A 72,089-nucleotide genomic window follows, 5' to 3' on the forward strand; every position below is an offset into this window, starting at 1 on the left:
AAGCTGTGCACTCACTATTTTACATTGTACAAAGTGTCATTTATTTAGTGTTGTCACATGAAAAGATATAATAAAATATTTACAAAAAAGTGAGGGCTGTACTCACTTTTTGTGAGATACTGTATGTTAGGGAAGAAGACTGTTTAGGAGAGTTTAGGATCAGTTACCTGATTTGAGCATTAGTTGTAAATATCAGGTGAGTCTTTGGATGTGTAGAGTTTCAAAGATTATAAAATGATTAAAAAAAAAAAAAGATAAAAGGTAACATAAAGAACATTTCCAGTCATTAAAAAAACACTCATTACTGCTTACTGAGGTTGTTTAATGTACTGAAAAGTTTGTGCAAGCAAGAGCTTTGTTACCTTTTAGTCAGGAGAAAAGGAACAGGACTATAACAATGTTTGTTTGGTGTTCACCTGTTGGTCTTGTCAAGAATGGGCAGGTGACTTACGGCCCATCATTCTTGGTGAGCTATATGCCAATCTCTGGCTAGGATCAACTTTGTTATTAGCGCAAGATGGTGAATACAGTGAAATAGGCATGCCTTTTGTTCTTATTGATTTATCATGGTGCTTTATTTACTATGTCTGCATTTTCATTAGCGTGGCTAGGGATGGTTTCAGAATTTACATACACCTCTATCTTCTATCATTTGCAAGTCATTAAGAATCGCCCTGCATCGTGACATTCAGTGCATGCAATTACTGGCATAAATGATAAGAATACCATTAGTTAATTGGTTTCACCAATTTAACTAAAAATTTTCAGCCGTTCCACTCTCCCCTCTGCTGCCTCATATATTTATTTATTTTAACGGAGGAGTGGAAGCAGAAGGTCACCTCAATGAGCGTAAGGTGGAGCGACAGTAGATTTTAACATTAGGCAACTACAGCTGAAAAATAATTTGTCAGCTTCTTCTTTGTTTTTAAAGGGTTTTCTTTCTGCATATTTATCCAATCCAATCTTGAACCTCTTGATAAATAAAAGTACAGGTTTGCGCATAATACACCTTTTCATGCTTTCACTCAATAACTGTCCCTCTTTCGTGTTTACATTTTTCTTGCATATTGATTGAACTTGTGCTGTGTGAGAGACTACTACATCTTTACAAAGGCTCATGGTGAGAGAATGCAATGGATGGATTCAAGGCTGCAATTCAGTGCACCAAAAAAAGACCTTCATGTTTAATTTCCCTTAAGGAAAATCTGCGTGAAAAAAAATATGTATATATAATATATAAATACAAGCTGCAGGTATAAAATGGTGTCAGAATGTACCTACATCAGCCTCTAAAACCTGGGATCTTCTAAATCTCATATCATTCTGACAGGTGAATTTTGCCCACTCCTTTCTGTCTTATGCACATTCCTATTGGCCAATGAGGCAGCTCATTGTATTAATGAGTCCACAGGAATGGGTGGTGGACAGGTAGACCCAAGCTCCAACACTGTACATTAGTGTTTTTGCGTTGCCTGTCTAAATGATACAAACAGTGCAGAATAAGACAATGCAAAGTGCAGAAATGACAGCTTCATTCATCTCCCCCTATGGATACCAGCTTTTGATCCATAGAAAACTGAACAAGATGAAGGAGTGTTGCAACCTGATTAAACATGTGCCTGGATTTGATTAATATTATAACAACCAAAATATGTTCCTTAATGTGGGAACTAAAGTAGCTTCTGAGCTGTTCACTGTGTTACTTAGTTAGTTTAAATAAAAGACATATGTCCATCAAATTCAACCAAAAATGCTGCAATCTATCCCTTTTTAAAGGAGCTAAAATAATGTTTCTAATAAAAATATTTTTTTTAATGCATCAATACAAATTTAATGAAGGCAAATTTTAAAAGTTTACATGTAAATAGTGACAAAAATTAGGAAAACAGTCACCAAAAGGAATGAATAGATTAATCATTTTTTTTTTTTGCAATCTACATATGACACACATTTATGAATGAACAACAGTTTTGACTCACAAAAGATAGAAGAATAGGACTCAGCCTTCACACTTACAGCCAGTGCTTTAAGTGGGCCGGTATGCACTGGTACTCAGTACCGCCACTTCCAAATATGGCTCTTGAGCATACCACCACCTCTCCGTGCGCCTTAGCATACCAGTACACTCATTTTGGACATCTGCGCCCTCAATTGCCCCCCCCCCAAGTATATTTTCCACTCCAGAGCCAGACCAGTCCCCACCAGTGAGTCCCCCTGCTCCAGAGTCCCAGCCCAGGCCGGGGGGGGGTGCTCTGTGGGGACCCTGATGTGGGGTGGGGGGGCGACAAAATGTATAGGCTATAATAGAGTCCCGGCACCTCTTTTGGGCTACTTAAAGCACTGCTTACAGCCTAGCCTTACATATCACAAGTGGAGAGTGGGGTATTGGCCATGCAGTGTAAATCTACTACTGTAGCTAGAACTTACCCTTGAAAAAAATATTTAAATTGAAAATGTAAGTTTTTAAAATTGATCACAAAAGTTTTAAAGATTGTTTATTTCATATGATTGATTGTGGTATCAAAGATAATATTGAATTTTTGACTGACACAAATTTAGTCTAATTTTTCAGGAACAATACTAACAATATGTTTTTATAGTTAATATTGACTGTGCATTTGACATATTTTCTCTCACTACACAGTTCAGACTGTTATTTCCATTATAGATTGGATAATGCCTTCATTATAAATTGATAAATATGCCCACAATAGTTTCTGTTGATACACTCAGATATGCCAGCCAACCAATGGACTCTCTGTGTAATTGTCCTAGAGTAAACTTTTTGCCTCACCCCATCTAGTATCAAACAGTTGGTCATATGCAAACATGTCAAATTCTGTGGCCTGATTTAAAGTTTACCTATTATAGTGACCTGCTTCAGTAATATGCCAGCAGATACTGGCATATGGATCCTACAGAAGCAACAGTTGTACCTCCGATGGACAATTTCAGACAACTTGGCCATTAGGGTTAAACATATAAGTACTTAGAGAGCTACAGGCTAGTATAATACTTGAATATTCATCTGCTTTAAGACATATCATAGCATACGGCTGGCCATGGATGAGTAATTTTTTTGTTCAACCAGTGGGTTGAATGAAAAAAATGTCTTGATTCCCCCTTCCACACACTCAATGTTGATGGGGGATACCTCCCCACTGAGCTATTGTATTTTGACAGTGGGGAAACTTCCCTAATGTCATAATACACTGATCAGTGCTGCCAGCTATAGCCTGCGGTGTTGATCGAGTGGGGAATATCTGACAGGCTGGTTGTATAGAAGTGGATTAGTGGATCAACTTCTGTACAACCAGCCCATGGTTGGATTGAAATTCGACTGGTGCCTTCTGAACCAGCTGAATTTTGGTCCATGTATGGTCAGCTTAAAAAATAAGAAAACATAAGAAACATAAGAACACTGTCAAGGAATGAGATGATGGAGAGCGTAAAAGTTTAGTTGTAACATGGGGGTATTTTGTACTCCCCGGAGAAAACTGAAAACAATGCTAACTAATACCAGTGCAAACCAGGCAGAACACAGGAAGTTATCTGCAAACAAGATAGCTGGCAGGATAAACAGTTATTTGTTTGCACTTATTGAACAGATATAACTAAAATGCTTTCAAAGGTATATTTACAGACTAAAAGGGAGCAAAACAAAGAAGCTCATTGTTGGGGTTTGCATATTCTTTTTTTCAAAACATTCAGTTATAAGAATAAGTGCAAAATGCAAATTTAAAAAAGTTATAATTGCTAGAAGCAAACACATATGAAAAATTTGTTGTTGGTCTAATACGAATATATACACACACATCTATCAAAGCTTGGAAAACCTGTAAAGTATATACATCCAGTTAAAGTGATACTAAAGTCTCAGGTTTTTTTTTTTGTTAAAAATAAATGTGTTATAATTACCACCTGTGTGCAGTTTATTTTGCACAGAGAAGCTGAGATCCTTCTCTTCTCGGGTCCCTCTTAGGCGCTCCTGGCCCCTCCCTCCTGTTGAGTGCCCCCACAGCCAGCAGCTTGTTATGGGGGCACCTGAGCCGACTTGCAGCTCCCTGTGTCCATTCAAACATGGAGCCGGAGAGGAATGCCTTAAGATAAAAAACCTTCTGCCTTTAGAATCACTTTAAGTCTAAGCTAATATTTTTAACTGAATTGCATTTTTTATTGAATTCAGTGTGTAGCAAGTACTTATAAAGACACACATGACTTATCACATCTACCATCAATTTTGTACATCATTAATGCTTGCTATATTAAATTGAAATCAATATTAACAACATCTATTATAACCTCATCTCTTCTTAATTAATATGTTTTACTAATTGATATAGATCAGTGTTTCCTAAACCTCTTCCTAAGAATAACGAAAGCTTCATTTATGGATATAAATCATAGACATCGAGAACATATTCCCTTTTTTTTTTTTACCTCCCTTTGACTTTATAAAGAGAATACATCAGTCATTTTAATTTTGAAACTAAAGTGCTGCCTAAGAGAAGGCCATACAAGGTGACTGTTATTGTATTTGTTAGCCAGGAAAAACTCCCTCTTGTGCCTCTCTGAAGCTAGTTTACTTTTGATACTGGAAGTCTGACTCTTCTGACTTACTTGTCAGTTTCTTGACTGGCCAATGAGAGACTCTTATTGAAAAAGATGTTATGGCTTAGTCCTGAAGGTAGGTAAAACTAATTTCAGAGAGGCACATATATATAGGTTTTCTGGCTAACAAAGATTTTTGCAGGTGTCTTATGGTTTTTGTTCGTATGCAAGTCATTTATTTTTAAGCATTTACAATGGCTAACAGGTTCACTTTTTTAACTGCTTTACTCTAGTAAATCCAGAAGGAAGAGTAAGGTAGCATCATAAATAAAAGAGGATGAGTATAAGCCAGCTCAGCCTTGAAGTAAAAAAAATAATAATTTTGGCTAGCTGAGGCTAGGCAGTATCACACTTGAGAAAAAAATCTCAGCAGCTCTTAGTGTAACTTAGATTTTGAGTTGTTGAGTGGTAGTCAGTTGTCAGACAGCTGCACTTGGAAGTGCCTGCAGATACCTGAAGCAGCCTCCTAAACCTTCTAGTCATGGCTAAATATCAGGCCATACTGAGAACCAAAGCTTCAGCACTTGCCCATCCTTCCTGCCTCGTTTGCATTGCAATTAAATGCTTAGGCTGGCAGTCATTGTGATTTACTAGAGGAACACATAGGATTGAGGCTTCACAGCAAACTCAGACACTACCCAGCACTTTTCTCTATCGACTGAGCGCAAAAGTTTTAGAGGTTGCTTCAGGTATGGTACCTCTAAGTGACAGAACCTTCTTTTTAGGAAAGAAATTTAATGAGCTTGCTTATCCTGCCAAAATTAGAAAGACAAATAGATTATCTAAAGGTCTGTAAAATACATATGTATTCATCTCAGCTGAAATTCTTAGCAGACCTCTTTTACTAAAAAATGCTACTTGTTTTTTTGTATTGTGGATAAGACACCCCTCGGAATGTATGTTGTGTACTTTAGCATGTATGCTCATACAGGCAGTCCCCGGGTTAAACACATCCGGCTTAAAAATGACTCCTTCTTACAAACGGAGGGAGACAACAGAACATGAGAGGAAATCTACCTCTAGGAAAATAAATTCACTCCTGTAAGAGATATCATAGAAAAAAGGTGTCTCCACTGGGGCTTTATCACTAATCCTTGTTTCCACAACAACCCCAAATTTCCGAAATCTAATTGTCATAGGGACAGAAAGTGAGGTAAAATCTTCTGAACAGGTGCAAAGACAGCAAAACAAATGTTACAGGGGTGTTAACCCCTCCTTATGCTATCCAAAAAACAAATTCAACATAGGAACAAACCTGCAGTCCCTATCTTGTTTGTAACCCGGAGACTGCCTGTAGCATACAAACGGGCAAGTCCATTTAGTTTTAGTGTTCAGATTTTATGCAAACATCCAACCACTATTGACTGTCTATGGCCAACTTTAGTGAAACCTGAGGACTTATGCAACACTGATTTGGATTATAGCCACAATATATTATTAAAAACACAAATTGCATTATTTATTGTAACAGGGCAAAGATTGGTGTGCAAAATAAGAAAGCAGTCAATCAGCTAATCAGAACCCATTTTAACCTTAAGTCCTCGTTTACATTGGAGCGATTTGACAGTTCAAATCACTTGACAAGTCACAGCCTATTGCCGGCAATGGCACCGTTCCAGTTGGTGCGACCCCGACTTTGCGGCACAGCACCGATTTGCAAAAAAAGTTCCTGCACTACTTTTTCCGATTGCGGGTGTGACTTCAATAGACAACTGTGCATTAAGCTGCAAAGCTGTCTTTCAGTTAGCACCTGAAATCGCACTGACCTGCTACTTTAAAAATTGTGCGACTTCAAGTGAAGTAGTATGATTTCAAAGTAGCATCAATGTGAACTAGGGCTAACTCTGAGTTCAGTAACCTGAACCTGAATGCTGCTGTTATCATTTACTGCTCTTTGCAGATCATCCCCGCACTCTGCACTGCCTTATTAAATAAGCCTGAATGTGTTAGAATAATATTATCACTGAAATGCCTAAAAATCAACACAAACAGTTACAAATGCCTATCCACAGGGCACGGAAAATAAGTTTTTATTGCCTCATAGTGAATGAAATTCTGCTTAATATCACATTCCCTGGAAAGAAATCTTGCCTGAGCTGTAACCGTTATGGGGTTTAATTGTCCCAATAAACAAGCTTTTAAAACAGTTCTAAAATGTTTTATAATAAGATGCTTTGGTCTTTTCTCCCTACAACTGCAGAAATAATTAGAAGTAAGTGCCGTTGTGTACAATGCCTTCTGGACTAGGCTGAAGGTGAAGGAGAGAGTAGCATGCTACCCTTGTCAGCTGCAAGGGTAATTACTGCTGGCTGAAATTACTCAACATTTGTTTATAAGCTCCCTAGAGCATGCTCTAAATAGATTGTCTGTTATAGTCCAATCATATTAAAACCCTGCTTCTTGCAAACAGCTACCTCCTGTTTTCTATATAAGCTAGGCTGGGAAATCATGCTGCTCACTTACTGAATGCTGCACAATGCAGATTTATGCTTAATGTGACTGATTTTATGAGCTGCTTTATAACAGATACCATGCTTACTGTATTTCAAGTTTACTCGCTATGTAATTGTTAAATAGCTATTAGGCAGGTTTAGTCTTGCAGGAGGAAATCTCATACACATGCATTCAAGAGAACATAAGTGGTAAGTGTTGCATACAGAGAGTTTCGCAAAGTGCACCTGTAACTTTAATGGACATGCTGCAGGTAAATGATACATTAGAAAACCTTAGGATTTGTTTCATTAAAAAAAAAAAAGAAAAAAAAAAAAAAACCTCCCAAGTTAGTTATATACATTACTAGGATTTAAAATAAAAACCTTTATTACAGATATTTACTGGTCTTATGCAAGTGACACATGCATTCCAATCACTTCCTGCTTCCCAAGTGCTAACTGTGGGAATCTAACTGTTATGTTCATATGAAAGCTCTCAAAGTTGTAATAAGATAAATAACTATGATTGTTATGGTTGCAAGAAAGAAATATGATTTTTTAAGAAGTCTCAGGCTATCAAATGGCTGAATAAAAATAACATAAAATTACAAACATTAAAAAAAGATTATGTATTCTTCTTGTGGAATCTTTTCCTCTCAGGTACAAATACCTGATACCTATTAGTCAGTGATATCATATTTAGAGATATGTAGCTACATAGAGATCAACAAGACTCAGTGGTTGAATAAAAGTGATCTAAATGTATTATTCCGCTTTTGAGATTAAATATACCATATGACGTATGAAAAAAGGTTGTATTAAAATATTATTTTGGCCAATCAAAGGTTGCAAAAAAGTTCAGCAGATTCAAAGTTAAAAGTCAATTTCTCAGTGTTTGCAATTTTTATCAGGGGACTTTCCCTTTAAAGATATGTCTTGTGATCATGATTCCCAGACGATGACTGTTCCTCATTCTCTAAGTCACTGGGCCTCTTTTGTTGCAAAATATTCCATCCCATCAAATATATTTTTAGCTTTTGCAAACTTGCATGAACATGAAAGAAATAAGATATGACAAGAGATTAATATTCTGAATCCATTTTTTGTCCTAAATAGCCATCTTTGCCACCTCAGTTCTTTAAAGCCCAACTGTGGGATAAAAAAAAAAAAAAAGCAGGAGATAAAAGAAAAGACGCTCTTACTGCTAAACTCCTCTAATCTCCAGCAGTGCCATCTGCAGTAGTGCCTTTTCACCACTAGATGTTCTCAGTCTTCCAGGTTGAACGATGCCCATCCCAGAAGACTTTCTATCTACTAATAGACTAAGCTTTAGAAGAAGGAATAATCACTAGATATATGTGGGAATTCATTTAAATTAAATACCCTCGTATACCTACCTTTTATGTACTTTTCGAAAATACACGAAAATTTGACTAATCCACCAGGAAGGCCCATCATATCAGGGATTGGAGTGAATTAGCCAAGAAATAGATGCTTACTTGAGACCACATGTTATGAGTCTTGCGTCCTACACAAAAGATACGATACATCTTTTACAGATACTTGAAAATATGGAAATTACAGAATCAGAAATTCTCATCACTATTGACGTAGAATCACTCTATGGCAGCATCCCACACGACAAAGTGGTTTCTGCTATTAAAGAAGTTCTTCAACAAAGAAGCACCCATGAGTGGAAGTTTAATGCCTTTATAGTACAAATGCTGGAATACATCTTATGGCATAATGTGTTTTTGTTTCAAGGTTCCCACTACCTCCAGGTACAGGGCATGACCATGGGAACATGCTGTGCACCCTCCTATGCAAACATGTACCTGGGGGAGTGGGAAAAATACTTTTTACCAGACGATTCATTATCTACGTACACTCAACACATCGTTTTGTGGCAGAGGTACATAGATGATATACTTATAGTGTGGGACGGTCCTGAATCCAAATTAAAATCATGTCTGGACTGTATGAATTATAATGACCTAAATTTGTTCTTTACAATGACATATGATTTTTATAGAGTCGATTTCTTTGATATCTGTATTTCCAAGGAACCAAATGGGGCTCTCATAAGTAGGCTTTTCAGGAAGGAAACTGCCAACAGTTTCCACACTGAGCCCTTAAAAAATCTATACCTTATAGTCAGTTTCTGTGGATCAAATGTAATTGCACCAACAATGAAGATTTTCAAAAGGAAGCCAATGAATTCCCCCAAAGATTACTTATTAGAGGTTATACCAAGTCCTCTCTAAAAAGGGCTTTAATTGGATCAAACACACAGAGAGGAAAGATCTTTTTTTCAAATCTAAAAAGACTAATAAACAGGAAAATGCCACCAGAATCATTAAGAGATACTCAAATGAACTTGAGAAGGTAAGGAAAATTCTCAAAATACATTGATTGATCTTTACCGAGGATCCCACCTTGGTGAGTTTGGTTACTAAAAATCCCGTTATTATATACAAAAAGGCAGGATCCATTGGAAAACATCTTACTTAAAGTGAATACAAAGGAGAATCGAGAAAAGACTCCTGTAAGACATGGGGGACTTTTCCATGTGGGTCATGCTCTTTCTGTCCAGTAATTAGAAGTAACAAACACACAACTCTCCCTAATAGTAAACGATTGTTTGCAAAACTAAAGACGCTGTATATTTAATGCAGTGCCAATGTGGCTCCTTCTATATAAGTAAGACACGACAAAAATTAGGACAAAGAGTAATTTGCATAGTAAGAGATATGGTAACCTATACCTACCTCTCAGCCGACATGTCACTAAATATCACAAATATAGAATACCAGAGGTTAGGTTTATGGTGCTAGACCGGGTCCATATCCCAATTAGAGGAGGGATTAGAACAAGATCCTTCTCCAGCGCGAAATGCGCTGGATTAGGTACTTGAATGCCACAACCTCCCTGGGCTTTAATAAAAATGAAATGAAAATGAGTTTTAGATTCTTTCTTGAAGGTTTAAATTCTGGTAAAACAGACTAACTAACCTTTGTGTAATCAGGGCTTTAAATGTAGGCTCTAAGAGTCAGGAATCCTTCTATAACAGGATCGGAGTTCCCTCCCTTCTTATCTTCCCTTCCTTCTCCTCCCATTACTGCAAGGGTCAGTGTTAGCAGACCTGGCACAGGAAGGCCCCCGCGCTGTGGTGGTGAGGGCTTTTTACTCTGGTGCAGATGAAGGTGAGTAGGGAAACCTCCAGTCTCCTTCCTCGCTTTCAGGGAAACTTCCTGTGTCAGCTGCTTTTATCTTCAATATGCCCGTGATCTGTTCTCTGGATGTTGTCATCATGGAGACCAGATGTGACGCAGCAGTGTGTGACATGACGCGGCGGCGCCTGACTTCATCATGACACGCATGCGCATCAAATATATGCAAACACCGGGAATCGCTTCTAACGCCATTCCATCCCCTCACACTCAGATGAGGGGAATCACACTCCGCACTAGTGGAAAAAGCCCAGGGACAGCTTTCCCCCAGTGAGCAGGAACGGCAGGTGTGAGAGGACTTAAGAGACGTTGTTTCAGTATGTACTGGGCATCTCTTCCTTTCCCTGTATCTCTGCATTGCATTATCAGCCTTAAACTATTTTGCTTTTGCCTTAGGCACTTATACTTTTTTTAAAAAAAAATTTTGAAGTTGGGCCTTGAAATTGGACATGTTCCAGTGATCCTTGTTGCAACACTATGGGTAAATCTCAGCTTGGAGGTCATTTAGCCTATGGGAGCACTCAAACCAAAGGGTCATACGCACTGTGTAAGCATTTTTCAACTTCTTATGTTGATTTAATGTTGGTAAATATACCTTTATAGCATGCAACTCTAATATAATGATTATAGATTGCAGGATTGGCAGAAAAATTCCTGAAGAAGATTCTGTTACATATTTTGAAATGCGTTGGATATTTTCCTCACTGTGAAACACGCATGCTGTTACCCCTTTTATGGACTTGGACAGCAGCCAGTTGGGGAATGCCACTGTATAACTGACCTTGTATCTTTTTGCTCATATTGCTTCTAATGTTTACAAATGCATATGCATTTTTAAAAACTATTTTTGTCTTAAAAATAAAATAAATGATTCATTTTTATATATATTTGTTTTGATTGCCTCCAAAATCACACCTGATGAGGTTCAAAATACTTTTGGAGCATTATAATTCCTGGTTGGGTAGAGGTAAAGTCAGATGTAGCTAGCAAAGCAATTTACCACAAAGAAGTGTATTAAAACATTGCCATTATTTTTTCTTAAATCATTGGTATTTTGCCTTTTTTATCCTTATTTGCATGTTGGTGCTGCAGATTTAGATGAACTTCAGGTTCAAGTTAAACATGAGTTTGGCCCGAACCTCAAAGTCCTTCTTAGTTCGAGAAAATGGCTCACCACTAGAGTTGAGCGGACACCTGGATGTCCGTGTTCGGCGGGTTCGGCCGAACTTGAAAAAAAAGTCCGGGTCAGTGTCCCGGACTTTTTCCAAAACTTTACCCGGACACCGAACCCCATTGAAGTCAATGGGGACCCGAACTTTCAGGCACTAAAATGGCTCAAAAACACCAATGGAAAGGGCTAGAGTGCTGCAAATGGCAGCAAAACGTAGTTAAGAGCATGGCAAGTGCTCTGCAAACAAATGTGGATAGGGAAATAACTTAAAACAACAAAAAAAAACAGAAAAATAAAACAATTTTCTTCATCTGTGAAGGACGAGGCCCATATGGAGTAGGAGGCAGGTTGAGGTGGCGGTGGATGTGGCGGTGTAGGTGAAAGCGGCGGTGGAGGGGGACGAGGTAGCCAACACTGCTTTTTTTCAGTCATTTTAAATTAGGGTACACCCCAAAAGAGCGAGAAAGATCAAAAATATAACAATGGCTGGGTAAGGTCGGTATCCATCTCTATTCTGCACAAGGTATGGAAAAGTCCTGTGGGATCCATGCCTGGTTCATTTTAATGAACGTGAGCTTGTCCACATTGTCTCTGGACAGGCGGCTGCGCTTGTCTGTGATAACGCCCCCAGCCGTGCTAAATACACGTTCAGATAATACACTGGCTGCAGGGCACGCCAGTACCTCCAAGGCGTAAAGGGCAAGCTCAGGCCATGTGCCCAATTTGGAGACCCAGAAGTTGAAGGGGGCAGACCCATCATTCACTACATGTAGGCGTGTGCACACATACTGCTCTACCATGTTGGTGAAATGCTGCCTCCTGCTAAGATGTTCCATATGAGCTGCTGGTGCTGCTGTTTGTTGTGGCGTGCTGACAAAGCTTTTCCACATTTCGGCCATGCTAACCCTGCCTTCTGAGGTGCTGGCGGTGCCCTGGTTGCGTTGGCGACCTCTTCCTCCTCCTCCTCTGCCTTGGCCTTATGCTTCCACTGTGGCCCCGCTGTCAGGTGGGAATGCCAGCAGCATCGCATCTACCAGCGTGCGCTTGTACTCGCGCATCTTGCGATCACGCTCCAGTGAGTGAATTAATGACGGTACATTGTCCTTGTAATGGGGATCCAGCAGCATGGCCAACCAGTAATCAGCACAAGTTAGAATGTGGGCAACTCGGCGGTCGTTGTGGAGACACTGCAGCATGTAATCGCTCATGTGTGCCAGGCTGCCCAGAGGAAACGAAAGGTTGTCCTCTGTGGGAGGTGTATCGTCTGTGTCCTCTGTATCCCCCCAGCCACGTACGAGTGATGGCCATGAGCTGGCCTGGGTGCCACCCTGCTGTGAACATGGTTCCATCTCCTCCTCCATCTCCTCCTCCTCCTCCTCCTCATCCTCCAGAACTGTGCCCCTGCTGGACAATTGTGTACCTTGTGTTTGTGTGTGCAGGAACCCACCCTCGGAGCCACTTGTGAATGACTGCCCTGAAAGCCTTGGAAATGTTACCTCTTCATCCTCCTCCTCCTCCTCATCCTGTGCCACATCCTCTTCCATCATCGCCCGAATCGTTTTTTGAAGGAGGCATAGAAGTGGGAGAGTTAAGCTGACAACAGCGTCATCGGCACTGGCCATGTTGGTGGAGTACTCAAAACAGCGCAACAAGGCACACAGGTCTCGCATGGAGGCCCAGTTATTGATGGTGAAGTGGTGCTGTTCCGCAGAGCGACTCACGCGTGCGTGCTGCAGCTGAAACTCCACTATGGCCTGCTGCTGCTCGCACAGTCTTTCCAGCATGTGCAAGGTGGAGTTCCACCTTGTGGGCACGTCACATATGAGGCAGTGAGCGGGAAGGCCGAAGTTACGACAGGCGAGCAGCAGCAGGGTGAGAACGCCAAAAGTGTGCACAGATGGCCCGCACTTTCTGCAGCAGCTCTTACATATCGGGGTAATTTTTAAGGAACCTCTGCACCACCAAATTCAGCACATGCGCCAGGCAAGGGATGTGCGTCAAATCGGCTAGGCCCAGAGCTGCTATGAGATTTCGCCCGTTATCGCACACCACCAGGCCGGGCTTGAGGCTCGCTGGCAGCAACCACTCATTTGTCTGCTGTTCCATGCTCCTCCACAACTCCTGCGCGGTGTGTGGTTTTTCCCCCAAACAGGCAAGTTTTAAAAACTGCCTGCTATCGTTTACCCCTGGCTGTGCTGAAGTTGGTGGTGAAGGTGTTACGCTGACTGGATGAGGAGGCGGTAGAGGACGAGGAAGCGGAGTAGGAGGAGTTAGGAACAGGAGGCAAACTTAAGCGCCCTGCAATTATCGGTGGTGGAAGGACATGCGCCAAATTGCTATCCACCTCAGGCCCATCCGCCACTGCATTTACCCAGTGTGCCGTTAAGGAGATATAACGCCCCTGACCGTGCTTACTGGTCCACGTATCGGTAGTTAGGTGAACCTTGGCACAGATGGCGTTGCGCAGTGCACACCTGATTTTTTCCCCCACTTGGTTGTGCAGGGAAGAGATGGCTTGCCTGGAAAAGTAGTGGCGTCTGGGCACGACGTACTGTGGGACAGCCACCGACATAAGGCTTTTAAAACTGAGGCTTTTAAAACTGTGCGTCTCCACCAGACGGAATGACAGCATTTCAAAGGCCAAGAATTTTGAAATGCTGGCATTCAGGGCCAGGGATCGCGGGTGGGTGGGTGGGGGGGTACTTCCTCTTCCTCTGAAGTGTTTGGGAGATGGAAAGCTTAACGCTTCCACGGGACATTGTGGAGATGGTTGGTGACCCAGGTGGTGGTGTTACTGACAGATCGTCTGTTTGCGGGGTGGCAGGTGCCGGTATCACTACAGAGGTAGATGAAGAGGCCGAGACTGCAGCAGAAGAGGAAGCAGGATGAGCCAGAGACGTTTCTTGGTTTTGAAGGTGTCTACTCCACTGCAGCTCGTGCTTTGCACTTAGATGCCTGATCATGCAGGTTGTGCTCAGGTTGAGAAGGTTTATGCCTCGCTTCAGGCTCTGATTGCACAGGGTGCAAACCACTCGTGTCCTGTCATCAGAACATTTTCTGAAGAACTTCCACGCTAGAGAACTCCTTTGAGCTGGCTTTGGTGCGCTTGGTCCCTTGCTGCGTTGGGCAGTAGCAGGCGTAGTGTCTAGGGCACGGCCGCTCTGCTTCTGCACTCTGCTCCCTCTTCTGCTGTGCTGGTGGCTCTGTGGGACCACCGCCTCTTCCTCCAAACTACTCAGGTCACCTGCATGACCTTCATTCCATGTGGGGTCGAGGACCTCATCGTCCTCCACATCATCTTCCACCCAGTCTTCACCCCTGCCCTCCTTGTCGGTCTCCACAATTCTGAGTGCCTCAGCAGTTGTCACCTGCTTTTCGTCATTATCGGAGACGTGCTGCGATGGTCCTTCCATGTACTCATCTTGAGGAATAAGTGGTTGGGCATCGCTGCACTAAATCTCTTCCACTTCTGGGGCAGGGCTAGGTGGATGGCCCTGGGAAAGCCTGCTGACAGAGTTATCAAAAAGAAGAAGAGACTGCTGCATGACTTGGGGCTCAGACTGCTTGCCTGATTTGCAAGGGGGTGAGGTGAAAGACGGTTGGACATCGGCTGCAGGTGCCAACTCTGACCTTTCTGCAGTAGACTGGGTGGGAGACAATGTGAAGGAACTGGAGGCACTGTCAGCAGCAAACCAATCTACTATCGCCTCTACTTGTTCTGGCCTCATCACTTCTAGAGGCGCATGATGCCCTACCAAATACTGCTGCAGGTTCTGTCGCCTACTCACACTTGAGGAAGGTGTTTCACTTGTGCGTGTAGCTGGCACAGATCGACCACGTCCTCTCCTTGCAACAGGAGCTCTACCAGCAGCACCACGACCCAGGCCATGGCCCCTATTTGACGGTCTCCTCATATTTCTGTAATTTATGATCTTGCCCTAGAAAGGTGTTTATTGAATAGCGGAACAAAACAACAACAGTATCGCACGGGTGTATCTCACAGTCAAATATGCAAACTATGCCGCAATTAAATTTTTTTCACCCCAAAAGGGTGTATATTGAATAGCGGAATAGAAAAAAGGATATAAAATGGTGTATCTCACACGTACAAACACAGACTAGGCTCCAATTACAATTTTTTGTACCCTAAAGGGAGGATGAGGATGAGGAAGAGGAGTAGGAGGAGTTCGGAACAGGAGGCAAACTGAAGCGCCCTGCGATCCTCTGCCGTGGAAGGAGATTCGCCAAACAAATTCAAAAAGGTGTATCTCACACGTACCGATACAGACTATGCCGTAATTTAATTTTTTACACTCCAAAAGGGTGTATATTGAATAGCGGAATAGAACATTTTTATAAAATGGTGTATCTCACACGTACAAACACAGACTAGGCCCCCGATTACAATTCTTTGTACCCTAAAGGGAGGATGAGGATGAGGAAGAGGAGTAGGAGGAGTTCGGAACAGGAGGCAAACTGAAGCGCCCTGCAATCCTCGGCGGTGGAAGGAGATGCGCCAAACAAATTTAAAAAGGTGTATCTCACACGTACCGATACAGACTATGCCGTAATTTAATTTTTTACACTCCAAAAAAGTGTATATTGAATAGCGGAATAGAACATTTTCATAAAATGGTGTATCTCACACGTACAAACACAGACTAGGCCCCCGATTACAATTCTTTGTACCCTAAAGGGAGGATGAGGATGAGGAAGAGGAGTAGGAGGAGTTCGGAACAGGAGGCAAACTGAAGCGCCCTGCAATCCTCGGCGGTGGAAGGAGATTCGCCAAACAAATTTAAAAAGGTGTATCTCACACGTACCGATACAGACTATGCCGTAATTTAATTTTTTACACTCCAAAAGGGTGTATATTGAATAGCGGAATAGAACATTTTTATAAAACGGTGTATCTCACACGTACAAACACAGACTAGGCCCCGATTACAATTTTTTCTACCCTAAAGGCAGGATGAGGATGAGGAGTAGGAGGAGTTCAGAACAGTAGGCAAACTGAAGCACCCTGCAATCCTCGGCGGTGGAAGATGCACCCAAAAATTGGAAAGGTGTATCTCACACGTACCAATACAGACTATGCCGCAATTTAATTCTTTTTACTCCAAAGGGTGTAGATTGAATAGCGAAATAGAAAATATGATATAAAAAGGTGTATCTCACACGTACAAACCCAGACTAGGCCCCGATTACAATTTTTTGTACCCTAAAGGCAGGATGAGGATGAGGAGTAGGAGGAGTTCGGAACAGGCAGGAGGCAAACTGAAGCACCCTGCAATCCTCGGCGGTGTAAGATGCGCCCAAAAAATTGGAAAGGTGTATCTCACACGTACCGATACAGACTATGCCGGCATTTAATTCTTTTTACCCCAAAAGGGTGTAGATTGAATAGCGGAATAGAAAATATGATACAAAAAGGTGTATCTCACACGTACAAACCCAGACTAGGCCCCGATTACAATTTTTTGTACCCTAAAGGCAGGATGAGGAGTAGGAGGAGTTCGGAACAGGAGGCAAACTGAAGCACCCTGCAATCCTCGGTGGTGGAAGATGCGCCCCAAAAATTTGGAAGGTGTATCTCACACGTACCGATACAGACTATGCCGCAATTTAATTTTTTTTACCCCAAAGGGTGTAGATTGAATAGAAAATATGATATAAAAAGGTGTATCTCACACGTACAAACCCAGACTAGGCCCCAATTACAATTTTTTGTACCCTAAAGGCAGGATGAGGAGTAGGAGAAGTTCGGAACATGAGGCAAACTGAAGCACCCTGCAATCCTCGGCGGTGGAAGATGCGCCCCAAAAGTTTGGAAGGTGTATCTCACACGTACCGATACAGATTATGCCGCAATTTAATTCTTTTTACCCCAAAGGGTGTAGATTGAATAGGGGAATAGAAAATATGATATAAAAAGGTGTATCTCACACGTACAAACCCAGACTAGGCCCCGTTTACAATTTTTTGTACCCTAAAGGCAGGATGAGGAGTAGGAGGAGTTCGGAACAGGAGGCAAACTGAAGCACCCTGCAATCCTCGGCGGTGGAAGATGCTCCCCAAAAATTTGGAAGGTGTATCTCACACGTACCGATACAGACTATGCCGTAATTTAATTCTTTTACCCCAAAAGGGTGTAGATTGAATAGCGGAATAGAAAATATGATATAAAAAAGTGTATCTCACACGTACAAACCCAGACTAGGCCCCGATTACAATTTTTTGTACCCTAAAGGCAGGATGAGGAGTAGGAGGATTTCGGAACAGGAGGCAAACTGAAGCACCCTGCAATTCTCGGCGGTGGAAGATGCGCCCCAAAAATTTGGAAGGAGTATCTCACACGTACCGATACAGACTATGCCGCAATTTAATGATTTTTACCCCAAAAGGGTGTAGATTGAATAGCGGAATAGAAAAAAGAACTTTGTAATTTTTAAATAGCAGATTAGTACAGACTATGCCACAATTTAATTTTTTTTAACCCAAAAGGTTTATATTGAATAGTGGAATAGAAAAAAGTATATAAAATTGGTGATTTTTCAATAGCACATGTGAACACAGCAGTGTCTTATGTTTTATGTCACGGTCAGCTCAGCAGCAGGCTATGAAGGGAAAAAAAAATTTCCCCTTTAACTTTGTAATTTTTAAATAGCAGATTAGAACAGCAATCTGTAGTAAAATATAGCTGAACGCTGCACACAACAGACTGATAAAAATATATTTTTTTCTCCCTCCTCCTCCTCCTCAGTGGGCTCAAGTGAGGGCAAAAAGATTGTTCACTGCACCACCCCCCACACAGCAAAATTGATGTAGATCGCTAAAGGACGATTGTTCTGTCCCTGCCTAATCTCTCCAGCCTGTCCCTAAAATGCTCAAATATCTTTCCCTGCCTACACTCCGACCTGTCCCTGCATTCTTTTCGGGCACAATTTTTCACTGTCTGTCCCTAATCAGCAGCAGCCAGCACGTATGATGTGTGCTCTCTCCCTACACTACAGCAGAATGACGCACCGCACTGTGTCTCTCGAACTTATAAAGACATGGGTCACATGCTTCAGATGGCCAATCACAGCTACTAATACATTTGTAGGCATGGCTGGGATGGCTTAAGGCACACCAGTTAAACGCTTGTTGATTGGCTGTTGAAAGCCCGCCATTAAAAGCGCGCCATTACATACAAAACAGGAAATAAAATTACCGAACACGGATTTTAAACCCGAACATACAGTAAAGTTTTCGGGTCCGTGTCTGGGTAGCAAAAATCCAATTATCCGGTACGGACCCGAATAATACAGTCCGTGTTCGCTCAACACTATCTATTACCTTGTGCTAGCAGCTTTTTACTGTCATACACATCTTTTCGGTCTAAGCGCAGATTTTTATTTTTTTTCTTCTGTTTTACTAGTGGCTGAAGTAGACATATACAAATACAATGTCACTCTGGAAGTCATCAGAAAGTATTTAGAGGCCTTGCTCACAAAAGGTAGATTTTTGCCTACATTACCCAGTCCTCCAGTAGAGCTCATCTAAGCATGCAGTCTGGCATTTATGGTGTTTGTCCACTCATCAGTCCATCAGAGCCTAGAACATGAAGATTTTCCTGTAGCATCACTTGGACATTATCCATGTCCTACCTAAACTTACTGGTGGAACACAGAGGTAAATAACTATTGCAGAAGTATATTTGGATTATGGGCATCTGGAAAATTGTGCTCGGTAGAGGAGATGGAAGGTTTACCAGCAGATGTTCTTCTGAGAGATGATGAGGGGACCTAGCATAGTAATTTCCTGCCTTTAATGACATGAACTGAAGAAGCAGTTTGTGCAAGTTACTTTGGGTACATTTCTTTGAGAGTTGTCGCTGAGTCTTTTTTCTATAGCTTATTTTGTATTATGTTTAGGAAATGTTGTTGATGTCATTGCAGTGAGTGTGTGTGTGTTTGTGGGAGGGGGTCACTATGTTAGGTACCTTGTATTGGGAGGAAATACTTGCACACAGTATACATTGCTCAAAAAAACTAAAGGAACACTTTGAAAACACATCAGATCTCAATAGGGAAAAATATCACAATGGATATCGATACTGATATGGACTGGATAATGTGTTAGGAAGGAAAGGATGCCACATTATTTAATGGAAATTAAAATTATCAATCTACAAAAGGCTGAATTCAAAGTGAAAAAAAATCAAAGTGAAAAAATGATGCAGCAGGCTAGTCCATTTTGCTGAAAATGCATTGCAGCAACACAAAATGGCACTCGGCAGTTTGTATGGCCCCCAAATGCTGTGCTGGTATGCATGCCTGGAAACATTGGGGCATGCTCCTGAGACGAAAGATTGTGTCTTGTGGTATTTCCTCCCAGATCTAGATCAGGACATCACTGAGCTCCTGAACAGTCCGATGGACCAAAACATAATTTCCCAGAAGTGTTCTATTGAATTTAGCTCAGGCGAGCATGGGGGTCATTCAATGGTATCAATTCCTTCATCCTCTAGGAACTGACTGCATACTCTCGCCACATGAAGCTGTGCATTGTGGTGCACCAGGATGAACCCAGGACCCATTGCACCAGCGTAGGTTCTGACAGTGGGTCCAAAGATTTCATCCCAATACCTAATGGCAGTGAGGGTGCCATTGCCTAGCCTGTGCATCCCTCCATGGATATGCCTCCACAGACCATCACTGACCCACCACCAAACCGGTCATGCTGAACGATGTTACAGGCAGCATAATGTTCTCCACGGCTTCTCAGGATCCTTTTAACATCTGTCACATGTGCTCAGGGTGAACCTGCCAATTCTGGTGTTCAAATTCAAATCCAGCTCTACCATGCAGTGGGCAGTGAGCAAAGGGCCCACTAAAAGATGTCGGGCCCCCAGACGACTCTCATGAAGTCTGTTTCTGATTGTTTGGTCAGAGACATTCACATCAGTGGCCAGCTGGAGATCATTTTGTAGGACTCTGGCAGTGCTCAACCTGTTCTTCTGTGCACAAAAGAGCAGATACCCGTCCTGCTGATGGGTTAAGGACCTTCTTTGGCCCTGCCCAGCTCTCCTAGAGTAACTTCCTGTCTCCTGGAATTTTCTTCATGCTGGGAGACACAGCAAACCTTCTGGCAATGGCATGTATTGATGTGTAATCCTGGAGTAGTTGGACTGCCTTTGCAACCTCTGTAGGGTCCAGGCATCGCCTCATGCCACCAATAGTGACACTGACCCTAGCCAAATGCAAAACTAGTGAAAAACACTCAGAAAAGATTAGTATGAAAAAAAATTCAGTGGCCCACCACCTGTAAAATCATTCTGTTTTGGAGGTTGTCTCATTGTTGCCTATCTAGTGCCTCTGTTGTTAATTTCAATAATACCAAAGCAGCTGAAACTAATTAACAGCTCCCTCTGCTACTTAACTAACCAGATCAATATCCCAGGAGTTTAGTTGACTTCATGCTATACTCTGATTAAAAAGTGTTCTTTTAATTTTTTTGAGCAGTGTATAACTCTTGCACAGCATGTATGCAGCAAAACATAAACTGGTCTTCAGCACTGATAACAGCAATCCAGAAAATATACAGTCTCAGTACTGTACAGAACAGCTTCCTTTACCAGTGGTAGTGTCCCCTCTTGACATGGGCAGATGATGTTTCTGCAATCAGCACTGGCCCCCATGTCTCCACAGTCCACTACCCTTATCGGAGTTCCTTCCATTGTATCTCTTCATCTGGAACCTGACGCTGTGCTAATCACCATCCCTCATAAGCGGATTCCTTTCCCTACCACTCATTTGCCCGAAGCACACCAAAATGATGTAGGGACACTTATTTAAAAAGTTCCCAACCCAAAATGGCCACCGGAGTCTCTAAAAAGCTGTCTCTAATCAACCCAGTTTCCTCTCTTGAGGGACTGGATAGAAACACTAAGTGAACAACTCGCTCCCCTGCCCAAGCAATAATGGCACTGAGCTACCTACAGACAGGAAGGCGAACTGCACCTGCCTACCGGTGTCTTTGAAAAGGTTTTATTATCTCTGGTTTGTTACTGCCTGGGGATTAGTGTGTTTGGCCTTAGTATTTGAAAATATTTCTTTTGTCCTTGAAGGTGGTATCCCTGTTGAATGTAAATGTCTGGACGGGGGCAGTGTGTGTGCTGGTAGGTGATTTAGAAAGAGACATGCTGTGTGCACACTTTTAATTCAATCTACATCTAGATGAGGGATGTGTTTTTTTTGTGTTTTTGTTTGTGGTTTTTTTATCAGCTGAGTGTATGTGAATAAATATTGATCCCTTCACACATTAAGAACATACTACAGAATATGTATTTTTTTTGTACCTTATGAGTATACTTTCCCTGTGATATTTACTGTATAAAACAAATGCATTAATTATCAGCGCTGCATAAGTCATTGAAAACAAATACAGAAAATGATTTTGCAGCTTCTGTATAATCACAATTTTGAAACAGGTAAAGTCTATTTTACAAAATGTGAAGTCTGCAAGGGAATCACTTGGATAAATCACAGTGTGAGAGAAGATTTAATAGTGTCATTGTCACTGGAATACCAGTTGTAGATTGCTAAGAAATTGATTTTCTTCCCCTTTACTAAAAATACACTAAAGGCAATACTGCAGATAATTCTCAAGGTAAAGGCTTGTGAATGATTTGCAGCCATGGAAGATATTATGTATTTATGTTCCTTGTCAGCCTTTTAATCAAATAACAAAATAAGGCCATACTAGCCAAGGCATAATTTTATTTTACAACCTTTAGAATGAACTCCTACCAGTGTCTATAGTTAGTGTGGGGGGAGCACTGTGAGAATGGACAGACAACTTAAGACCAAAAATATCAGCTTGGTTTGATACTTTTAGGAAGGCGTTTACAAAGCTGAAAATAAATAATTTGGTTAAAAAGATATATTAGAGTTCTATTCTATTTGGTAGACGGTAGATCATAATTCAAAACTGAACTCTGAGCTGAAATATTTTTATACTTTTGTTATTTAGAAATTAATTAACTCAATTGATGGGTGTCACATGTGTGGATGGTGGATGTTACTGCATTAGGTAAAAATATATGTTTCATTCATCCTGGACACTACCTTAAGCACTGAACTTCTAGTGATGAAATTGACAGTTCCTAGTCTGGTACAGTCAATGATAGTGGCTCGCTTGCTCTCCACATTCCTCTTTCCTCATCCAATCTTTTCACAGATTACAAGATGATTTATGAATAGACAATGGTGTAGGTGTGGCTGAGTATGCACACACAAGCAGCAGGTTGAACAAAAAAAAAACAGATCACAGCATGTTTTCTGACTGGGGGAATCCCAACCACCACAATACATTGAATGCTGGTTTTCCAGCATGACTGTTCAACAGACGCTGGTCATTAGACTGGCTTCTGTTGGCCATTTAGTGGTACCAGGCTTTATGATACATGCTGGTATCCAGGAATAGCATGGAGTGATCAAATTGGTGTGCTGCATTTAATGCAGAGATGCAAGGAACAATCAGAAAGGGGACCAGAACAAAGGATGGGGGGGGGGGGGGGGCAGATATAAGGTGGCAGGGTAAAGGACTTAGGTACTGGACAAGAATGGGAACACAATGATAGTAGGAATCAGAATCAAAAACAGAGTATCAACAACCAGATATATACAGACAAAACACTGAGGCAATGTAAGCTAAAGGAGGGGCTTTTACCTTATCAGCAGCCAGCATCAGATGGAGACTGATTACTGGGATCTGCTAGCTACTGGGAGACCCCGCTTGTTGAAAAACGAATAAGGATAAATTATTCCTGGTATGCATTTCAAGCCTTAAGCCAACCATACATGGATCAGAATTTGGCTAGTTCAGCAGGGACAGTCTAAGTTTTGATCATGGTATGGGCACCCTGGTTGTACATAAGTCGATTCATTGATCAGCCAGTGTACAACCAGCCTGTCCAGTTTTCCTAAACGATTAGTGCTGAAAGCTCGAAGCCAACAGCACTAATCATTGTGTTCTGTCAGCAGGGAAGACCACCTGCCAGTAGATCCCAATAGCAGTATGGGAACGATTCCCCCATCAACACACTGACTGTTGATAGGAAATAAAGCAATTTGTGTATAATGTTTGGCTTTAAAATATGTGTAAACCTTATCAATGAATGCCTCTTGTTTAGTCCCTTTTGCTCTGTTAAATAAATCATTACATTTTGTTATATCTGTTTAAAAATTTCAAAAACCTGAGCTGATTTTTATTAATTACATTGTTCTCTGAGAAATAAAGAACCCCACCCTCTATGTTATGGACAATTGAAGAGGGCAGGGGTTCAATTGTCCTATTCTGTTTGTGTTGTCCTCATTCAGTGCAGTGAATGAGCAATGTCATCCTAGAACTAAAAGTGTGTCAATGGCAGAATAACAAAATGAAAATAATTGAAATAAAGCCTGAAAATAGAAAATGAATGCAGCCCCCACATTTAGGGACTGCTTTTTTTTTTTAGTTTAGATTTAGTTTAGGGTTTAGTTATCATTTTAACTGCTTGCCGACCGGCGCACGACTATTTACTGCGGCGATCAGCCCCTCACAGGCAAAGTGACGTAGGACTATGTCGCTAGCCTGTGAGGCTCTAGGGAGCGAGCGCGTGCCACCGGAGGCGCGCTCCCACTCCCGCGCGGTCATGGACCCCCCCGCGCGTGTGCCCGGCGGACCCGATGTCCGCCGGGCACTCGCGATCATCCGTTGCACTGGAAGAAAGGCAGGCGGCTAATGTAAACAAAGCCGCCTGTCATTCTTCCCTGTGTAAGAATGGAGATCACACGGTTCTACTATGTAGGACCGTTGATCTCTGTTCTTACACTAGTAGCCACAGCCAATCACAGTTAGAAACACGCCCCTAGGGACACACTTAACCCCTCCCTCTCCAATAAAGTTCACTCCTTCACTGCCAGTGTCATTTTTACAGTAACAGTGCATATGTATAGCACTAATTACTGCAGTAATGTCACTGGTAACCCCAAAAGTGTCAAAAATGTCAGTCAAGGGTCCGATCTGTCCACCGCAATGTCGCAGTCCCGCAAAAAAAATCGCAGATTGCCGCCATTACTCGTTAAAAAAAAAACAACAAAAATGACAAAAATCTTTCCCTTAGTTAGTAAACGCAATAACTTTTGTGCAAACCAATCAAAATACGCTTTTTGCGATTTTTTTTACCAAACATATGTAGCATAAAACAAATTGGCCTGAAATGTTAAAAAATGTTGATTTTTAAATTTTTTGGGGGGGAATTTCATATAAAAAAATGTGAAAAATATTGTTATTTTTGCAAAATTGATGCTCTTTTTTTGTTTATAGCGCATGATCAAAAAATCGCACAGGTGATCAAATACCACCAAAAGAAAGCTCTGTTTGTGGGAAAAAAAGGACGTCAAATTCGTTTAGGTACAACGTCGCACGACCGAGCAATTGTCCGTTAAAATCACGCAGTGCCGAATCGCAAAATAGGCCCTTGTCAGGAAAGGGGTAAAATCTTCCGGGGCTTAAGTGGGTAAATTCTGTGTACCTTTACCAGTAATTCAGTTTGTTACTAAGATAAACTCTCCTCTCTGCTGGCAGGATTTTCTTTAAAATGGAACTAAAGTACCAATAATAATAACCGCTCCTTTAACAGTCCAACACCCCTCTCCTGCTCAGGCTTCTTCTACCAGGCTTCTTCTGGGTGTTGGGCTGCGGTTGTCTTCATTGGCTGGTGCCAGATGACATATGATGATGGGCAGGTAGGTTTATTTTATTGTAGAAGAGACATAGCAGGTCTCTTCTACAATAAAGACTCTAACTGCTTGCAGTCTTTAAAAGTGAGACTTTATTTTTTTATTTACTCATATAAACAATGGCCACATTGCAGGTCCTGCTGTATTAGTTATGCAAACTGACATCTTTGCTTCATTGCACACAGCTTGGTCTTCACACAGTGACAACAACGTGTGCAGGCTCCCTGAGAGTAATGGAATTGTTTGAGTGCTGCTGAAAATCCATTGCCTGTGCTGGGTAATCACTGGTGTGTGCTTAACGCATTTCTCCCTCTCACACTGAACTTGTTTTCCTTCATCACATTTTGCACTGCCATTTGAAATCAATCATTAAAACAAATATTAGCTTTCCACCAACACGTGCACTAGCTCTATTAGAAAGTTCTGGTTAATGAGAAGAGTCCTGTACTTGGTGGAAGTACGTATGTCAGGTTGTTGATAGAGAAAGAAACCCATACAGAGCTAATGAACACTATACATTAACTCTACAAATTTCCCATTTATATTGTTAATGTGGACGAAAGCCAAGACACATTTTTACAGAAAGCTACAATCCTCATTTGTCGGATATTATGTCCTCTGTATCTCGCCATTACCAGAAATTATCAGCAGCTATTTTTATTCTTTTTTTTTTCCTGCAAATGAGAAAAGTAATTAAACTTTGAAAGTTATTTGCAGAAAAGAAAGCAACAAAATAATCTTCTGCAAGCGAAAAGTGTTTTTAAAATTAAACATGTTTCAATTACCCTGTAGATTGCACTCATTTTGAAATGTTGAACTAATGAGTAGAGAGATGAGCAAAATCTTCTCCAACATTGGTGTAATCAGTTTGTTCACTTGCCCACCTCCCTTCTAGTAACAATGGCCTATGATTTCAACTGTTCATGTATTATTATAGCTAGAATTTTAGCTTATATACTACCTAGATACTCAAGGTATTGGGGGCTGGACATGTGGGGCATAGGCACACTAATATTCTTTACTTTTTTTTTTAATTAAAAAAATACATAAAAAAATAATAGTAATAATTAAGAAAGTGGGATGGTCTTTCAAGATAATTTAGAGTCTTCATAAATGGTTACCATATCTGTTGGCATATAAGATGACTTTTTAACCCTAAATACATCCCCAAAAATTGTGGAGTCATCTTATACGCGGAGCATAAAAATGTGAGGACTACTTTACATAGTTAGTTTGGGCCAAGCTGGCCCAAAACGAATATCCCTAATCTCTCAGCCCGCTGGATGTCTGGTAATACTGTCTGTACCTCAGCTTCGGCTACATACAGTATACCGCGCTGAGCCAATCACAGTGAGCGATGTATTCGATTAATGAATACAAAGCCTGCTCGGATTGGCAGAGTCAGAAAGGCGGGCTGATGATGTTACAACCTCTGACTCAGCCAATCCGAGCTGGCTTTGAATTTATTATTAGAATACATCCGTCGCCGTGATTGGCTAAGAGCAGTAAACTGTATCTAGCCAAAGCTACAGTACATACAGTATTACCGCACATCCAGCAGGCTGAGAGATTACGGACGTTAGTTCTGGGCTTACAGATTAGTGGGTGTAAACGGCCGCAGGAGGGTAGTCTTATACAGAGAGTATAGGCCAAAACATATATTTTAGCTGGAAAATTATGAGGTTGTCTTGTATACCCATTCGTCTTATACGCCGGCATATATAATATATTGTTTCAGATATGAGTTTTACCAGATTGGATCACTTATCTGTACAAATTACTTCAGTACTACAGTATATCTATAAAGGCCACTTTACACTAATTTTCATACACTGAAGCACACTGTGTTGAGGCAGCCCATTCATTTTAAATGTAAAGCAAAAAAGAGCCAGAATAGGAACAGCTAGGATGAATTTAAAACTAGCAAAAAAGAAATGGTGCATTGCAGTGGAATTGCTTGGTCCAGAGTACACCTTCCGCCTATATAAATTCAAAATAAAGGAACAGCAGAAAACTGATGAATCACCAACTATTTTCACTCTGCTCTCCACTCCTGGCAGCATGTTCACTGTCAGTACATGCAGAGCTTGATTTTCTACTAGTGTAATGTTGTTTGGAGGATTGTTGCTGTACAGAGGCTTACAGGAGGCGGATATCAAGACAGAGCTCAATATTTAAATTGGTTCCCATTAAAATTAATTAAAGGAGCAGTGTGGAAATTAAAAAAAATAAATAAACATACATACTTATCTATATGGCTGCAGCATCGGTCTGACGCTGCAGCTGTCCTCTTTTGGCTCTAAGATCCAATAATCACATGAATATGGGTTGCTCAGTTCTTGCTCTTCACTGTCAGCCACTGCTCTCTGCTCTGCCCCTCCGGAGTTCACTGGAGTGCTGGGTTGTAGAGGGGGTGGTGAGCTGAGAGTCTGTGCCAGCTGCTAGTCAGGTATCTGGGTGGATCCCAATTTTAAAGTCAGTATCCTTCCAGAGCCTTGGACTGGTTCTGCAATGTCAATCAAGAGTGAGCTTTAGTCAAGTGACCCAGACAAGAAGTATGGCCAAAAATGCTTTTGCCACAGTTCTCTTTTAAATAATAATGTTGTTATGAATTGATTCATGTGTGTTATATCTTTACTTCTCCAATACAATATGAATGATAATAAACATTACCTTTATCCTTTAGGATTTTGGTACCAATGGGGCAAATGTGAGCTTTTTTTAAATGGTTTATTGATACCTACCCTAGTCCATACTAATTAATCATATTAGGTGTCCTCAGTAGATTTCATAAATAAAACATTAATTTGAAGTGATCCCTAAACCTAAACCTAATTTGAAGAAAGACAAAAACCCTCTTAATGATTGGCCAGTTTGGTATGTTCGGGAAGTAGTTGTCAACAGGAAGTTCAAATGAGGCACCTGGCATCATTCAAATCACTTTGTATATGTAAAGCTAGAAAGGACTAACACACATACTAGAAGAAATGATAATCAGAGTCTGTAGACATGCTACATGTTTCATTCAACAATAAAAACATGTTGCAGAAGAATATGATAAACTAGCGACATATTTCCTAAGGCTAGTAGGGATCACTGCTGCAAAACAATGCAATCACTCCTACTACAGGCTGCTAGTGTCTGATATTGCAAAACAAGTGCCAAAAGGCAGCATGTAGCCCTTGGGTTGCAGGTTGGACACCAGAGTGCTAAGGCCTTATGCACTAAATTATAGTATGGAAGCCTATTGGCATTTTGAAGGTCATATTAATAATAATAATAAAAAAAAGGCCTTACCCTTCCCAACATAATTATTGATAATGCCTTTTCCACTGTAACTAATAATATTATTTTTTTCTAAGATATTTAGAAACTAGTTAGTTAAAAATTGGTTTACTTATTCAGTAACAGAGGGGATATTCTGGCCAGGTGAGAATTTAATGCCGATTGATATATCCTATTTATAGATTTGGTTTTTACCTCCTCTCTTGGTCCCCAACTGTTGTAGTTCTTTATAAGCGGTAACAGAGAAGACTGCATGTTGAGAAGAATATAAATTTTTCTAAGGTGTGGCTTTTCAGAAGTGCCTTGTTGGAAAGGGGGCTTAGACGCAGCATCATAAGTGCTTTACTTTTGGTAGGATATGCACAGTCACACTTGTCTCCTTTAGGCTAGATAAGACTGGAGTTGTGCCCCCTATTGCTGTTGTTGACAGAGATTTAAATGCCTATATACATTGCTGCTGTGTTTGTAGAGCTTTTTAAACATGGAAGTCAGTAAGAATAAACAGGAAAATTGCCAAGCAGAGGAGCAATGTGTAGAAACTGCCATACCTTATAAACGGGTGTCATAGTGGTAAACATAATATGTATATTCATCATCCCTGTGTGCCCACTGTGGCATATTTGCAGTTCTAGGACCCAGTCCTATGTAGCTAGAGGGGAATTCCATCTTATATTGTATGTTTTTAAAACAATACAGCCAGATCTGCCACATTACCTTTGTAATTGTTAAATTGTAATGCATAGTCGGTAGGTTATAAAAATAAAAATTTGTTGGAAAATAAACAAAATTACTTTAACGACATGCACAGAGATCCATTTTTATCTTTACTTTTTTCATTGTCCGAAGTAAGGAAGCTACACCAAAATCTACAAAAATAAAAAAGTACCCATATAAAAGTCTATTTATTTATTCCTCCAGTCTGGGGAAGGTAATTATTAGTTGTATTAGCTGACTAGTACTAGCTAGACCAACAAATTAAGCCAAACTCCACCTAAAATGTTTATAAGCAAGTAAAGAAACAGGTATTTTTTCTTTTGGAATAAAGGTTTTACATAAATAAAGAAAGGCTGATTATTGTACATGCCCTTGTCAGTAGTAAATGGTTTCTCTAATCCCTGTAACCGCAAAAGAGCTTTTTCTGGGTTACTGGCTTACTGCCTGAATCACCAAATGAAAATAGAAGAAAGAAAGTCCAAAAAAGAAAACAAATACAGGTATTACATCTAAGAATTGGTAAGCTGCAATAAAATAAAAGTTTGTTTTAGGGTTTAATACCGTTTTAAGATTTGCTCTTAGCAGCATTAACAGTAACACATCAGCATTCAGCACAATAGGACCTTGGTAAAGCAAGGCCATTAATTATTTTAAGAAATATTAAATGTAGCATTAATGCTTTTGTATACTGTTTCTATTTTATTTATTATGTTTAGGACAATAATATTTTGATTTTTTCTTTACACAGGTATATGATACTTGATTTAACACTTATAACCAGGGGTGAGTTCTAGACACCTGCTCAAGCGTTTCTGAAGTGCAATATTGTGAAATAGCATGATAGCAGACACACAGATGAATAACTCAAAGAAGGACCCCCCCACCCTTCCATATCCTACCATTAATGTAACCCAAATGGATTGGTCAGTTGTACCATGGCTTTCTTACTGAATAGTCCAATAAGCTTCACAAATTAAAGTGGTATTAAACCCAAAAGCAACCATTTAATATATTTTTTCCTTTGTTTTTACCTTGTGATCAAGCCAATAAGTCTGGTGCTTTTATGATTCAATACATTTTTATTAAAGTTTTCAAAAGAAAAACAAGATAACAAACCATGAAGAACCTACAGCGGGAGTACAAAGAAATGCAATTAACAAATACAAAAGGGAACCAACGAACCCCAATTGGGTCTGCCTGGTCCAATCCGAACAGTACAGTATAGTATCAAATCCACAAAGGAATAAAGAAAAAAATGTTCAGTAAAGGTTACCCAAGAGGCAACACCCCAGGCAAACATGACCACAATCCACAACCTCAGGGCCACAGAAAGGTGCCACCAGTCCCAGGCACCCCTATTGGGATCAAACTGCGCCCTTGGGCCAGTGGCCCCTCCCCAAGTCCCCACATTTCCTAGAGAGCCTATTGGAGTGTATAACAATGCAGTAGAGGGGTAAACATAAAAGATATATAGACTACACAGCATGGTCAGAAAAATCAAGAAAAGGGAATTCCGAATCTAGATCCAGCGTAGGTTCAAGATGGAAGGAGAAGAAGGAAAGAACCAAGGGAAGTGAAGAGAAGGAAGAGAGAAAAGGGAGATAGGAATAAGAAATAATGGGAAAGTACCGTCAATTGAAGAAACCGATCATGCATGTATATGTACACCGTTAGGAATTGTAAATGCAGAAGCGTGGAACCAAAATACAACTACCTGAGAAAAGCACTGGTCATGTGGGAGGATGTAATTGTGTCCAAATTGACCAAATCTGGTGCCTTTTAAACAGAAAAAGCTGGCTTACAAATGTAGCAGTTAGATTGATGAGACAAACCATTTAATGCTGACAGGGGTGAATACTAGGGATGATCGAACGGTTCGGGTCCACCATCGGTTCGGCCCGAACATTGGGTGTTCGAGGTTCGGCCGAATTTAGAACTTTTTGCCCAAAAAGTTTGGAATTCGGCAACCAGAACCGACCAAAATGCAATGGTTCAGGAAATTGGCTTTAAAAGCCTGTGATTGGACCAGAACCATTAGCAAAAGCCAATTGAAGGGGCATAAGAATGCTAGGAATGTGATTGGAGTGACTAGGGAGTCCATAGTCCAATCATTAGTGAATACGCCCCCCAGTATATAAGATAGCTCCCGCCAAATTCCTAGTATTCTTATACGGGACATGGAAGAGAGTGGAATGCTGTTCTGTTACTTCTGTTACAAAGTGTTACAAAGTGTCATTTAGCATTTATTAGTGTGAGGAAAGGGATATCTAGTGTAGTTAGAGTGCTCCTTTACACTTTAGTTAGCTTCAAAAATTTAGTTTCTGTAGGGAAAGTATGAAGTGTCAGGGTGACCGTAGTGTAGTGTAGGGTTAACTGACTGCTATGGCAGGGTGACCGACTGACCAAACCCTTCCATACCAGAGTGACCGTAATGTAGTGTAGGGTGAACTGACAGTGACTGCTATGGCAGGGTGACCGAACCCTTCCATAGCAGGGTGACCGCAATAGAGAAAAGCTAGTTTCTCTGAAGTCACTTTCGTTTCTGTAATATGGCTTCGCCGCCGCCAGCATTTTTGGCTGCAGGCGTTGCTAGTGCTTTTTTGAGCACATGTTTGGAGTCAGACATAACATCTGAACATGTGTATAGGGGGTATATATACACACACATGTCTGTATATATACACCTGCACATATATAGGTGTGAAAGGAGCAGAAAAAGCTACTTGCGCTAATGAAATAATTAACACCAATATATTTCTGCTCCTATCACACCTATATATGTCTAGGTGTGTATATACATATAAGTATGTGTGTATATACACCACTATACAAAAAACGCTAGCGTCAAAAAAAAAAAACGCCCAGGTGTGTTGTTGCAGGCATTTTTTTGGGGGTTTTTGGAGGCAGGCAAAACATCTGAACTTGTGTATAGTGTACCTGTGATGTTTCAGCTCTGTAGCATGTCCAGAACCATAAAAAAAAAGATAATTTTCAGTAGAGCGGGGATGGTGGGACCCCACTTTTACACTTATATGATTTTTTTGGGGGGTTCTGGACATGCTACAGAGCTGAAACTTCACAGGTACACCTTTTAGACCCCCCAGACACATAAAAATTGTCATTTTTGATAGATTTTTGATAGAGAGACAATTATTGAAAAAATTAAAAAAATTCAAAAAAAAAATTCTTTGGATTTAGTATCTGGGGGGTCTAAAAAGTGTACCTGTGAAGTTTCAGCTCTGTAGCATGTCCAGAACCATAAAAAAAAGATTGTTTGTATTAGTGCAATTATAGATCTGGAATATGGCTTCTCGCTTTTCACACCTTGCCGGTTTAATAGCAGGCGGTTTTTTTTTGGGCATTTTTTTGGGTTCTTTTGAGGCAGGAAAAACATCTGAACAGGGGGCGTGGCCGGAAGTGGACGGAGCAGGACGCAGGGATACAGAGCTCCGCATACACCGGGCTAATATATCCCCATCCAGCCTCTTAAAACAGCGGATCACCTCCAAAAGCATCTCCCCCACCACAGCGGAGGATGAGGTATCGGCCGATACCCTCGGTTTGTCCCCGGAGTTCCGCGGACCTGAGCGGCGGGATCGCGGCCTACTACAGGGCCCGGCGCCGTTGCGGCCTAGAGGTAATCCGGCATAATCTTATTGCAGGACATCATCCTGAGCCCCATCACTCACCCCAGCTGCCCTAAAGGAGCTTAGGCATCGGCTGATGCCTATATTTTGCGGGGCTAAGTAAAAAAAAAAAGGGGTTTAAGCAGGATCAGCAAGAGAGGAGCATCGCCCATCTTACTCCTCAATCTGCAGCCATCCGGCTCCAAGGATCACCTGGGTGGAGGGTCGGTGTACCCACGGCTATTCTGACCCCCCCTGGATTCATCATCCTCCTTTTTGTTCAGAAATAAATGCTGCAGCTAGGCAGACAGGTTTGAGGCCTAACCGACACTGCATCCAGGACTTTTCCTAAAGGGACGATCCATATATCACGGTGGACTGGGTAAGCACTGAATTCTTCACTTTTTCCCATCCTTCACTTGCTCAAACCCAGCTTATCCTGCTTTCTGCCTCAGCTACAATTTATCATAAACAGTGGATCCCTTTCACCTCAATCCACTTTAACAATCTACCTTCCTGATCTCAGTCAATAACATTTCTGAACAAGCAGATATTATATCAAGCTTGACCCTGAGAGATCATACATAACGTCTTCACAGACTTACCTATGCCTCTAAATCGCACTCCAAATTAATGACTTACAGTTGGTAAACATATAAGTGATATCTTCTTAGAGTATTCCCAGTAGATGCGATTCTAAATTCTAAATCGCATCATATTCAATATCCTGACTTTTCTTAAATACTTTAAGATCCACTGAGAATGACCACTTAACTTCAGTGCTTGAACACACAGCACCTCCCTTGCCCTCTCACGGATATCACTTACATCATCATCAAATATGGGAAGAACAGATCGCAACAATTCTGCGACACGCTCACGTTCCCCTAGAGATTCAGACTCAGCAGCAGAGAGACACATTCCAGACATGTTTGCAGTACATCCAAAGGACTCATCAATTACAATTTTTAAGAACTTTTTTTGTGTGATTTTGTGTCTGGTGGGTCTAAAAGGTGTACCTGTGAAGTTTCAGCTCTGTAGCATGTCCAGAACCCCCAAAAAAAGATCATTATAGGTGTAAAAGTGGGGTCCCAAGTTCCCTGCTCTAATGAAAAATTATCTTTTTTTCTGCTTCTGGACATGCTACAGAGCTGAAACTTTACAGGTACAATTTTTAGACCCACCAGATACTAAATCCAAAGTCAAAATCAAAAAATATCTTTTTTTTTTAAATTTTTTCAATAATTGGCTTTTTTATCAAAATGACAATTTTTAAGAACTTTTTTTGTGTGATTAATAGTCCCTGGGGCATGACCCAGAACCCTAGGCACTTTTTAGGGGCATTTATTGGGTTTTAGGGCTTTAAAATGGTGTTTTTTGATTACCGAAGTTCGGGTCCATTGATTTCAATGGGGTTCTGAAATCCGGGCCGAACTTTTGGGAAGTTCGGATGTTCTGGCCGAACCGAACTTTTCAAAAGTTCGATCATCCCTAGTGATTACAATGATCAGCTTTTAGTTTTTTATGAATCTTTATCCCCCCTCAGTATCTTTATCCCCCCCCCTCACACTTTCCTAGCCACTTGCCCTCCAGAAGATTTACCCCACCCCCCTTATGACCAGGCCATTTTTTGCAATATGGCACTGCGTTACTTTAGCTGACGATTGCGCGGTCGTGCGATGTTGTACCCAAATAAAATGTTTGTCCTTTTTTTCCCATAAATAGAGCTTTCTTTTGACCAATCACAGCAGTTCACATGACAGTTGTAAACAATGGATGGCTTCCTTTCATGCCATCCATTGCATACAAATGTGTTGCTAGCTGTGATTGGTCAATGTGATCACATAGTACAGACAGGGCCAATCACAGCCCATTTTTGAAGACAGGCAACATGAACTTTAATGGCATCCCAGTCTTAGTCTGTAGGCTTCAATATTGAGTTGGCCCACCATTGCAGCTTTAACAGCTTCAACTCTTCTGGGAAAGCTGTCCACAAGGTTTAGAAGTAAAGGGGGTTAAGGAGGTAAGCACACAGCACAGGGTATACTATTATTATTATACTGGGCAAAGTGAATTTTCACTTTTTCCATTGCATACACTAAAAATTATCTTTTAAGGGGAAAATGCTCTATTCCTTTGGTAAATAAACACTAGTGATGGGCCCGATGTTTGACTCGAAAGTAAGTTCCAATAACCACATGAACAAAAGGGGTGCTCGGCGTGAAGTTCACCCGCCGACAAGCTCCCCATAATGCACTGCAAGCTTGCAGTGCAAGTGCATTGGCTGCTTATGATTGGCCAAAGCATGCATCTCACCTATATGCTTTGGCCAATCACAGCACAATGTACTGTGAGAGCCATAATTGGCCAAAGTAAGGGTACCTTTGGCCAAGCATGGCTCAGGGGCTAAGTCTACGCCCCACACTATATTAGGCTGCTGCTTACATGGCAGCTGTGTATAGTGTGTGTTAGTGGAGATTAGGCAGGTAGTCAGTGGATTGTGTGTTCAGTCAGTTTAGTGCACTGTGTAGTGGTGCCACTGAAGTGTTAGTGTGTACAACACTTCTGTGTCACCCCAGCGGTCCCATTTTTTTCTCATTGATATTTTTTTTTGCAGCAGGCTCTGTTGCTGCATTATTAGTACACCCCCATCTGTGTTGCAGGTGCTATTCCTTCTGCGCAGCAGTGTTTTTTTTGTGGAGCAGCAGCACTAATAATATTTAGGGCATGATTACTGTCCCCCCTTCTGCTTCGCAGGTGCTATTCCTTCTACATCAGAAGTGGTTTTCATGGCTCAGGGGCTAAGTCCACCCCCCACACTATATAAGACTGCTTACACGGCGGCGTATAGTATGTGTTGGTGAAGATTAGGCAGGTAGTCAGTGGTTCTGTTGCTGCATTATTAGTACACCCCCATCTGTGTTGCAGGTGCTATTCCTTCTGCATTAGCAGTGGGGTTTTTTTGTGGCGCAGCAGCACTAATATTATTTAGAGCATGATTGCTGTCCCCCCTTCTGCATCACAGGTGCTATTTCTTCTGCATCAGCTGTGGTTTTATTTTAATTTTTTTGTGGTGCAGCAGCACTAAGAATTTTTAGGGCAAAATTGCTGTCCCCCTTCTGTGTCGCAGGTGCTATTCCTTCTGCAACAGCAGTGATTTTCTTATTTTTGTGATGCAGCAGCACTAAAATATTCAGGGCAAAATTTCTGTCCCACACTTCTGCATCAGCAGTGATTTCCATTTTCTTTTTCTGCATCAGCCCTAAAAATAATTAAAGCATAATTGCTGTTCCTCCATTCTGCATTACAGGCATTCCTCCTCTGCTTCAGCAGTGGTTCCCTTTTTTTTTTGGTTTTTCCTAATTTTTTCTTAAACTATAATAAAGTGGTTAATAGTGCATCAAGCACAAAAGTATTGCACCCAAGCACCATATTTCCATCCCACACTCTATAATAGAAAGTTATAAAAATCTCTCCCAAAAAGTAAAAAACAATAATAAAATGGTTTATAGTGCACAAAAGTATTGCACCCAAGCACCATATTTTAATCCCACACTCTATAAAAAAAAGTCATAAAAATCCCCCCAAAAAATAAAAACAATAATAAAACATTATACAGTGTTCAGGCTTCACCAACACCCAAGGCACAATTTTTCTGCATCTGTTTGACAGGTGCATGTAATTTAAAAAATGTTTTTCTAATTTTTAACAGCAGGGCCTGTTCCTGCGCCCAGCAAGAGTAATTGTGAGATGTTACAGCGTTCTGGCCCTTTGGGTCTGTAATAGATTTTCAGAGAAACTCCATTGCAAAATGTAAAAAAAAAAACGGTGTGGGGTCGCCCCCAAAGTCCATACCAGACCCTTATCTGAGCAGGCAGCCTGCCAGGCCAGGAAAGGAGGCGGACGAGCAAGCTCACCCCTCCTGAACCATACCAAGTCACTTGTCCTCAACATGGGGTGGGTGCTTTGGGGCAGGGGGAATCTGTCCCCCCACCCCAAAGCACCTTGTCCCCATGTTGATGGGGACAAGGCCCTTTTCCCGACAACCCTGGGCTGTGGTTGTCGGGGTCTGCTGGTGGGGAGGCTTATTGGAATCTGGAAGATTTAGATCCCGTCCCTCTCTATGTAAATGGGTATGGGGTACATCACCAAAAAATTGTCAAAAAGTAAGAACCGCAGGAAACAGTTTTTAACAAGGGGGTCTTGAGATTCTGCCCCCCCCCCCCGTGTGAATGAGTATCAGATACATACCCCTACCCATTCACCAAAATAGTGTCAAAAAGTAAGAAACACAGGAAACAGTTTTTGACAATCCCTTTAATAAAAAAATAAAAAATAGTGTCCCTCAATGTAAATCCTTAATCAATCATGACGCCCGCCAGACCCGAAAAATAGAAGAAAAAAAAAAAAAAACGTTCCGCCTCTTGGGAGGCTTCCCGCTGTCTGCCCAATCTTTGCTTTGAAAGTTTTTATATAGGCAAGCGGCAGGGTCACCTGGCTACGTCACCCGGTGGCACCATCCCTTCTGACATCGTGTTTCTATTTTTCGGGTCCGGCAGGCGCCGTGATTGACGATGGATTTACATTGAGGTACACTATTTTTTAGTTTTTTAATAAAGGACTTGTCAAAAACAGTTTCCTGTGATTCTTATTTGTTGACACTTTTTTGGTGATGTACCCGATACCCATTCACATAGAGGGGATGGGATCTCAATCTTCCAGATTCCGATAAGCCCCCCACCTGCAGACCCCGACAACCAAAGCCCAGGGTTTTCGGGAAGAGGCCCTTGTCACCATCAACATGGGGCCTCCCTGCCCCAAAGCACCCACCCCCCCCATGTTGTGAGCATGTGGCCTGGTATGGTTCACGAGGGGGTGCTCGCTTGTTCCCCTCTTCTTTCCTGACCTGCCAGGCTGCATGCTCAGATAAGGGTCTGGTATGGATTTTGAGGGGAACCCTCCACTATTTTTTTTTTCATTTTTTTTATCTGTATTGCTGGGAGCCAGCAATAAATTACAGCTGTGAGTAAATTTAAATTGCATTCTTTCCTTTAGAAATGTCAGTATTGCTGCAGTAGGCTCTATACATCGTACAGATGTAGGTGAACCCCCAGACACAATATTTAAAGGAATTTTTTATTTTTACTGTTTCATTTTAAGCATAATTAAAATCACTGATCCTTTAGAAACAATTGTTTTAAAAAACATTTTTTTTGATACATGTCCCCCAGGGCATTACCCAGGTCCCCATACACTTTTTATGGCAATATCTTGCATATAAGCCTTTAAAATTAGGACTTTTGATTGTAATGTTCATGTCCCATAGGCTTTAAGAGACTTTGCATGTTCGCTATAACTTTTTCCCTGTTCGGGATAGTCTGGTGCGAACCGAACAGGGGGGTGTTCGACCCATCCCTAATAAACACCACTGGTTGTGCTTTACTGCTCTTTCTCACAATGCAAGTATATCAATCAGCCAACTCATTTTAAACAATGCACTTCCTGGCTGGTAATATATTATCCCAACAGTCGTTCTAAGGAAAGTAGAGGGATTTAGGAATAAATGTTTGCACCCTCTTGTAGATAATCTACAAAATTCTATATTTTTATACAGTAACAAAATTATGGAAGATCTAATGTGTAAAAAATAAAAAAAATATGTAAAATTATTGTAAGGTAAGCACCGCATTAAAAACAACTAAAAATATGTACAAACTGATATAAAAATACAGTTGACCGTGACAAAAAATCTGAGGTAATAGTGTGTTTGGGCTAGTTTCACAGCTATTATGTACACATATAAATGTAAAATAATCAAAATGTACTAAAATGGCAACCTCTGTATAAAAAATTATGGAAATGTATACTGCCTAAGGAAAATATGCAAACATGCCCAGTAGAAGGCTGATTTCTGGATGATGTAGTATATTATACATATACGTATGTTAGAGATGTAGTATATACTGGATGATTTTTTCTCATAGGCAATGAAATGGGAAGTATCAACATTCTATCAATGTTGTCATGTATTTATGCAAAAATATATTTATATTTAAACATGAGCCTGCAAAGTTTTGCACCCACAATCAGCAGCTCGTGGGTGTAATGTCAGGCTGAATGAATGATGAGGTTGTGCAAGTAGGCCGTTTTCAAAATCTAACAGCGGGTGTGGGAAGAAGAACCCCCCTACCCACTGTCACACTGGGGGGGAGGGGGGGGGGCAGTGAGGGAATGAGTGGTAGAAACAGAACATGTTACACCCTAAATATGGGTGCTACATTTAAAATGTTCCAAAAGGTGAACTTATTCCTTAATCATTCAAATATATGCAGGCTTATATATATTTTCATTTCCTTTGGTCCATGGGTTAAAATGAATTTTCTGATGTGAAACCAGGGTCAATATGTAGCAATGCAAAGCAGGAATCAGAGACTGCATATATAATGAGCAAAGGTATATGTTTGTAATTACAAACTATGCAAAAAATAATGGTTTTAAAACCTTGATATTTATCATATATCATGATCTCTTTTAAATGTACCGTATTTAAAAAAATAATTGAACTTACTGCCCGCTCCCTTTAAATTACACAAATAATAAGGCTTGTCTGACTTTGAGTCAAAACATCACATCTTAGTATATTCAAATTGAAAAGTATTGTGCTATGGGACTTTTAAGGTGTTATTAGCGATTAAAGAAAAAAAAAAAAATATATATATATATATATATATATATATATATACTGTATATTATATGTGTATACAGTAAATATATTTATTTTTTCAATAAAATATCACATTTTAGTTTTTGACATAAATATAAAAAATATCCATTAAATCATTAAATCATGCTCCCATAAGAGCATTAGGATGTCAACATCATTTAATCACAACAAAAACACCCATGTGTCTACCCTCAAACCATTCATGATGTGACTTGCACATTCTGTAGTATTTCTTTGCCTGAATATACCAACCATTTATAGTGGAATTGCAGTAGCCTTGACGTGTTCACTTTCATATACAAATCTATTGTACCATGTCCTAACATTCCATGGAAAACTCCAGGGAACATAAAAGCTACGCAAAGCCAGATGCCATCAGGTAAAAATCAGATCAAGGTCTAACAACAATCAAAAACATGTTTTAAAATTACTGTATTGTTTTATGTGGCCAATTTTTCATTACCTTGGATTGTAATCCAAGTATACTGATATTTATACTGCAGTTAATGCTACAGTAATCCAGGAAGATATTAGCCCCTTAGGATAAGGTAAAATATTTAAAACAATACTAGGAAGCCAACCACTATAAGAATAGGTAGAAATTAAGAATTGTAGGTGAAACACTTCATATTAAGCTATACCCTTACTTTTAATGAGGTGAATTACTTTTATGTACAGCATCCAACAAACAGAAAAATAATCAAAAAAACACTTTTGTTTAAATAAAGTCATGTGGCAAATTTTTTTTGCAGAATTTCATGACTGTCAATTAACGCCGCAGTTATGCAGGGGGTATTCAGCTTTTTTGGGGAAGAGCATATAAAAGAACTTAGGAAGCCATCCACCGTAAAAGAGAAGTAGAAATGGACGAAACGTTTGTAAAATGAATCATATTAGCCTATAACCCAACTTAATTAGGTAAATAATCTTCATTCACAGTATCTAATAAAGGGAATCAATACATAAAATAAAAAAAAATCCCCAAAATAGTTAGGCATACCATCGACATGGTGAGAATAGTGTATAATGACCAAATTCTAGGCCAGTTACTGTCGGGTCTTAAAATGTGCTTTTTTGAATCGTCATTTATAGTAACTTCTTACTTTAACCATGTTGATATAATCCATATCTCAGAGAATACTTTTCTTTTAAATCAAAAATTCTTTAGAACAGTTTCTGCAGACCCTAAGGTAATGCTGTACAGTATATATTACATATTAATAGAACAGGATAGGCATTGGTTGCATGTAATATTGTATTGTCAAAAGTGGGTTTTCTATACAAAGCCAAGATCAGTGAGCCATGTGGGCTATCCAGGCTCTTAGTATCTATAAATTAATGTTTTAAATTAATTGTATCAAAAAACAACACATCCAATGTTAAACAACGTGCAAGTTCTGTATGGCAAATACATGGTTGATATAACTTTGAATCAACCCATTTCATCGTATGTGGCCCAAGAGTTTCAGGACAAATTCATAGGGTTCAAACAGAAGGCACATTAAAAAATATGTAAGACCACACATAACCAGTCTCCTTTCTTTTGTCAAAGACACCACAGAATTGCTAAAAATCCTCTATGGTATGATTATTCCACGTGGATCATATCTTTGTTGCATCTGATATTGAAGAGCTATATTTAAGCATTCCACATGCCCTTGGACTTAAAACTATTGGTACATTGAAGAGAGGGTCTGATCTAGTTGGCTGTATAACAGATTTGTGATGGAACTTCCTGAGCATATATTGTACATGTGCAGAAAAGGTGGAGACAGCGCTCAAATATTAGTGCATGGTAATACTTCCCCAATAAATGCAATGAAATATATATAAAGATATTCGTATGAATAAATATCAAATAAATATATATAAACATAAAAATATATAAATAGATTCAACACCAATAGTGCTAAAATTATATAGTGTAGGATAAAGTGACTGTGCACTAAGTGAGTATTGGGCTCATAAACACATCCAGGTGCATAAACATATTACTTATATAATAGTCTATGTATAGTGTTCCAAATGTGACAGTCTTTTATAGTTTCCAAAAAAGGTGCTTTTTTTTAAAAGGTGCTCGGTGGTGATCAAAATGGTATAATGACCATAGGCATCAAGGTGTACACTTATGTGGGGGATCCTTCACCTTAATTTCAGCCCACTTAGCAGATGACCCCTTGGGGTCTAGTGTAGGTAAGTGGTCCCCTTTATTTAACTCCTGGACGTCCCTCTAGGTGCCACGATGGGATCTAGGGTACTTTCTAGAGATCTAGAGAGCGCGGTATAGGGGCTTTATGGGATCCCACTGTAAACCTCGTTGGTGGTGTGGTCTCAGCAATGAACCATAAAAGAAGTGGAGAGGCTCATAGTGTAATATTTAATCACAGTTTTATTAAAAATGTAGTCATTAACATTAAGGTTAGGAGAGAACAGCCGGATCGTGGAGCCGCAATGGTGGTGCCGGTTTTGCCCTCTAAAAGAGTTACTCAGAGGTCAACATTTTAGCACTGATGAGAAAGTGAAGCAGGCTGTCCTAGCATGGTTACGGCATACTGACAAATCTTTCTATGCCAAAGCTTTCTAGGCATTAGTTAAACACTGGAATAAGTGTATAAATGTAGCAGGGGAGTATGTAAAAAAATAAATGCAGTTTCCACTCTTTGAAGTGTGTTCTTTTATTATGTAAACTCAAAAGTCCCGGTTTGACTTGAACGTTATTCATATAATAAATACATAAATAAACACAGCGCTGAATACAGTGTAAATCTCTGGTGAACTAAACAAAGTTGTCTTTGAAAACACCCACAGAGAGGGGCAAAACGCATCGACGTATGTCCGGTCTTCACAGCTAAACGTAATACGTCACTTCCGGTGTGGTGGAACGCAAGCGGAGGTTGCGCTGGAACGTACGCCGCTATCTACAGAGAGGAGGACGGTAGGATTGCTTTCCACTAGACACCGGGGATATCTATTGATGTAACCACACATTATATGAAGAGCCTTTATTACTTCTTTATATTGTGAGAGTATTTCCCAGAGATGCTTTGTTTGACTGATTAAAGTGATCTCTATTGGAACATACTGAACCATTTGTTTTTTTGTGCTTGTTTACATATCCACATGGGAAGGACATCTTGAAGGCACCCAAAACCCATCCACTTGCCTAAAGCTTTTTAGACCCCTGGGCTATAAGGTCTCAAGGGGTCCACATAATCTAGTAAGTGGACTCACGTGTGGGGAAAGAGGGCACGTGTGGATTTCATTTACCCATTAATGTTCACTTGGGAGCACTTTTGGAATACTCAACATTTGCACAAGAAATTTCACAGTGGACACTTGCTTCTTTTGAATTTTGGTTATTTGGACACTGATCTATTTTCCATTGGACTTTTTATTTTATTTTTTTATTTATTTATGTATACTTAAATCACTTATGTATTGATCACTGGTTTATTAGGAATATTTGTTTATGTCACCAGAGATTTACACTGTATTCAGCGCTGTGTTTATTTATGTATTTAATATTTTTCACTTGGTGAAGAGCAGCAGCTGCAGTATATAGAGATTTATATATATATATATATATATATATATATATATATATATATATATAATCTTTACATATGCGCAGGGTGGACCTTTTTGCTGTATGCTGTATATAGTAACTGGTGCATTGTATCACTGTATCCTCTTAATCAACTGCGGGTATAGGATTGTGTATATGGGATTGTATGGTTGGGTTTTCAATACTGTTTTTTTTTGGTTGAACCAGGACTGTCTTTTTTCAACCTGACTAACTGTCAGGCTTTCAGATTGGTGGTGGATTTCACTGGCCCCTGTTTGCTGGCACTACCTTGGCATACCCTGATGTCCTAACTCTATAAGTGGTGTTTATTTAACTTCTGGTAAGAAGTACCCACAAAAGTTTTTACACTTTCGGTGTTTCTTATGTCACCAATTGTGAAGGTGGTACACTTTCAATTGTGAGTGCCCCTTTCTCATTCACCTACCTAAGTTTTTTTGGTTTTACGCTATGGCGTTTTTGTTTTTATTTCATGAATCTCAATGCACCATGGTCCTCTGAGAATCTTCATTGCAACTTTGTAAGAGGCATCCAGGATCTCATCTTCATTGGGATATCTTGATTTCTATTGGCACCATTTATACAGCGTTTTGGTAAGCACATTACCATAGGGATTCCAGTGTGGACATCTTTACCTATTTTTTTCATTTGAATAACATTATATATAGACACTTATATGGACATTTAATTTAGTTCATTTGTCACACTTCTTTAGTGCGACTTAATATATATCTATAAATTGATAGATACATTTACAACCAATATTTCAAAATGTATTATATATAGCTAATCACAAATTTCATGAGCAGTGAGAAGAGGAATTCTCTTAGAGTCGGTTCACACTATGGCGACATGACTTCGGGCGACTTTAACAAGTCGCGTGCACCGCGACTTCGGCATGGCTTGCACTAACTTCACATAATGGAAGTCAATGCAAGTCGCTCCGACTTCGGCTAAAAGTAATGCAGGAACCTTTTTCTAAGTCGGAGCGACTTGAGTCGCTCCTATTAGAATGGTTCCCATTGCACAGAATGGAGCACGACTTGTCAGGCGACCAAGTCGCCTGACAAGTCGGAGTAGTTTGAACCGGCACTTAATCCCATGTTGATATAGGTGTCCCCCTAAATGAAATAAACATTAAAAAAAAGCATAAAACATCTAAGCAGGCAATGTAGTGACCATAAAAAATAAAATGTTTCCCAAAGGGGTTGCCACTCCAGATATACTGTCCTTCCCAGAAGCCCATAAACAAATATGTGTCTCTGTCAGCTGCTGGTGTGACCAGAAATGTGTGGACTACCATAGAGAATGTCAGGCACAAATACAGTGTAAAAGAATATAATTTATTTCAAAATTAAGTGAACAACATAAACGTAAACGCACCTCCCAACTACCAAACTGAGTAAAACAAACCAAAAAAACAAACAAATAGTGACACATTGAACAACTGCCTAAACCAAATACAGTGCCTTGTGAAAGTATTCGGCCCCCTTGAACTTTTCGACCTTTTGCCACATTTCAGGCTTCAAACATAAAGATATAAAACTGTAATTTTTTGTGAAGAATCAACAGCAAGTGGGACACAGTCATGACGCAATTTATTGGATATTTCAAACTTTGTTAACAAATAAAAAAACTGAAAAATTGGGGGTGCAAAATTATTCAGCCCCTTTACTTTCAGCGCAGCAAACTCTCTCCAGAAGTTCAGTGAGGATCTCTGATCCAATGTTGACCTAAATGACTAATGATGATAAATAGAATCAACGTGTGTGTAATCATGTCTCTGTATAAATGCACCTGCTGTTGTGGAGAAGTTTAAAGCCGGATTTGGATACAAAAAGATTTCCCAAGCTTTAAACATCCCAAGGAGCACTGTGCAAGCGATAATATTGGAATGGAAGGAGTATCAGACCACTGCAAATCTACGAAGACCTGGCCGTCCCTCTAAACTTTCAGCTCATACAAGGAGAAGACTGATCAGAGATGCAGCCAATAGGCCCATGATCACTCTGGATGAACTGCAGAGATCTACAGCTGAGGTGGGAGACTCTGTCCATAGGACAACAATCAGTCGTATACTGCACAAATCTGACCTTTATGGAAGAGTGGCAGCAAGAAGAAAGCCATTTCTTAAAGATATCCAAAAAAAGTGTCATTTAAAGTTTGCCACAAGCCACCTGGGAGATACACCAAACATGTGGAAGAAGGTGCTCTGGTCAGATGAAACCAAAATCGAACTTTTTGGCAACAATGCAAAACGTTATGTTTGGCATAAAAGCAACACAGCTCATCACCCTGAACACACCATCCCCACTGTCAAACATGGTGGTGGCAGCATCATGGTTTGAGCCTGCTTTTCTTCAGCAGGGACAGGGAAGATGGTTAAAATTGATGGGAAGATAGATGGAGCCAAATACAGGACCATTCTGGAAGAAAACCTGATGGAGTCTGCAAAAGACCTGAGACTGGGACGGAGATTTGTCTTCCAACAAGACAATGATCCAAAACATAAAGCAAAATCTACAATGGAATGGTTCACAAATAAACATATCCAGGTGTTAGAATGGCCAAGTCAAAGTCCAGACCTGAATCCAATCGAGAATCTGTGGAAAGAACTGAAAACTGCTGTTCACAAACGCTCTCCATCCAACCTCACTGAGCTCGAGCTGTTTTCCAAGGAGGAATGGGCAAAAATGTCAGTCTCTCTATGTGCAAAACTGATAGAGACATACCCCAAGCGACTTACAGCTGTAATCACAGCAAAAGATGGCGCTACAAACTAGTATTAACTTAAGGGGGCTGAATAATTTTGCACACCCAATTTTTCAGTTTTATATTTGGTAAAAAAGTTTGAAATATCCAATAAATTTCGTTCCACTTCATGATTGTGTCCCACTTGTTGTTGATTATTCACAAAAAATTACAGTTTTATATCTTTATGTTTGAAGCCTGAAATGTGGCAAATGGTTGAAAAGTTCAAGGGGGCCGAATACTTTCGCAAAGCACTGTATATACAGCAAATGGGTAATGCAAAGCATAATCGAAACAGAGTGGAGGTCATACACGGGAGATCAAGCAGAGGGAGCTGGGAGCAAGACAGGACAGGGAGAGGGTAACAGGAGACAGGGAGAGCAGGTGGGAAGGGATCAGGCTGCGGGGTCGGGATCAGGGTCCAGGATTGTAGGTCATGGAGACAACACCTAAGCAGGAATGAAGAGCATGGACAGGGTTTAAATACACATCCTGCAACAAGCATCAAGTGATGACTGATTACATGAGATGATCTTCTGGCTGCTGAGAGAAACTCACTGGTGGACACCAGAACTGCAGCCTATGGAGCCCCATAGTGCCACCAGCAGGTGAACCCTTTCCTGACAGTACCCCCCTCTAAGGAGTGGCCTCTGGACTCTCCAAACAGCCATAGTTGAACAAGTCCATAAAAGATAGTCATCTGTAACACAAGTCCAAAGAAAATGTTCCTTGTAAGCTGAAGAAGTGCCAGATTCCAAGTGAAATGCCCTACTGATCCAACATTAGGCAAAGTGTCCAACCACCTGGGCAGGCGAGTGACTAGGTACCCCACCGCTGGAGTCAAGCAACTGGCTGGGTGTCCTGCTGGCCATGTGAGATGTACAGCATTCGAAACTCCAAGTCCATCAAAACATCAGGTACCCCAATGCTGCGGTCCCAAGAGTTATCTGCAGACTTAGTCCTGGGGTCATGTGACAATACTGGAACTCTGACACCAAAGTGCCTCGTCTTAATCATGTAGCTTGCCTGGTTTCCAGCACTTATTCTGCACTTCAAAAGCCACCTAGGTCTTTCTGAGACACTGATTACCTGACCCAGGTCCCCTAGTGCACCTGGAGCTGTGGCAACCACATACGGATCAAGGCAAGGCACAGATAGTATTCTGCCATTCCCCGGGAGTTTACCACAAACAGGACCATGAAGGAAAATGCAGCTACTAGTTGCCAAGGGTATGTCCAGACAACCAGGCTTTGGAGCCATATGAACAATACACTGCCAGAGGAACTCAACCAAGGCAACCGTCAAACGAATCCCGGGCCAAGCAGGTAACCTATATAAGGCATGTGTGGACTCAGAGCTTTCACACCCATTAGCTGGTGAACACTCAGCCTTTGCATGACAATCATATTAAGCAGCTGGTATTGAGTCAGTAGAACCCGGCTGGGTGGTAGGTAGAAGATAACTAGGATCAGGCTGGTCAATGGTAAGAGGATTGTCAGAAGCAGGCTGGACATCAAGCATGGGACCATCAGGCTTACATTTGGCACTGGATTATCAGAGGCAGAGGAAGGCGGGTCCTCAGGCTGCAGATCATCATGGGTAGACATCCAGAGGTAGGCTGGGCATCGGCACTGGCCCCTTTAGCTGGGTAGCAGGCACCAGGTCATCTGGTTGGGCAGCAGGCACCGGGTCATATGTCTGGGCAGCAGGCACTGGGTCATCTTGCTAGGCAGCAGGCAACGGGTCATCTGGCTGGACAGCAGGCACTGGGTCATCATGCAGGGCAGCAGGCACCAGAACATCAGGCTGGAAAGCAGGCACTGGAAACATCAGGCTGCGCAGCAGGCTCCTGAAATATCAGGCTGGGCAGCAGGCACCGAAACATCAGGCTGGGTAGCAGGCACTGGCATAACGGGCTGGGCAGCAGGCACCCGATCATCAAATTGGCCAGCAGGCACCGGATCATCAAGCTGGGTAGCAAACATTGGCCCATCAGGCTAGGCAGCAAACAGAGGCAGATCAGGCTGGGAAGTGAGCAGAGGCACATCAGGCTGGGCAGTGAGCAGAGGCACATCAGGCTGGGCAGTGAGCAGAGGCACATCAAGCTGGGCAGCGAGCAGTGGCACATCAGAGTAGGCAGAAGGCAGAGGCACATCAGGCTGAGCAGCAGTCAGGGGCACATCAGGCTAGGCAGCAGTCAGAGGCACATTAGGAAGGGCAGCAGGCAGAGGCACATTGGGCTTGGTAGCAGGCAGAAGCACATCAGTCTGGACAGCAGGCAGAGGCACATCAGGCTGAGCAGCAGGCAGAGGCACATATGGCTGGGCAGCAGGCAGAGGCACATCAGGCTGGGCAATAGGCACTGGGTCCTCAGACTGGAGCAGATCAGTCAGTGTGGAAGCAGACAGGAGCATATTGGCTGGCGTGGAAGCAGGATTGGATAATGGCAGGATTGTGCGAGTTGGGAAAAACTTTTGTTTCTTTTTGGTTTTAGCCACTGAGGTTATGCAAGTAAATGCAGGGCTGTGAGTGGGGGGAGCAGCTGATGGAAGAGAAGAGCTGATGAATGGTGAAAAAGAGGGAGCAGTTGCTAAGGAGGGTTTTTGTGGGATTGTCGCAGGCAGTGGTGAAGAGGTCATCTTCAATGGGTTAAAGGCAGGGTAGGCACAGCAAGTGGAAACAGGATACTGACACATAGTTGGTAGCAGGGTATACTGGGCTGCAACTGTGGTTGCTGTGGGTGATGGAGAGGGAGATACTTGAGAAAATGGGTGTCTAGTAGCAGGAATGGGTTGTTGCAAGCTGACTAAGGCTGAGTGCAATATATCTGACCATGCTTGTAGTAATGGTTTAACAAAATTGAGTTTACACTCTGCCTGTCTGACAAGAGACTGCACTGCATTAATACCCTCCACTAGCACCTGTTGGGAACATGCTGAATAGTGCTCAAAGAAATAAGCCGAGTCATCCTCCAAAAACCAATCCAGTGATTCTACCTGAGCCATACTGAAGAGAGGAGAAAAGTCATCACTGCCTTTAGTAATACTGGACAAAGCCAGTTCCGCACAAGCCTGAATCAATGGCTGAACATCTCCAAACAACATCCGGCTCTGGTCAACTAGGGAACGAGCATTCTAACAGCTGATCTCTGGCCCACTCCTTCAATATCTGGCAGCAGTATTCCTTTTTCTCTGTCACTAGCAAAGACAAGTATATAACCTCCTCATGATGCATCTTGCAACGAATAACAGCAGAGCCAAGATGGCTTCTCTGTGCAGCCCCTTCTGGTCAGGACTGACCTTGGTGTTGTGTCAGATGTTGGTGTGACCAGAAATGTGTGGACTGCCACAGCATAAATGTAAACACACCTCCAAAATACCAACTGAGTAAGAAAAACCAGAAAACCAAACAAATAGTGACACACAATGCACAACTGCCTAAACCAAGTATATACAGAAAATGGGGAATGCAAAGCGTAATCGAAACAGAGCCAAGGTCATACACGGGAGATCAAGCTGAGGGAGATGGGAGCAAGACAGGACAGGGAGAGGGTAATATGAAATGGAGAGAGCAGGTGGGAAGGGATCATGCTGCAGGGTCGGGATCAGGGTCCAGGATACAGGATTGCAGGTCAGTGGTACATGGAGACAACACCAAGGCAGGAATGAAGAGCATGCATAGGGTTTAAATACACATCCTGCAACAAGCATCAGGTGATGACTAATTACATTAGATGATCTTCTGGATGCTGAAAGACATCCGCTGGTGGACACCGGAACTGCAGCCTATGGATCTGGGAGCCACAGTGCCACCAGCAGGTGAGCCCTTTCCTGACAGTAACATGGCGCAAAATAAGCGCCCATTGCTGTACCAGACTTCTGCAAATAGTAAGTACTGGAAATAATTATGTCCCAATGCACATCTGGTGCAATTGCTAATAAATTGGGCCTGGTGAGGTTTAAATAATCAGCAGCAAATAAAACATAGTTTAGTGCTTTTATACAAGTGATTGTTTAGGGTTGAGCGAACACCTAGATGTCCGTGTTCGACGGGTTCGGCCGAACTTTAAAAAAAAGTCCGGGTCCGTGTCCCGGACTTTTACCGAACTTTTCCCGGACACCGAACCCCATTGAAGTCAATGGGGACCCGAACTTTAAGGCACTAAAATGGCTCTAAAACACCAAAGGAAAGGGCTAGAGTGCTGCAAATGGCAGCAAAACGTAATTAAGAGCATGGCAAGTGCTCTGCAAACAAATGTGGATAGGAAAATAACTTAAAACAACAAAAAAAAACAGAAAAATAAAACAATGTTCTTCTTCATCTCTGAAGGACGAGGCCCATATGGAGTAGGAGGGAGGTTGAGGTGGTGGTGGATGTGGCGGTGACTAGACATATGCCGGTTTTCGGTAATTCGATATATCGCGGTATTGCATAGCCACAGTATTGTTATTGTGGCATTTTTAAAATACCGAGTTTCTCTGTCAAGTCTGCCTGACTTGTGAATTGATACATTTCAGTGAGCTGGATGACTCATTCACTCACTCAGCTAACACCTTTCAGCATTAAGTCTCCTAACTATAAACAAAAATGATTACATTTGTATCTTTTCCTTCCCTCTGCCAGGGAGAAAGGAAGTTTAACCTCTTAAAGACTGGATCTTTTTCTGACACTTGCTGCTTGCAAGTTAAAATCAGTTTTTTTTTTGCTAGAAAAGTACTTAGAACCCCCAAACATTTTATATATTTTTTTAGCAGAGACCCTACAGAATAAAATGGCGATTGTTGTAATATTTTATGTCACACTGTATTTGCGCAGCAGTCTTTCAAACGCAATGATTAGACTTTAATGAATAAAAAAAAAAAAAAAAACGTAACAGTAAAGTTATCCCAATTTTTTTTTTTTTTGTTACACAGAGAATCGTGAGAGAATCGTGATCTTTATTCCAAGCTAAAAAATCGTGATTCTCATTTTGGCCAGAATCGTGCAGCTCTAATAAATATATATATACACACACACACGCCTAGCAGCCCACATTACATTATTATATAGCCATCAAGCAGTGTCTGGCCTACCTGGTGATGACTGGTCCTGGCGCTCTGATCCGATGGCCTGGTCTTTAAAGGGGCAAATCCTTGCGATCCAGAAGTGGTTAAACCTGCAGGAGGACCGGTGTTTTTATCTATTAATGACTTTACTATTGCTTTAGGCCTGGTTCACATGTATGCGGGTTGGTGGTTCACATGTATGCGGGTTGGCGGTTCACATGTATGCGGGTTGGCGGCCCACATTTGCACAGGCATAGCAGCCCATTGATTTGAACGGGCTGCTATGCCCTCATTTTCCGCAGAAAAAAGGTGCATGCAGCATTTTTTTTAAATTCAGTGGCCTTGAAATCCATCCTGCTTTTGCACCATGCGACTAACCTGCAGTTCCTGCTCTGGCAAGCTTTCTGCATTTTTTGTATACGTGGGCACGGCATTTAAAAATAAACAGTTTGCGTGTGCAGCAACGGCAGGTAAGTCGCATGGTGCAAAAGAAGGATGGATTTCATGGCCACTGCATTTTTTTAAATTCTGCATGCACCTTTTTTCAGCTGAAAACGCAGGCATAGCAGCTCAAGCCCATTCACATCAATGGGCTGCTATGCCTGTGCAAATGTGGGCCCCCAACCCGCATACATGTGAACCAGGCCTAAAGCAATAGTAAAGTCATTAATAGATAAAAACACCGGTCCTCCTGCAGGTTTAACCAATTAATGACTTTACTATTGCTTTAGGCCTGGTTCACATGTATGCGGGTTGGGGGCCCACATTTGCACAGGCATAGCAGCCCATTGATGTGAATGGGCTTGAGCTGCTATGCCTGCGTTTTCAGCTGAAAAAAGGTGCATGCAGAATTTAAAAAAATGCAGTGGCCATGAAATCCATCCTTCTTTTGCACCATGCGACTTACCTGCCGTTGCTGCACACGCAAACTGTTTATTTTTAAATGCCGTGCCCACGTATACAAAAAATGCAGAAAGCTTGCCAGAGCAGGAACTGCAGGTTAGTCGCATGGTGCAAAAGCAGGATGGATTTCAAGGCCACTGAATTTTAAAAAAATGCTGCATGCACCTTTTTTCTGCGGAAAATGAGGGCATAGCAGCCCATTCAAATCAATGGGCTGCTATGCCTGTGCAAATGTGAACCACCAACCCGCATACATGTGAACCAGGCCTAAAGCAATAGTAAAGTAATTTATAAACAACACCTCCTTCAGGTTTAACCACTTCTTGACCACAAGGATTTGCCCTCTTAATGACCAGGCCATCGGATCGGAGCCGAGCGCCAGAACCAGTTATCACCAGTTAGGCCAGACACTGCTTGATGACCTATTTTAGGCCTGGTTCACAGAGTCTGTACTGACTGACTATATAATAATGTGCATAAGTGAACCAAAGCCCCTAAATTCAGCAATGAAATTGAAGTGAGGTGGAAATTTAATAATTTAAATTTAATAATAGAATACCGTGATAATACCGTATACCGTGGCAAAACCTTAATCAATTAATCGCAGCATGAAAATCTGATACCGTCACAAGCCTAGCGGTGACATAGGCGTGCGCACAGGGTGTGCTGGGTGTGCCTGGGCACACCCTAATCACCTAGGGCACATAGCATTGCCAGTGAGGAGATGGGAAAGATCTCCCTGGGACCTGCTCTGCTCTATTTCTCCTTGCCTACAGGTACATGGCCCCGATACATTACTCTCCCTGCTGGCAAACACATGCATGTGTATTTCAACTTTGGGGTGCACACCTTAATGCAATAGGCTGCGCACACCTATGGGCGGTGTAGGTGGAAGCGGCGGTGGAGGAGGACCAGGGCCGGATTAACAGCATCATGGGCTTGGTGCTGAGGATTTTGAAGGGCCTTAAGGGCCGTGCCTTGCCATGCACCCAGAGGAGGAAGGGTGCAGCCATGCATGCCTAATTCAACATGGGATGCTGTCTCTGAAGCCCATAAACACATCCATGCATCGCCAACTGTCCCTCCTTGTCCGGCCTTCACGCTGTGTGGGGAGGTTCTGAGGGTGCTGCCTGGGGAAGCGAGCATAGAAGCCAGACTTCTGTGTTTACAAGTGACAGAAGAGCGGTAACAGTGAATATGGCCAACCCGGGGCCTATATAAAAGGTAGGGGCCTGGAGCTGCAGCTCCAATAGCCCCTACATTAATCTGGCCCTGAGGAGGAGGACGAGGTAGCCAACACTGCTTCTTTTCAAAAATTTTAAATGAGGGTACACCCCAAAAGAGTGAGAAAGAGCAAAAATGGAACAATGGGTGGGTAAGGTCGGTATCCATTGCTATTCTGCATAAGGTACGGAAAAGTCCCGTGGGATCCATGCCTGGTTCATTTTAATGAACGTGAGCTTGTCCACATTGTCTCTGGACAGGCGGCTGCGCTTGTCTGTTATAACGCCCCCAGCCGTGCTAAATACCCGTTCAGATAATACACTGGCTGCAGGGCACGCCAGCACCTCCAAGGCGTAAAGGGCAAGCTCAAGCCATGTGCCCAATTTGGAGACCCAGAAGTTGAAGGGGGCAGACCCGTCATTCACTACATGTAGGCGTGTGCACACATACTGCTCCACCATGTTGGTAAAATGCTGCCTCCTGCTAAGACGTTCCATCTGAGCTGCTGGTGCTGCTGTTTGTTGTGGCGTGCTGACAAAGCTTTTCCACATTTCGGCCATGCTAACCCTGCCTTCTGAGGTGCTGGCGGTGCCCTGGTTGCGTTGGCGACCTCCTCCTCCTCCTCCTCTGCCTTGTGCTTCCACTGTGGCCCCGCTGTCAGATGGGAATGCCAGCAGCATGGCGTCTACCAGCGTGCGCTTGTACTCGCGCATCTTGCGATCGCGCTCCAGTGAGTGAATTAAGGACGGTACGTTGTCCTTGTAACGGGGATCCAGCAGCGTGGCCACCCAGTAATCAGCACAAGTTAGAATGTGGGCAACTCGGCGGTCGTTGTGGAGACACTGCAGCATGTAATCGCTCATGTGTGCCAGGCTGCCCAGAGGCAACGAAAGGCTGTCCTCTGTGGGAGGTGTATCGTCCGTGTCCTCTGTATCCCCCCAGCCACGCACCAGTGATGGCCATGAGCTGGCCTGGGTGCCACCCTGCTGTGAACATGGTTCCATCTCCTCCTCCAGCTCCTCCTCCTCCTCATCCTCCTCATCCTCCAGAACTGTGCCCCTGCTGGACAATTGCGTCCCTGGCGTTTGCGTGTGCAGGAACCCACCCTCGGAGCCCCTTGCGAATGACTGCCCTGAAAGCCTTGGAAATGTTACCTCTTCATCCTCCTCCTCCTCCTCATCCTGTGCCACATCCTCTTCCATCATCGCCCGAATTGTTTTTTCAAGGAGGCATAGAAGTGGGATAGTTAAGCTGAGAACGGCGTCATTGCCACTGGCCATGTTGGTGGAGTACTCAAAACAGCGCAACAAGGCACACAGGTCTCGCATGGAGGCCCAGTTAAATTAAATAGCGGAATAGAAAATATGATCCAAAAAAAGTGTATGTATATCACACGTACACAACCACACTGGGCCCCAATTACTATTGTTTGTACCCCTAAAAGGCTAGATGAGGAATAGGGGGAGTATGGAACAGGCAGCACCCTCAAACCTTCAGAAGTATGAGATGAACCCCAACAACTTGGAAAGGTGGATCTCTCTCACACGTACCGACACAGACTATCCCGCAATTCAATTGATCCTCAAAGGTTTTTATTGAATAGCGGAATAGGAAATATGATCAAAAAAAGTGTATGTATCTCGCACGTACACAACCACACTAGGCCCCAATTACTATTGTTTGTACCCCTAAAAGGCTAGATGAGGAGTAGGGGGGGTATGGAACAGGCAGCACCCTCAAACCTTCAGAAGTATGAGATGAACCCCAACAACTTGGAAAGGTGGATCTCTCTCACACGTACCGACACAGACTATCCCCCAATTTAACTGATCCCCAAAGGTTTTTGATTAAATAGCGGAATAGAAAATATGATCCAAAAAAAGTGTATGTATATCACACGTACACAACCACACTAGGCCCCAATTACTATTGTTTGTACCCCTAAAAGGCTAGATGAGGAGTAGGGGGGGTATGGAACAGGCAGCACCCTCAAACCTTCAGAAGTATGAGATGAACCCCAACAACTTGGAAAGGTGGATCTCTCTCACACGTACCGACACAGACTATCCCCCAATTTAACTGATCCCCAAAGGTTTTTGATTAAATAGCGGAATAGAAAATATGATCCCAAAAAAGTGTATGTATATCACACGTACACAACCACACTGGGCCCCAATTACTATTGTTTGTACCCCTAAAAGGCTAGATGAGGAGTAGGGGGAGTATGGAACAGGCAGCACCCTCAAACCTTCAGAAGTATGAGATGAACCCCAACAACTTGGAAAGGTGGATCTCTCTCACACGTACCAACACAGACTATCCCCCAATTTAACTGATCCCCAAAGGTTTTTGATTAAATAGCGGAATAGAAAATATGATCCAAAAAAAGTGTATGTATATCACACGTACACAACCACACTAGGCCCCAATTACTATTGTTTGTACCCCTAAAAGGCTAGATGAGGAGTAGGGGGAGTATGGAACAGGCAGCACCCTCAAACCTTCAGAAGTATGAGATGAACCCCAACAACTTGGAAAGGTGGATCTCTCTCACACGTACCGACACAGACTATCCCGCAATTCAATTGATCCTCAAAGGTTTTTATTGAATAGCGGAATAGGAAATATGATCAAAAAAAGTGTATGTATCTCGCACGTACACAACCACACTAGGCCCCAATTACTATTGTTTGTACCCCTAAAAGGCTAGATGAGGAGTAGGGGGGGTATGGAACAGGCAGCACCCTCAAACCTTCAGAAGTATGAGATGAACCCCAACAACTTGGAAAGGTGGATCTCTCTCACACGTACCGACACAGACTATCCCCCAATTTAACTGATCCCCAAAGGTTTTTGATTAAATAGCGGAATAGAAAATATGATCCCAAAAAAGTGTATGTATATCACACGTACACAACCACACTGGGCCCCAATTACTATTGTTTGTACCCCTAAAAGGCTAGATGAGGAGTAGGGGGAGTATGGAACAGGCAGCACCCTCAAACCTTCAGAAGTATGAGATGAACCCCAACAACTTGGAAAGGTGGATCTCTCTCACACGTACCGACACAGACTATCCCGCAATTCAATTGATCCTCAAAGGTTTTTATTGAATAGCGGAATAGGAAATATGATCAAAAAAAGTGTATGTATCTCGCACGTACACAACCACACTAGGCCCCAATTACTATTGTTTGTACCCCTAAAAGGCTAGATGAGGAGTAGGGGGGGTATGGAACAGGCAGCACCCTCAAACCTTCAGAAGTATGAGATGAACCCCAACAACTTGGAAAGGTGGATCTCTCTCACACGTACCGACACAGACTATCCCCCAATTTAACTGATCCCCAAAGGTTTTTGATTAAATAGCGGAATAGAAAATATGATACCAAAAAAGTGTATGTATATCACACGTACACAACCACACTGGGCCCCAATTACTATTGTTTGTACCCCTAAAAGGCTAGATGAGGAGTAGGGGGAGTATGGAACAGGCAGCACCCTCAAACCTTCAGAAGTATGAGATGAACCCCAACAACTTGGAAAGGTGGATCTCTCTCACACGTACCAACACAGACTATCCCCCAATTTAACTGATCCCCAAAGGTTTTTGATTAAATAGCGGAATAGAAAATATGATCCAAAAAAAGTGTATGTATATCACACGTACACAACCACACTAGGCCCCAATTACTATTGTTTGTACCCCTAAAAGGCTAGATGAGGAGTAGGGGGAGTATGGAACAGGCAGCACCCTCAAACCTTCAGAAGTATGAGATGAACCCCAACAACTTGGAAAGGTGGATCTCTCTCACACGTACCGACACAGACTATCCCGCAATTCAATTGATCCTCAAAGGTTTTTATTGAATAGCGGAATAGGAAATATGATCAAAAAAAGTGTATGTATCTCGCACGTACACAACCACACTAGGCCCCAATTACTATTGTTTGTACCCCTAAAAGGCTAGATGAGGAGTAGGGGGAGTATGGAACAGGCAGCACCCTCAAACCTTCAGAAGTATGAGATGAACCCCAACAACTTGGAAAGGTGGATCTCTCTCACACGTACCGACACAGACTATCCCCCAATTTAACTGATCCCCAAAGGTTTTTGATTAAATAGCGGAATAGAAAATATGATCCAAAAAAAGTGTATGTATATCACACGTACACAACCACACTAGGCCCCAATTACTATTGTTTGTACCCCTAAAAGGCTAGGAGTAGGGGGAGTATGGAACAGGCAGCACCCTCAAACCTTCAGAAGTATGAGATGAACCCCAACAACTTGGAAAGGTGGATCTCTCTCACACGTACCAACACAGACTATCCCCCAATTTAACTGATCCCCAAAGGTTTTTGATTAAATAGCGGAATAGAAAATATGATCCCAAAAAAGTGTATGTATATCACACGTACACAACCACACTAGGCCCCAATTACTATTGTTTGTACCCCTAAAAGGCTAGGAGTAGGGGGAGTATGGAACAGGCAGCACCCTCAAACCTTCAGAAGTATGAGATGAACCCCAACAACTTGGAAAGGTGGATCTCTCTCACACGTACCAACACAGACTATCCCCCAATTTAACTGATCCCCAAAGGTTTTTGATTAAATAGCGGAATAGAAAATATGATCCCAAAAAAGTGTATGTATATCACACGTACACAACCACACTAGGCCCCAATTACTATTGTTTGTACCCCTAAAAGGCTAGGAGTAGGGGGGAGTATGGAACAGGCAGCACCCTCAAACCTTCAGAAGTATGAGATGAACCCCAACAACTTGGAAAGGTGGATCTCTCTCACACGTACCAACACAGACTATCCCCCAATTTAACTGATCCCCAAAGGTTTTTGATTAAATAGCGGAATAGAAAATATGATCCCAAAAAAGTGTATGTATATCACACGTACACAACCACACTAGGCCCCAATTACTATTGTTTGTACCCCTAAAAGGCTAGGAGTAGGGGGAGTATGGAACAGGCAGCACCCTCAAACCTTCAGAAGTATGAGATGAACCCCAACAACTTGGAAAGGTGGATCTCTCTCACACGTACCAACACAGACTATCCCCCAATTTAACTGATCCCCAAAGGTTTTTGATTAAATAGCGGAATAGAAAATATGATCCCAAAAAAGTGTATGTATATCACACGTACACAACCACACTAGGCCCCAATTACTATTGTTTGTACCCCTAAAAGGCTAGGAGTAGGGGGAGTATGGAACAGGCAGCACCCTCAAACCTTCAGAAGTATGAGATGAACCCCAACAACTTGGAAAGGTGGATCTCTCTCACACGTACCAACACAGACTATCCCCCAATTTAACTGATCCCCAAAGGTTTTTGATTAAATAGCGGAATAGAAAATATGATCCCAAAAAAGTGTATGTATATCACACGTACACAACCACACTAGGCCCCAATTACTATTGTTTGTACCCCTAAAAGGCTAGGAGTAGGGGGAGTATGGAACAGGCAGCACCCTCAAACCTTCAGAAGTATGAGATGAACCCCAACAACTTGGAAAGGTGGATCTCTCTCACACGTACCAACACAGACTATCCCCCAATTTAACTGATCCCCAAAGGTTTTTGATTAAATAGCGGAATAGAAAATATGATCCCAAAAAAGTGTATGTATATCACACGTACACAACCACACTAGGCCCCAATTACTATTGTTTGTACCCCTAAAAGGCTAGGAGTAGGGGGGAGTATGGAACAGGCAGCACCCTCAAACCTTCAGAAGTATGAGATGAACCCCAACAACTTGGAAAGGTGGATCTCTCTCACACGTACCAACACAGACTATCCCCCAATTTAACTGATCCCCAAAGGTTTTTGATTAAATAGCGGAATAGAAAATATGATCCCAAAAAAGTGTATGTATATCACACGTACACAACCACACTAGGCCCCAATTACTATTGTTTGTACCCCTAAAAGGCTAGGAGTAGGGGGAGTATGGAACAGGCAGCACCCTCAAACCTTCAGAAGTATGAGATGAACCCCAACAACTTGGAAAGGTGGATCTCTCTCACACGTACCAACACAGACTATCCCCCAATTTAACTGATCCCCAAAGGTTTTTGATTAAATAGCGGAATAGAAAATATGATCCCAAAAAAGTGTATGTATATCACACGTACACAACCACACTAGGCCCCAATTACTATTGTTTGTACCCCTAAAAGGCTAGGAGTAGGGGGAGTATGGAACAGGCAGCACCCTCAAACCTTCAGAAGTATGAGATGAACCCCAACAACTTGGAAAGGTGGATCTCTCTCACACGTACCAACACAGACTATCCCCCAATTTAACTGATCCCCAAAGGTTTTTGATTAAATAGCGGAATAGAAAATATGATCCCAAAAAAGTGTATGTATATCACACGTACACAACCACACTAGGCCCCAATTACTATTGTTTGTACCCCTAAAAGGCTAGATGAGGAGTAGGGGGAGTATGGAACAGGCAGCACCCTCAAACCTTCAGAAGTATGAGATTGTGTTCACTGTACCCCACAAAGATTGAGTTCACTGCACCCCACAATGATTGTGTTCACTGCACCCCACAAAGATTGTGTTCACTGCACCTCACAAAGATTGTGTTCACTGTACCCCCCAAAGATTGTGTTCACTGCACCCCACAAAGATTCTGTTCACTGTACCCCACAAAGATTGTGTTCACTGCACCCCAAAAAGATTGTGTTCACTGCACCCCAAAAAGGATGTTGTTCACTGCACCCCAAAAAGGATGTTGTTCACTCCACCCCAAAAAGATTGTGTTCACTGCACCCCACAAAGATTGTGTTCACTGCACCCCAAAAAGATTGTGTTCACTGCACCCCAAAAATGATTTTGTTCACTGCACCCCAAAAAGGATTTTGTTCACTGCACCCCAAAAAGGATGTTGTTCACTCCACCCCAAAAAGATTGTGTTCACTGCACCCCAAAAAGATTGTGTTCACTGCACCCCACAAAGGATTTTGTTCACTGCACCCCAAAAAGATTGTGTTCACTGCACCCCAAAAAGGATGTTGTTCACTGCACCCCAAAAAGGATTTTGTTCACTGCACCCCAAAAAGATTGTGTTCACTGCACCCCACAAAGGATTTTGTTCACTGCACCCCACAAAGATTGTGTTCACTGCACACCAAAAAGGATTGTGTTCACTGCACCCCAAAAAGATTTTGTTCACTGCACCCCAAAAAGATTGTGTTCACTGCAGCCTAAAAAGATTGTGTTCACTGCAGCCCAAAAAGATTGTGTTCACTGCAGCCCAAAAAGATTGTGTTCACTGCAGCCCAAAAAGATTGTGTTCACTGCAGCCCAAAAAGATTGTGTTCACTGCAGCTCACACACAGAAAAATGGATGTGGATCACTGACACCTGCCTATCTCCAATCCCACACCACCCAGCAATATCGATTGTAGTTTGTAGAACACAGTTTCCCTAAAATTCAGCAGACTCTGTCCCTAACAGGATTGAGAAGAGATCGTAGATCAGGATTGAGTGCAGACCCCACCCCCCACACAGCAATATCGATTGTAGTTTGTAGAAGACACTGACCCTATAATTCAGCAGACTCTATCCCTAAAATGCCTACAACTCGCCCTGCCTAAACACTCCGACCTGTCCCTCAATTCTATCCGGACACAAATGGTTTTTTCCTGCCTATCTTTCCCTAATCAGCAGCCAGCACGTTGATGTGTGCTCTGTCCCTGAATCTAAGCAGCATAATGACGCCGCTGCGGCTGCCTCGAACTTATAAAGACTTGGTCACATGCTTCAGACGGCCAATCACAGCTACTGAGACATTTGCAGGCATGGCTGGGATGGCTTAAGGCACACCAGTTAAACGATTGTTGATTGGCTGTTGAAAGCCCGCCATGAAAAGAGCGCCAAAGCATGCAAAACCCGGAAATAAAACGACCGAACACGGATTTTTACCCGAACATACAGTAAAGTGTCCGTGTCCGTGTTCGGGTACAAAAAATCCAATTATTCGGTACGAACACGAATAATACAGTCCGTGTTCGCTTAACACTATTTGTGAGTACATTTTGTTTTGAGCTTGTGTTCTTGCTTATTAATGGGTATTGCACCAAAGCCTGCGAGCTCTCTGTCTTATTTGTTTGTTTACAGATTCCAGATCCCACCCACTGGTTTTAAGAGCAGCAGGGCTGGGGTAGCTTGCTGATATTTTGGACTCCATTGTGCAGGTCATCTCAGGTGTTAGCACAATTCTAGAACTTTTGGGTTTCATTTGTATAGCCTAATATGAAGAGTTTCACATGCAGTATTATTCTCCATTTCTACCTATTTTTATATTGGTTGGCTTCCTAGTATTCTTTGAAATTCATCATCTTCTCCTAAGGGGCTACTATCTACCTGGATAACTGTAGAATTACGTGGCAGCAGTATAAACATCAGCATACTTGTATTACAAACCAAGGTAATTAAAACTTGCATATAAAATTGGCCACACAAAACAACTAGTTTAAAAAGTGTTTTTTGATTATTGTTAGACCTACAGGTCCTTCTAAAAAAATTAGCATATTGTGATAAAGTTCATTATTTTCTGTAATGTACTGATAAACATTAGACTTTCATATATTTTAGATTCATTACACACAACTGAAGTAGTGCAAGCCTTTTATTGTTTTAATATTGATGATTTTGGCATACAGCTCATGAAAAACCAAAATTCCTATCTCAAAAAATTAGCATATTTCATCCGACCAATAAAAAAAAAGTGTTTTTAATACAAAAAAAGGCAACCTTCAAATAATTATGTTCAGTTATGCACTCAATACTTGGTCGGGAATCCTTTTGCAGAAATGACTGCATCAATGCGGCGTGGCATGGAAGCAATCAGCCTGTGGCACTGCTGAGGTGTTATGGAGGCCCAGGAAGCTTCTATAGCGGTCTTGAGCTCATCCAGAGTGTTGGGTCTTGCATCTCTCAACTTTCTCTTCACAACATCCCACAGATTCTCTATGGGGTTCAGGTCAGGAGAGTTGGCAGGCCAATTGAGCACAGTAATACCATGGTCAGTAAACCATTTACCAGTGGTTTTGGCACTGTGAGCAGGTGCCAGGTCGTGCTGAAAAATGAAATCTTCATCTCCATAAAGATTTTCAGCAGATGGAAGCATGAAGTGCTCCAAAATCTCCTGATAGCTAGCTGCATTGACCCTGCCCTTGATAAAACACAGTGGACCAACACCAGCAGCTGACATGGCACCCCAGACCATCACTGACTGTGGGTACTTGACACTGGACTTCAGGCATTTTGGCATTTCCCTCTCCCCAGTCTTCCTCCAGACTCTGGCACCTTGATTTCCGAATGACATGCAAAATTTGCTTTAATCCGAAAAAAGTACTTTGGACCACTGAGCAACAGTCCAGTGCTGCTTCTCTGTAGCCCAGGTCAGGCGCTTCTGCCGCTGTTTCTGGTTCAAAAGTGGCTTGACCTGGGGAATGCGGCACCTGTAGCCCATTTCCTGCACATGCCTGTACACGGTGGCTCTAGATGTTTCTACTCCAGACTCAGTCCACTGCTTCCGCAGGTCCCCCAAGGTCTGGAATCGGTCCTTCTCCACAATCTTCCTCAGGGTCCGGTCACCTCTTCTTGTTGTGCAGCGTTTTCTGCCACACTTTTTCCTTCCCACAGACTTCCCACTGAGGTGCCTTGATACAGCACTCTGGGAACAGCCTATTCGTTCAGAAATTTCTTTCTGTGTCTTACCCTCTTGCTTGAGGGTGTCAATGATGGCCTTCTGGACAGCAGTCAGGTCGGCAGTCTTACCCATGATTGCGGTTTTGAGTAATGAACCAGGCTGGGAGTTTTTAAAAGCCTCAGGAATCTTTTGCATGTGTTTAGAGTTAATTAGTTGATTCAGATGATTAGGTTAATAGCTCGTTTAGAGAACCTTTTCATGATATGCTAATTTTTTGACATAGGAATTTTGGTTTTTTATAAGCTGTATGCCAAAATCATCAAATATTAAAACAATAAAAGGCTTGCACTACTTCAGTTGTGTGTGATGAATCTAAAATATATGAAAGTCTAATGTTTATCAGTACATTACAAAAAATAATGAACTTTATCACAATATGCTAATTTTTTGAGAAGGACCTGTATTTGATCTGATTTGTAGCTGGTGGCATCTGGCTTTGCAAACATTTTTTGTTTCCTGCAGTCTCCCAATGGGATATTCATGGGTTAGGACATGATAGCTTAGATATGTATATGAGTGATCAAGTATGCAATTACAATTTGTGTATTCTAACATGACTATTATACCATCTTTAGATACTTTTCTATACCTTCTGATAAAGCAGACTGAAGTCTGCGAAATGCCTCAAGGCTTCCCTCGGTCTATTATAAATTTTCAGTGTATTCTGGCAAAGATATGCTACAGAATGTAAAGGATACATGAATGGTCTATGGGGAAGATGTATGAGTACATATGTTGGGATTAAACTTCTATTATGTTGTCATCATAATACTCTTATGGGACAACGATTTAATGGATGTTTTTATATTTATGTTGAAAAATAAGTTGATGTGTTTACTGATTATATATCTTTTTTATATCTAATACCATCTCAAAGGTCCTGCAGCACAATATTTTTGTTTTCAATTCTTTTTTGAATAAACTTTTTTATTAGAAGCTTTCCTTCAATCCACTAACCACTAGTATGCTTTATTTTAACAGTTGCTCATGTGACACATGAGAAAACATATGTGTATGACATCTGTATATCACCATTCTTAACAGTTTTGATTGTCAGAAACAATGTATGCCCACGTGTGATTATAAAAGGTTTTCTACAGCTGACAAAAACTATGTAGATAAATGGACTGGGGCCATGTGATAATGCAACTGATTAAGATTTCAGAAAATTTTTAATTGGTTTCAATTGAACTTGATAAACATTTGGTCTTTTTGTTAGTTTTATCCCATAATATTTAAAAACAGTTTTTTCACTTTCCTCACAATATGGCATAAATATTCACCTGCAAATGCCTTTACACTACCTCTGCCCTTCAACAAATGCCGGTGTATCGCATGAAGGTCATTCCAATATGCATCAATTATTTTAGCTGTGCTTGTTAATTTATCTCACAATAGTTTTCTCACCAAAATGTGTACCTCTCACACACACACACACACACATATATATATATATATATATATATATATATATATATATATATATATATATATATACAGTATATACACTGCTCAAAAAAATTAAAGGAACGCTTTGAAAACACATCTCATCTCAATGGGGAAAGATATCATGCTGGATATCTATATTGATATGGACTGGGTAATGTGTTAGGAATGAAAGGGTGCCACATTATTTAATGGAAATTAATATTATCAACCTACAGAGGGCTGATTTTAAAGACACCCCAAAAATTAAAAGTGAAAAAATGATGCAGCAGGCTAGTTCATTTTGCTGAAATTTCATTGCAGCAACTCAAAAAGGTACTCAGTAGTTTTTATGGCTCCCACGTGCTTGTATGCATGCCTGCCAATATCATGGCATGCTCCTAATGAGGTGACAGATGGTGTCCTGGAGTATTTCCTCCCAGATCTGGAACATGGCACCACTGAGCTCCTGAACAGACTGAGGTGCAACCTGGCGATATCGGATGGACTGAAACATAATGTCCCAAAGGTGTTCTATTGGATTTAATTGAGGCAAGTGTGGGGGCCATTGAATGGTGTCAATATCTCCATTCTCCAGGAACTGGCTGCATACTCTTGCTACATGAGGCTGGGCATTGTCGTGCACCAGGAGGAATCTGGGACCCACCAGCGTAGGGTCTGACAATGGGTCAAAGGGTTTCACCCCAATACCTAATGGCAGTCATGGTGCAGTTGTCTAACCTGTAGAGGTCTGTGCGTCCCTCCATGGATATGTTTCCCCAGACCATCATTGACCCACCACCAAACAGGTCATGCTGAACTATGTTACAGGCAGCATAACATTCTCCATGGCTTCTCCAGACCCTTTCATGTCTGTCACATGTGCTCAGGGTGAACCTGCTCTCGTCTGTGAAAAGCACAGGGCACAAGTGGTGTACCTGCCAATTTTGATGTTAAATGGCAAATGGCAAATGAGGTCCCCACTAGAGGACGTCATGCCCTCAGGCCACCATCATAAAGTCTGTTTCTGATTGTTTGGTCAGAGACATTCACACCAGTGACCTGCTGGAGATCATTTTTTAGGGCTGTGGCAGTGCACATCCTGTTCCTTTTTGCATAAAGGAGAAGATACTGGTCCTGCTCATGGCTTAAGGACCTTCTATGGCCCTGACCAGGTCTCCTAGAGTAACTGCCTGTCTCCTGGAATCTCCTCCATGCTCTTGAGACTGTGCTGGGAGACACAGCAAACCTGGCAATGGCGCGTATTCATGTGCCATCTTGGCAGAGTTGGACTGCCCGTTCAACCTCTATAGGGTCCAGGTATCGCCTCATGCTACCAGTAGTGACACTGACCCTAACCAAATGCAAAACAAGTGAAAAACAGTCAGAAAAGATGAGTAGGGGAAAAAATGTCAGTGACCTCCTCCTGTAAAACCATTCTTGTTTTAGAGGTTGTCTCGTTGTTGTCCATCTAGTGCACCTGTTGTTAATTTCATTTTCAACACCAAAGCAGCTGAAACTCTGCTACCTAACTGACTACATCAATATCCCAGGAATTTAATTGACTTGATGCTATACTCTGATTAAAAAGTGTTCCTTTAATTTTTTTGAGCAGTGTATATATACTGTACATATAATATAGGTGTGCACAAGTGAATTTTCACTTATTTATTTAACTATTGAGACTACCATTAATCAGTATATTTGATCACAAATTGCTCATTTATTTCCACTTAAATGATTCCAGCAGGCATCTCAAAGAAACGCATTATTATTGTGAGAAGCATTCAAAAACAGGCAAGCATGTAAATACACAATTGTAATACATAGAGAACACCATTTTGTGCAAAATAGGTGTATTTCTACCTATCCCGTTCAAAGATCTACACAGCTCTGCTAAATAGCAGAAGTCAGATTGGTGAATTTTCTATACTGTAGTTAGTAATACGACTTGGTCACTTCTCTGCCTTCAGCCTGTGATTGATCAGTGAATGAGCAGCAGCAGTACTGCGACAAGTCTTCCTTTCACTCTGTCCTCTTCTTTGTGTTAGAATGTTCTATCCAGCTTACAGTATGTACACTACAAAACTCATTGGCTTATAGTGGTAATCCTCCCTCTCACAGGGTGAGTACTCCTGTACAGAGATTGATACCATGTAGCCACAGTAGTGTTTTAACCACTTAAGCCCCGGAGGATTTGGCTGCTAAAGGACCAGGGGTTTTTTTGCGATTTTTTACTGCGTGACTTTAACGGACAATTGCGCGGTCGTGTGACGCTGTACCTAAACGAATTTGACGTCCTTTTTTTCCCACAAACAGAGCTTTCTTTTGGTGGTATTTGATCACCTGTGCGATTTTTTGATCACGCGCTATAAACAAAAAAAGAGCGTAAATTTTGCAAAAATAACAATATTTTTCACATTTTTTTATATGAAATTCCCCAAAAAAAAAAGTAAAAATCAAAATTTTTTAACATTTTTCGGCCAATTTGTTTTATGCTACCTATGTTTGGTAAAAAAAATCGCAAAAAGCGTATTTTGATTGGTTTGCGCAAAAGTTATCGCGTTTACTAACAAAGAGAAAGATTTTTGTCATTTTTGGTGTTTTTTTTTTTAACGCGTAATGGCGGCGATCTGCGATTTTTTTTTCGGTACTGCGACATTGCGGCGGACAGATCGGACCCTTGACTGACATTTTTGACACTTTTGGGGTTACCAGTGACATTACTGCAGTAATCAGTGCTATACATATGCACTGTTACTGCAAAAATGACACTGGCAGGGAAGGGGTTAACTTTATTGGACAGGGAGGGGTTAAGTGTGTCCTAGGGGCGTGCTTTCTACTGTGTAGGGACATTCCTATTGGTGTAAAAGCAAAGATCAACCGTTCTACATAGTAGAACGGTCAGATCTTTACTTTTACACAGGGAGAACTGACAGGCAGCTTGTTTACACAAGCTGCTCTGTCTTTCTCCCTTCACAGGAGCGATCGCAGTGTGACTGGCGGACATCGAGTCCGCCGGTCACACGCACTGACTTGCCTGTGAACGAGCCGCGGCGGGCGCGCGCCTCGGCGGGCGCGCGCCCGCCCGCGATAGGCTCGCAAGTCAGTGACAGGCGAGTGACGTACCGATACGTCACTCTGCCTGGCCGGGGCTGACCGCCGCAGTATATAGTCGTGCGGCGGTCGGCAACCGGTTAAAAAGAACTGTAGTATTTTGAATTAAACACATAACTGCAGCATGTGCAAAATATCTTTTTAAAATTTGCCTGAAGTGATAAAGTTGTGTGGCATCAGCTGGGGGCCCCTTTAACCCTTTTAACAGAGCATTTGTCCCTGCTGTAGCTTGTTGCACCCTTTCTGCTGGTAATGGATAGCGCAGGAAGACAGGAGAGCAGAAAGGGTCTATGACTGGCTGCCTCCACACATTAGGGAGAAGATGGCCCCTTGCAAAGGGGGGAGAGGACCTTGGCAGCTACCATAGCCTAAGGACAGCCTTGCCCAATGCATGAGTGGGGGTACAGTGATCCTGGATAACAGGGTTGAGGATTGGGGGCACATAAGTGGCTCAGGGCCCCTGGGAGAGGACTCAGGCCTGTTGTAAACCCAGAATGAGCCCAGGGTGTAAGCAGGGACAGCCCAGGGGAAATTGTGTTGGGCAGATGAGTCGGGAGTCCACACAGAGGAAAAGAGAGCAGCTGTTTAGTGTGCCTGGGCACAGTGTGCTAAGAACTCAGGGCCACCTGCTGAAGATTAAGCTGCAGTGTTTGCACTGCTGTTAAATGGAGTAGAGGAATATTGACAGAGCTGTGGTATGTTGTAAGTGTGATTGAAGAGATCTTCAGAAGCAGAGAAACAGAGAAAATAGCCACAAGATGAGGATCTTCGAGGAGGTGCAGACTTGAGAGGGAGGTCCAAAGCCTGGGATTCTTTTTACCTTTCCTCATCTATCCTGTTTATAGGATTGGCCAGTAAAGCCCCGTACACACGAATAGAAATTTGGCTGGGAAATTCCGTCCGACGACCGATCTGCCAATTTTCGGCTTGTTAGTATAGTGCTTCCGACAACCGACTCCGACTTTTCGGCCGAAAAAATCCTGGTGTGCAGGCTATATAATTTTTGTCGACCGTCAAAACACGTCTGATTTTCATCTCATTAGTACAGATTTTGATGGGGAAAAATCTTATGAGCAAGACTAGGCATGCTCAGAGATGAAAGAACACAAAAAAAGCAATCCAACACATGACATCACTTCTGAAGTCAAGAGCACATTCCAACCAACAGACACCACTCTGGACAAAAGACGGACGACCGGTCGGCGGAAATTCGTTGCGTGTGTACGAGGCTTTAGGAACAGACTGTTCCTGTGAGGACATCAGAGCACCGATGTGGTGAGAATAATACAAATATTTAACCCAGAGTTTGTTGCTAGCTCTAACACCTCACATATTTCACTTCACACACAGCAACCAAATAAGTAAAAATGAAGCAGCGTAACAAAGAAACCTTTTGTTGAATTTTATCTGCTGCGTTGCACTATTAATATTAATTTTGGTTGAGGCTTGTGAAATGAAATCACTGTGAGGTGTTAGGATGATCCCACCGCTATTGCACTTTGGTTATAAGAGTACAGTGACAAAGGACTGTTTATGGACACATTGATTTTCTTTGTTGCGCTGCACCTTTCTTACTTATTTACATTAAAATAGAAAAACCCCAAAAATGATAACATAATGTACAAAAGGTAAATTATATTGATCTGTCTGATAAAACTTTTATTGAATTAAGAACATGATTTTTGCTAAAAAATAAAATTAAAAATTACCACCACAATAATTAAAATACCATATCTGTTCTGCACCAGTGAATAGATCCTATATTTTGGAATAATACGGTTTTTGAAAAGGTGAAAAATATGATTATTTCTGGATTATAGTGAAAGCATTCAGCAGTTATTAAAACACAAAGAAATATATTCAGACCAGAACTCTGATTATTTAAAAACCTATGATGTAGTATCTTGCAATTCGCGTCAGGAATATGACCTTGTGTTCACACTCACTCATGCTCTTCCAGTTCCTTTTGTTTGAATATATATTTTTTCCTTTTTTATTTAATTGGATGCTTGTGTCCTTGCAGAAGAAGTATGCATTCACTTTTGCATTCTCCAATGAAACATTTTTTTAAAAGGGGTAAATGAAAATAAATGCTTATTGTATTTATTGTGCTGATTTATATTTGCTACATTGTTACAGAAAGAAAAGGGAAAGAGGCATATTGGTCAGCTGCTTTGTTTGTATTTTCCTAGTTCCACATTTAGTTTTTTTCATATTCAAGACTTAAAAGAAAAGACTAAAATATCAGAATTTCCTTTGAAATTAAACTCTCCTAATTTGTGTTTTAGTATTTGTACTTGCCATTTGGTGTACAGTAGGTTAACATTGCTCCCTGAATGAAAGTTTCCAAGTAAACCTGGTACAAGCCTGCCAATTCAAATGATCAAAATGAAGCAAAATTACATAAGCAATTACATGTTTGCAGGGGGTTATTGAATGTATGTTAGCATGCGTTGAGGATAAAGCAGCCCAAGAACCTGCACTTTTTCTTTCCCTGTGCACCACAACATACAGATAATTCACTTGTGATGAAGAAGTTAAAATCACTGCCTAGTAATAAATGAAAAATGTACCTGTAAGGACGAGCATTAGATATCATATTTACCCCACCTCTGTTTTCCACTTGAGCTGTCTAGGAAACTGTGGTATCACACTCTTGTTGAAACCTTGGTGAAAATTAAAATCCCAAATCGCCCCTGAAGAACCTCTTGCACTGGACTGGAGTGTCTAATGAGATTTGAAGAATGTTTTATTGCTCAGGAAGTATAGTCAAGGCCGGATTAAGAACAATATGGGCCTGGTGCTGAGGATTTTGGTGGGCCTTAAGGGTTGTGTGTCGGTGTGTGCTCTGAGGTGAAAGGGTTTAGCTGCACAGGCCAAATGCTATGAAAGTCCCAGGCTTCCATAAGAGCCCTGCATAAATGTACGAGGTGCGCCCTGAGGTGAGGTTGAAGGGCACAGCTGGGCAGAGCTAACACAACATTACAGAAGCTGAATACCTGGCTTCCATTAGGACTGCCCGCAGTGCCCATTATTAATCCCACCACCCGGCCCAGGTGATCCATGCGGAACGCAGGACTGATCAAGCCAGGGGAGATCTCTCCCTGTCAGCCCATTGCTTTCCATGCATGGCCTGTTCTTTTTGGGCGGCTGGGCCCAGGGCCACATCATAGGGTGGGTGTGACCAAATTGTACATGGGGAGGGTCCTAAAGAAACATTGTTAAATAAAACCAGGAATGCATAACACACAAGCACAGGGTTAAGGACAGGAAAGAATAATACACAGAATGCTGGGTTCAACACAGCGTAATACACAGAGTGCTTGGTTCAGGACAGCATAATACATAGGGAGCTGGGTTCAGGACAGCGTAATACACAGAGTGCTGGGTTCAGGACAGCATAATACATAGGGAGCTGGGTTCAACACAGCGTAATACACAGAGTGCTAGGTTTAGGACAGCATAAAACACAGAGCGTTGGGTTCAGGACAGCATAATACACAGATCGCTGGGTTCAGGACAGCATAATACACAGAGCACTGGGTTCAGGACAGCATAATACACAGAGCACTGGGTTCAAGACAGCGTAATACACAAAGCACTGGGTTCAGGACAGCGTAATACACAAAGCGCTGGGTTCAGGACAGCGTAATACAGAGAGCGCTGGGTTCAGGACAGCGTAATACACAGAGCGCTGGGTTCAGGACAGCGTAATACATAGAACGCTGGGTTCAGGACAGCGTAATACACAGAGCGCTGGGTTCACGACAGCGTAATACATAGAAAGCTGGGTTCAGGACAGCGTAATATACAGAGCGCTGGGTTCAGGACAGCATAATACACAGAACGCTGGGTTCAGGACAGCGTAATACACAGAGCGCTGGGTTCAGGACAGCATAATACATAGAGCGCTGGGTTCAGGGCAACGTAATGCACAGAGCGCTGGGTTCAGGACAGCATAATACACAGGAGGGTGTTAGGCACAGAGTGAAAGATTCAGAGGTTTGCTATGCAGAGAGAACACTTCTGCCCCCACATCCAAAGCTCACTCTGCACCCTTCTCTCACACATCTCTGCAGTCTGCAGCCACTTCCTAACCCTCTCTCAACAGCTAAGCTCTGCATTTTGCTGCTTCAGCTTTAAGCCCTGCTTTCCCACTGCCCTTACCTTTGCACGAACAGACCCCCCCCCTTATTTCAGAAGCAGCCAGTCTCAGCCTCCCACACAGTCCATTTGTGGCTCTGCCCCTTCTTCACAGGGCAGCGGCAGTGAGATCGTCCAGCAGGGGGCGTCTGCATTTGATCACCAGGCTGGGTCTCAGCCAGAAAGCCCTCTCTGATACCCATAACACATCTGTGCCTTGGCAGCTTTCTCTCTGTGTCCGCCCTGAATAAGGTGACCAGATTCTTAAAACGAAATCCGGGGACATTTTTTTTTTTTGGGCAAATGGTAAACCATTTTATAAGCATATTTTCTTGAAATGATATCTGCAGTGTATGTGTTTATGGAATGATTGTATGATATAGATGTTATTGAGATAGAAAAAAAAGATAAAGATACTGTTTAGAATTTTTTGGGATAGGACTACCAAATGTTAAGAAGATAAGATAGAGAAAAAAAAGGGAAGGATGGGGTGGCTAAATTCAAATCCAATCCGGGCAGGGGTGATGGTGTCACCCTCTCTGCAAAAGGTAAGAAATACTGCAGAGCTGCAATGTGCAAAT

This window comes from Pelophylax lessonae (genome assembly GCF_965119305.1).
Source record: "Pelophylax lessonae genome assembly, chromosome: 6".
Classification (NCBI taxonomy): Eukaryota; Metazoa; Chordata; class Amphibia; order Anura; family Ranidae; genus Pelophylax; species Pelophylax lessonae.